At 36.3% G+C, this 60,948-nt stretch overlaps 7 protein-coding genes, 2 long non-coding RNA genes and 1 other non-coding gene across 15 annotated transcripts; 8 read left to right on the top strand and 2 right to left on the bottom strand.

Moving 5' to 3' along the window:
* The first annotated feature begins 11,610 nt into the window (after nt 1-11,610).
* Nucleotides 11,611-14,071, top strand: LOC106360181. The gene is made up of 2 exons (XM_048766214.1): nt 11,611-12,844; nt 12,943-14,071. The coding sequence occupies exons 1-2, from the start codon at nt 12,681-12,683 to the stop codon at nt 13,334-13,336; spliced, it is 558 nt and encodes a 185-aa protein (XP_048622171.1). The 5' UTR covers nt 11,611-12,680; the 3' UTR covers nt 13,337-14,071.
* A 968-nt stretch (nt 14,072-15,039) lies between these two features.
* On the top strand, nt 15,040-20,725 carry LOC106362036. 4 transcript variants are annotated; one of them, XM_013801850.3, is made up of 9 exons: nt 15,040-15,391; nt 15,501-15,614; nt 16,537-16,810; nt 16,875-16,959; nt 17,048-17,172; nt 17,250-17,331; nt 17,428-17,545; nt 20,160-20,345; nt 20,422-20,725. In XM_013801850.3, the coding sequence occupies exons 2-9, from the start codon at nt 15,582-15,584 to the stop codon at nt 20,545-20,547; spliced, it is 1,029 nt and encodes a 342-aa protein (XP_013657304.1). In that variant the 5' UTR covers nt 15,040-15,391; nt 15,501-15,581; the 3' UTR covers nt 20,548-20,725. The 4 variants fall into 4 exon arrangements, with proteins under 4 accessions (XP_013657304.1, XP_013657303.1, XP_013657305.1 ...); XM_013801849.3 differs by having other exon boundaries at nt 15,047-15,391; nt 16,875-16,965; XM_013801851.3 differs by lacking the exons at nt 20,160-20,345; nt 20,422-20,725 and adding exons at nt 17,629-17,789; nt 17,869-19,558 and having other exon boundaries at nt 15,048-15,391; nt 16,875-16,965.
* Nucleotides 20,726-22,950: 2,225 nt separating this feature from the next.
* On the top strand, nt 22,951-24,752 carry LOC125591844. Its single transcript, XM_048766713.1, has 4 exons — nt 22,951-23,558; nt 23,649-24,037; nt 24,143-24,363; nt 24,504-24,752. The coding sequence occupies exons 1-4, from the start codon at nt 22,951-22,953 to the stop codon at nt 24,750-24,752; spliced, it is 1,467 nt and encodes a 488-aa protein (XP_048622670.1).
* On the bottom strand, nt 23,371-23,477 carry LOC125592261. Its single transcript, XR_007328099.1, has one exon. It is a non-coding gene; the product is annotated as a small nucleolar RNA R71 (small nucleolar RNA).
* An 820-nt stretch (nt 24,753-25,572) lies between the features above and the next one.
* Nucleotides 25,573-32,426, top strand: LOC106428065. The gene has a single exon (XM_048766213.1). The coding sequence runs from the start codon at nt 29,907-29,909 to the stop codon at nt 32,424-32,426; it is 2,520 nt and encodes an 839-aa protein (XP_048622170.1). The 5' UTR covers nt 25,573-29,906.
* Nucleotides 32,427-36,107: 3,681 nt separating this feature from the next.
* On the top strand, nt 36,108-38,287 carry LOC106412642. The gene is made up of 2 exons (XM_013853557.1): nt 36,108-36,966; nt 37,014-38,287. Exons 1-2 carry the CDS (start codon nt 36,108-36,110, stop codon nt 38,285-38,287), a joined length of 2,133 nt encoding a protein of 710 aa, XP_013709011.1.
* Nucleotides 38,288-38,355: 68 nt separating this feature from the next.
* Nucleotides 38,356-38,685, top strand: LOC106412641 (ATP-dependent DNA helicase PIF1-like). The gene has a single exon (XM_013853556.1). The coding sequence runs from the start codon at nt 38,356-38,358 to the stop codon at nt 38,683-38,685; it is 330 nt and encodes a 109-aa protein (XP_013709010.1).
* A 2,189-nt stretch (nt 38,686-40,874) lies between these two features.
* Nucleotides 40,875-46,210, top strand: LOC106411875. Of its 2 annotated transcripts, XM_048766212.1 has the most exons (5): nt 40,875-41,268; nt 41,344-41,443; nt 44,017-44,087; nt 44,226-44,362; nt 44,446-46,210. In XM_048766212.1, exons 1-5 carry the CDS (start codon nt 41,252-41,254, stop codon nt 44,496-44,498), a joined length of 378 nt encoding a protein of 125 aa, XP_048622169.1. In that variant the 5' UTR covers nt 40,875-41,251; the 3' UTR covers nt 44,499-46,210. The 2 variants fall into 2 exon arrangements, with proteins under 2 accessions (XP_048622169.1, XP_013708176.1); XM_013852722.3 differs by having other exon boundaries at nt 40,888-41,443.
* A 4,042-nt stretch (nt 46,211-50,252) lies between these two features.
* LOC106412035 lies at nt 50,253-51,973 on the bottom strand. 2 transcript variants are annotated; one of them, XR_001282478.3, is made up of 4 exons: nt 51,868-51,951; nt 51,622-51,757; nt 51,036-51,309; nt 50,253-50,950 (listed from the first exon to the last, which is right to left on the bottom strand). It is a non-coding gene; the product is annotated as an uncharacterized LOC106412035 (long non-coding RNA). The 2 variants fall into 2 exon arrangements; XR_001282477.3 differs by having other exon boundaries at nt 51,622-51,973.
* Nucleotides 51,974-52,467: 494 nt separating this feature from the next.
* On the top strand, nt 52,468-58,810 carry LOC111202636. Its single transcript, XR_002655536.2, has 3 exons — nt 52,468-55,305; nt 55,445-55,593; nt 55,967-58,810. It is a non-coding gene; the product is annotated as an uncharacterized LOC111202636 (long non-coding RNA).
* Nucleotides 58,811-60,948: the final 2,138 nt, after the last annotated feature.

Here is a 60,948-nt window from a genome sequence, read left to right as displayed (position 1 = left end):
CTTTGACACAACAACACATCCAAACTCAAACCCAAACCAATTTCATATCCTTTATTGCTTGTGTTTTCTACTGGTAAAAAATCTTACGATACTAAATCTCCAAATTAAAGTTTTGACTGGGACATCAAAATGAAAAGCCTTTAATTTGGAATGATCAAACCAAAAACCAATGCACTCCAGATGAACCTTGACAAATGTGACAACTTGCAATTCAAGGGAAGATCAACTCTCCATTATAATATCAACTGAAAAAAAGTAAAACCAAAGGGAAAGGCAATACAAACGTGACAAACAACTCAAAGACAACAACTCAAAGACGATTTGTGCAATTGTGTTTATGTCATGCTTTCAAAAACTAAATTCTATGCTCAATTTTCAAACTATTTTGCATTTGAATTTTGTCTATTTTATAAACTTTGGATGTGAATAGTGATATGAAATATATTAAACTTTAATTGTTGTAGATTTTATAGTTATTTAATTTGCTGAAAACACTAGATTTGTGTCACGCAAATTACGTGGATTTTTACAAAAGTTAATTTATCATATAAATTTTAAAATATTTATTTATAAATTTTTACAAATAATATATTTAAGTGGCAGAAAATATAAATATTATTGATTATTTATTGGTAATCAGCATCATACTATAATTAAGTACATACTTAAGCGAAATATTATAATTTGATTGGTCAAAGAATATTACATGGCTTTGGCATAATTGTGATGTGTACTGATGAGTCAAATGTGATGTCAATGCCACATATGACTATACTTGTAGAACGTACTGACATGACATTCTCGAACAAAGCTAACCAAAACCATTTTGTACCAAATGATATTTGATTTAAACTACTTTATTTGATTTGAAAACTTTAGAATGACTGTACATGTAGCATGTTATATTTTTTTATGATCTTTTTTTTTTAAAGAAATTCATCTATTTAAATAGCTTAGTTCGTATTATAAACATATGAGCGATTCATATTTGTGGCTAAGATTTCTGATATTTTGAAAATTGACAATATACATTAACTATATATGACATATGAATAATTTATATGTATAGTTGAAAATTAAAAATTCCTACGTCAACAATTTAGGATATCTTTATATATAAAAGAGAGTTTTATCCCTCCTCTTTGCGAAACATGGGATGCCAGCTAGATAAGTCGTTTTTTCTCGCGGCGACACGTGTCACGAAACTCAGCGTTTCATTTAAACGTGAATCTTGATGGGCTTTCGTCGGTTATTACGTGTTGGGCTCTGGGTATGTTGTTTTCTGCGGCCCGAAACGATAGAACTCACACTCTAACTCTAATTTCTCGATCGCAGATCTTCATTTCGTCTCTCCATTTCTGCGATGGCGACGCATGAAGCCTGCGATTCCTTTCCCCTGAGTTGGTCATCTCGGTCTGTCTATGGTCGTCGAAATATACACAACAAATATATGTAAAATACCAACAGATCTTTTCTTTCTAGAATTCCACCTTTAAGGGTCTGGAACCTATTGTCGATAAGGTCTGTTTCAGAGAGCAAGACAGTAAAAGAAAGATTTAGCGGACTCCTATATCTCAGTGGAGTATTTGTTTCTGTCTTTTGTTGATGATAAACAGTCGCTTAAGGATTTTCAGATCTCTGAAAAGAGCTTGAAATCTGCTATTTAATCCATTAGAGGGAAACAATCGGTCATTCACCAAGGTCAGTAACCACATTGTGAGGTCAATAGTTGAAAATTCCAATGAAATTTCAGTGAATAAGAGTGTTATTGATCATGTTTGACAGATCCGACAGGCAAGTACGAGGCATTGGAGACAAGGATAAATTTATCCCCTGACAAGAAGAGATGACAATCCGTAGACTCATTCAAATTCTCTCAAGTAGGAGAAAGAAAAACCTTGTGTTGATCGGTGAACCAGATGTTGCAAAAACTGCAATTTAAGAAGGGTAAATTGTCATAACTGAGAAACTTAACCATATGTTTATGTAATGCTAAGATATCACATTTCCACTTTCGAAAATACTGCTCACAGGATTGTGCAAGAGATATATACCTCAAGCGTTGATGAACATAAGGTAATCAACTATATATCAAACTTTCATCTTCCTTTAACAATTTTAACAACAGCTCACTAAATCTCACTTCGAACTTTTCAGTTGATATTTGTCGATATGGGTGCCACTTATTGCTGGATAAAAATGTTGAGGAGAATTCAAAAATATACTAAAGGCATTTAAGGAGGCCACACACTCAGAAGGCCAAACCATTTTGTTATCTGTGAGATCAACACACAGTTGTCGGCCCAGGTATGCAATATTGTCTGAAACATTTTGTTCAATGATTTTGGTTTAATAGCCAAAAGTTTCATCTTCTAATTGTGGATTTCAAAAATGTTTATATAGTTGATCAATTTAAAATATGGTGAAGAGAACCTCCATTTTCTTCTCTGAAAAAGGAGCAAAGAGTCATGAAACACATGAGGAATAAGATCTTAAGTCACATGGCCATGCTCTTTTGGTAAGTTTATTTGGTGGCTCTTGAATCCTGGTTTTAGTGTGATATGTATCTTTTCGCATATTAGTGAATTTTCTTAAGTTTCTTTGACACTCCTAATCGTTTGATGGATATGGGTCGTGAGCAAGGTTTGGCAAATTGTGTATGTTTGTGATGTGCATAATCTGGTTCTGTATGTGGAGAAGAGTTTATATTCATTTAACTGTGTCGTCTTTGCTCTCTGCAGGCGTTGGTAAAAAACAATATCTTTTGCAATATATTAAGTTTATATATTCTATTTGTGTTTTATACAATCTTAAACATAAAAATGTATTAATGTTATACACAATTAAAGATTAACATGTTTTATAACATAGTAAACAATTTAAAAATTCCGCCCCGCATAATTTTTGATTAATCTCCGATTTTCTCTTTAGACGCTAGGCCCAACCCGACTGCCCGAATAGCGCATAGCGCGTTCCCGAACAGGGAGAAAAACTAACACGAGAAAAGTACATGAGTTAGTTTTTAAACTTTACACAGTAATATTTCCTCAAAGAAAAACACTCAGCATTTTTTCACAGCATGAGAGTGACCATTAGGGGTTGATTGGCAAGTGCTTTAGAATTGCTGTAAGATCTCTCTACAGCCTAAATTATTTCTACAGCCCAAAATTTTGCCAATTATGTTTTGTAAAGATGTTTTAAAGCTACAGATTTTTTTTTATTTGTAAAGAAAAAATATAAAGTTACGGCTTTTTCCAATCATCCCCTAAGTAGTCCCCAAACCGTTATAGATGCAATTAGGGAGCAAGCCCAAAGGTCACAAAAAGTAGCGAATCTGTCTATCTCAACATTAGGCAACCCAGCCAAAAAAAAACTGTAAGAGCCATCGCCAACGTCAAGCACATCAACATTATAAAGCACTAACTATGGACACCCAAAACACAGCTATAAATAAAATAACAGAATTATATAAACCATCCCGCCAAAACCATCAACATATAATTTTAATCAAAAGCTTTTCACTAGATTTTATAAGGGCAATTCTCCCTGAATAGACAATTTTAAAATTTTGGTCACAAAAATAGATCACAAGGAGGAAAATGACCAAAATGTTTCATTTAATAGGTAAAAGAACTCTAATACCCTGGATATATTAAAAAAATAAAAAAATAAAAAAATAAAAAATAAAATAAAAAAAATTTATAGTTTTAGATTATATGTTTTCAAATTCGAACTTTTTATAATTTTTTTTTTGAAATTTTGTTTTTCGAAATTTTTTATTTATTTATTTTTTCAAATTTTTTTTTTGTAATTCGAAAATACTTTTTGAAACTATTTTTAATATTTTTATTTTCAAATTTTTAATATTTATTTTTTATTTTATAAAATTTTAAACCTCAATCCCAAATCCTCACCCCTTAACTCTAAACCCTAAAGTTTGAATTAGTTAACTCTAGGGGTATAAATATATATTTACTTATTTAATGAAATATTTTGGTCATTTTGATCTTTAGAATCTATAATTGTGACAAAAAAAATTTTATTGCTATCCTAGGGTATTTCTCATTTTATAATCAAAGCCTCACAAATATTGGGCGTATTTTTAGTAGAACGAAAAAGAAAAACGATGTGCAAGATTAGTTATTCACAACGTAGTTACATTATTAGTGATTACACAAAATATTCCCATAATTGTATTTTTATTTAAATTAAAATTGTTGATGAAGTAGAAAGGCGCTTTTCTTTTAGGAAAATGTGAAAAGAAGACATATTAGTCTTATTATAAAATTCAAAATTGAGGAAACCAGTCATTGAGGCCAGTTCTAGATAACCCAATAAAACATTCAAATCTCCCCCAAACATTTTAAGAGGATATATATATATATATATATATATATATATATATATATATATATAAATATCAGTCTTCAAATTATTTTAAAATTTTAATTTAATTTACTAAATTTCTATGGTTTTTAAAATCTTAGGGTCAGCCTTATTAAAATGACACATCAATTTCAAACCCATTTTATTATCCCTCCAATTTCTACTACCAAATCCTCCAGTTACTTGACTAATATCTTTTTCGTCCCGTATGTTTAATGTTTTTTAAATTATGAATCAATTTCTTTTTACTAAAACATCTTAATTTATATTGTTAACAATGTAATCTTCATTGGAAATTTCTCCTCCAATATGCTAAATCTGATGCAAAGGAATGGAAACAAGCAGGGAGCATGGGAGGGGATGAGCCTCAACTCAACAGAGGAGAAGAACTGCTGAGGTGCAGCGACAACATCATTGGATTCTGACTCCTCGAGACTGGATCAAATGCAACACTGATGGGTCTTTTCTCGATGAAAATTTAATGGAACTGCATGGTGGGTTTTACGTGACAGTGTAGTGACAGCGAAGGTAACTATAAAGAATGCGCGAAGGAAGGTACAAAACTCTTTGGAGAGTGAACTACAAGCCCTTTTGATGGCACTACAACACTGTTGGGCTCTCGGATCTAAAAAAAATTATCACGGAGGGAGACAGTAAAAAAGCTGTTGACGTATTAAAATTTAATAATAGAATTAAATAAGTTGTGCATACCTATTGAGAATATCTTAATTATCTTTTTACACTGAGTTTTAATCCATAACTATATTTTAACTATAATTAGATTGCAATATATTGTTTTATGTTTATAGTTTAACAAATGACATCGTAAATAGTAATATTTTTCATAGAGGTGTTACAAAAAAAATCATAGTATTTTAGTGTATTTAGCTCATACAACACTTTTAAAAGTTTTTTTATTTGCTTCCTTATGAATTTTATTTTGGAATAAGAGAGACAGTTTACTTATATTTTTTTTATAAATTGTTTTATAGTAACAAATATATAATTTATAAAAAAAAAATAGTAAAATTTGTAGTAAAAATAGTAAAAATTATAATTCAAAATAAACTGAAAATTTATTAAAATTTAAAATATATTTATATTGTTCGTTCATTTGCATATCCGCCCGTCCGACCCTAGTCTATTTTATATTATGATACAATTTAATATAGGCAGGGTCTTTGGGGAACAGCATATAATTTAGATAAGATATTCAATTTTATGTTGTTTCATTAAACTTCACTAACCTTAATTTCTGATCAGTACAAATGTCTCAACAAAAAATTAAAACCCTATGATAATACCGGTGGTGTAATTAACGAATATGCTGGCGAATATTGTTATCGAAAAGAAACCTTCTAATTTATTATATAAAAAATAAGTTAATGAACTTTTATATTGTCAGTAATATAAGATGTGATTCTATTTTCCATAAGAACGATAAATCTGTAATTAAGAATAAGCGTTTTACAAATAACTTTTTAGGGAAGCTTAAGAATAACAAACTTCTCTATATAAAAGATCAAACCTCCTTATATTTCAACACCTAGATTGTATTATTATTGCTCTTTATTCTTCATTATTTTTACATTTGCATCGATTCATCACTGTTTTTTTTGTGCAATGGATTCACCATTGTTATTATACACTTTTGTGACATTTTTGAAAATAAAGTTATTATTTTGTTTTCTAGTATCTGCAGTATATCCTTAGTTTACTAATATATTTATTATCTCCTTGTTCATGCAGATAAACAGTACCGATTTGCAGGGAGAAGCAAGTAAGAAGGCAAATAAACAAAAATTAAGCATTTTTACTAAAGGAATATTGACGGAAAATTCTAACAGGAATTATTTTTTTTATAGAAATTAACAGCGGGAGATGAAATTATATTTGACTCATTTAAATTTAGATAATTATCTAAGTGAAGAAAACCAGTTAAACCTTATAGAAATATTGATGTCTTCATTAAGTGTTGAGATCTGGATCAGTGGTGTTTATATGTGTAAATGAGTGATATTAGGCCCTCTTATCGATCCCCTTTCTATGTTATATTCTCAAAAAAAATCTTTCAAGTATTTATGGATATCGTTGGAAAAGACTCACAAAGCAATATTATAAGGCTCCACAAATTGCAAAATTCTTACATTTCCAACTGGTGGGCTTTAAACCCATAATCAACAAACTGAATTATTACAGTCTACTGGTAACAATTTGGCATCAGGTATCTTTCAATACAAAATATTCATTGTAAACTTCTTAATCGAGAAGTTGCTGCAAGTTGGGTTAATTTCAGGACCTATCTAAAATGAATTGAAGTAGCTATATTCTCTGGATGATATATACACATTAGACTGAGAATTGATTATATAAACAATAATCTCATTAAAAACCATCCGTATTCCATTATACATAGAAAAGGTAATGTAAACACAAAGAAACATTCAAGAAGCCTAATGCTGCTGACAAGAAGTGCAAAGGATTTTTTTTTCACAAATGTGGAAAGTATTAGCATATTAATCTTATTTTGTACTTTATTTCTATATCTTTTTAATATCATATCTATTTCAATTTTATAAAACCAATGTTATTGTTCCAGTCGTTCATAAATATGAGAGGACCATGCAATATCAATTTTAGAGTCCATTTATGTAACTTTCATGAGTTAGAATGTAATAGTTAAAGTTTTGTAATCCATCAAACATTCAAAGATCAACATTGTACTATTGAAGCATATAATATATCATATACTTTTATAAGCGTCTTCTACGCATGTCGTGTCCCCGATCCTGGGTACGATCATCCGGACAGACCTTGGTGCGAGGAGACGCACCAGTCAGATCACATGACCTTAAGACAAGCGTATCATGATCCATTAGCATGGTTAAGGACAACAGATAGCTGAGACTTAACTAAGACAAGGCGGAGACAAGCTCAAATGAGCTGGGCGAGTCTTACGGTAGCTGGACAATGCAATGGTGAAGCTCAGTCAGCTCATGGAAGCTCGAAGGTAGCTCATCAAGTGTAAGTCAGCATGGATCAGGAGAAAACTTAGTGTAGGTCTGGAAATAGACCAAGGGAGTTAGAAGGATTGAATAAGATGAATAGAGAAAGCTGGACGAAGTGTCTAGCACCTAGGGGATGCAAGCAAGAAGCTCAACCAGCTGGACGAAGCTCGGTTGGAGCTCTAGTAAAGTATGTTAGCTCCCTGAGCTGGATGGACTAGCTCACTCAGCTGGGTCAGCTGGGGATCAGCTCAACTCAGCTGGACTGAGTGTTCACGTCTCAGGCAGTTGGGCCGGGTCCGGACAGTGGTCGGGCCATGTGGGCGACCCGTGTGTGACGATGGGCTGGTGGGCTCTTGGGATTGAGCCAGGGGATTGGGTAATCCGCATAGGCTTCAGTGTGACTTGTCTAGGAGTGGATAAGCAGGCCCAAGACGTTTGGTAACTGCCATAGGCGAATGGGTGTGATCTGGACCATTGATTAAATCAATGGCCAGAAATGATACCGAAGGGATGCAATGGTTAAGAAGTAACCACCCCTTCTTCTATATAAGGAGGGCAAGTCCGTGGGTTTGCAGGAACGTCAGGACTTCTTCCCACACCCTGAAACACAAAGAAAACCAGAGAAAAATAGAGGTATTGGATTAAACAATCCAATACCGAAATTGGTGTGAAGACAGCAAAGAGACAGTTTTGTGGGCAATCAAAGGAGAAGTTGTAAACGACCCTTGATGGTGTTTGATCATGGATGTCACGTCCTAGGCTTCCTCTATGTCTTGGGAACACACGAAAATGGTCAAGAGAGAAGGGAGAAGGTCGGACTCCACTCTCAATGGCATGAACAGCCTTGAAGGCGGATGCAGTGTAGAAAGTGGTTTCATGGGAGTTCCATGGAGGGGATGATGGGTTCGACCCATCATTGGATCTTATCAAAACTGGAGGTAGATGATAAGACTTGATGGAGGCGTGCTTTGGAGGAGCATGGTCGTCCATGATAAGGGAAGGCACAAGATCTAGAGAGATCAAGTATGAGGTAACACTTTATGATTAATTTATGGTTTATGATTATGTCTCTTGTGGTGCGGTTGAGGCCAAGTAAGGCACACCCCTTGAAGATCATATATTGTGATGTAAACTATGTTTACATGGAGGCACTGAACCAGGGCCTTGGCCGGTTCAGGAAGTGATTGTCCATGGCCATCGGCTGGACTGACCAAAGTCAGGTTTCACATGATCCGGACCTTTGGGTTGGATTCTGTTGATGGGAAACCTACTTTGGGGATTTATAATAATTATTGGCATATTTTAATTAATTTTTGGAGCAGGTTTGCTTGAGGTCAAAATTGCACCTGAGAGTAAATTGATGTTTAGATAAGGAACCAACCATGCAATGATAGATCCTTGTGTTAGGTTATCTGATCATATGCTTGTGTGTTGTGATATGTTTGTCACTTATGATTATTGATCATAAGGAATGTTAGTTATCAACCTTGGTGTTGGTAAGCTATGTGCAAAGCATTGGCTAAGAGCCATAACGAAGAGTATAGCTAGTACTTGGTGGTGTGGACCATAAGTACTGAGCTTGGGTGTTATTATTCAAGGAAGGCTGTGTGTTATCTGATCTTGAGCAAGGATGGACGACCTGATTCATTGGAGATGGAATCAGGTGTCTGATCTGATTGATCAAAGGATGCATCGGTTGTAAGAGCTAGACTGATCTGCTCCATTAGGACATGGTTCCATGGCCGGTTAGGTAAGTGTGAAGACTCATCAGTTCTGGGTCATGTGGGGTGGTTGGTTGATTGACTTAGGATCTGATGGGCATTATTAGTCCAGGAGCTGGACTTGGTATCATAATCTGATAAGAAAGGATGTTGGATGATGCATGAGCCTGGAAGGGCTAAATGCATATCCTTAGCTGTTTGAAGACCTCTCAAGGGTTACTTAAATCTGTGGGCATGGTTGGCTGAATGACTAAGTACCTAAGGGAGTTGTTTGAAGAGTAAAGGAGCTGGACGCAGTATATGGGAGCTGGCCATAGCTCGGTCTTAGCTCAGTTCGAGTGTGACAGCTCGATCAGCTAGTCTACGAGTTCATTAACTAGAGCAGCTGGGCCTATGAGCTAACAAGCTCCGTGGATGTGACTTAAGTATGATCTAGAAATACTTGTATAGATCTAGGTAGAATGGTTTAGGGGAATGGAACCTCGGATTTGTATGACTTGATTTGGGTTTAGGATCGACCTTTGAGCTTGTTGGTAGTTGGGTAGACTTACCACAGTTGAGGTGATTCGACCGGACAAGTATTAGATTGGATTTGGTCCAATGGTTAAGTAGAGAATATTCCGCTGCATATGAGTTGAAATGATCTAAGCTAGGGCATGACTAAGATAGTCTTAAGCTAAGATCTAAGTTAGCCCTCGCCTACGGGCGATATTATAGATAAAGGGTGAAAATTTAGGGGTTCGGCCAGGAAGTGGACCGAGCGACGTGAGGCTTTGTATGTGGCCTAGACGGCCGGGATCGGGTCTTACAACGCATGTGTTTTCACCACAATCATTCTGAGAAGAAAACGATGACATGACATATTCAAATATATGAAAAGGATCACACGTGATTGTGATATGATTTAACACAATTACGACAAAAAAATTTAATTATAGAAGTTCAAATATAAGATATTAGACACTTCAAAATACTATTTAATATCGGCCGCTACTAGCATATATATATATATACTTCTCTTCATTCTTTTCTACGCATTCTTTTGATGAAAGCAAAACAAAAAAATGACAATGGTAAAACACCAAAGTTATGTCCTTCTTAAGAAACTCAAACTCTTCAAGGACATTTCAAAGGTACAAGTGAAGCTACTTCATTCGTGGAAACAAAACACAATTTTGGAGGTGAATCTCTTGAATGTGTTTTTAGTGATGAAACTATAAGTATTAACTTCCTTACTTTTGTTGATTATCGTTTTAATCTTTTTACAATAGTGATAATCTAATCTACTAAAACAGAAGTACAAAAATGAATTAACCATGATTTTTCCCTAATAATTACAACTGACTGCCACTATCCTATAACATTGTCGTTTTATACATCATTAAACCAATCTAATTTGTGTCACTAAATCTTAACTAAAAAAATCAAATCTTGTGATGGCCTTCACTATTGAATATCTATTAAGCACATTACATGTATAATTATTAACAATAATTAATTAGACGATATCTGATCATATCTTATATCTATTATTATAAAGAACACTTTCATTCTCTTCTCCTCTTGCCACCTAGGAAAATAGGGGAATGAGAGCATTACACGTGTCTCATTCTTTGTTCTAACCTGTTCGATTTATTTTATTGGGTTCGTGCATTGATCCACATTTATTCATATTTGGGCTTCTGGTGTGGGAGGCCCGTAACGACAGAAGCATCCAGATGAAACGCCGTGTTTCCTCCATTAGGTTTATTGCGAGGTTGTCTTCACAACTCTAAAGCTCATGGCTATTCCTCTTCGCAGTCTAGATCTTTCATCTCCTTTCTAACAGTACCAGTAACCGATTAACCTCATAAAAACCTCCATTACTCCACAGCCACGATCTATATTCATTATGGCTCTTGAGACTGCGAGGCGATTTCGTTTGGCTATAAAAAGGTATGAATTTCTGCATTTACAATCATCTCTCATCTATTCTAAAGTTAAAAAGCAAATAAAAAATTTTGAGTTATGGCTAACGCTTTGGTTTTCCTCTCCGATCTACATCCTGGCCGCTCTTCCTCCACTGTCCAAGTTCGCCTGCTCCGTTTATGGGAGTCATGGAGTGTACGCCGTGGTGGAGATTACATTGGAGTCAACATGCTCCTTCTTGATTCTCAGGTTTTATATTCATGCTCCGCCTTTAGTGTTGGTTTCCCCGTTTAAATGATAGATATATTTCACACCGAGTCCTTCTTCAGCTTCTGGTATTTGATGTTCATACACTTTCACCGTCTGAATAAATCACCGGATCAATGTTTTACACATCTCCGCTTCCTTGAATTTAGATTCTGTTAAGTATTTGATGTTCATACACTTGAATTCCATGTTTGATCAACTCCACCGTAAAAGCTTTCTTTTATGATTTTGGTAATTATTTTCCGCAAAGATTTTTTGGCAAATTCTGATGCTTCATTCGTTAATAGATTCTGTGTTTTTTTATTTGTGTTCAGGCGACAATGATGCCGGCGAATGTGAGTCTCAACCGGCTCGCGACACACCAGCCTAATCTGAAAGCTGGTTCGGTCTACTCCCTAACCAATTTTGATGTCACTTGCTGTGACAGGGACTGCCGTCTGTCAGACTCTTCCTTATTAATCCGGTTGAGCGACTCAACCTCTTTCAATGAGAGCATTGAACCGGCTGTTCCGATACCTCAGGAGTCATTCCGCTTCCTTAACTACAGTGGGATGCTTGGTCTTGCGGACTCTAACAATCAGCTTCCAGGTAATGCTTCTCATATCATCTCCTCTGACTACTGAATTGGAAATCTGATACTATTTCTCCACAGACCTTATTGGGAGATTACTGGTGTCAAGAGTACTGTTACTGACCCTCCTCAAGACAAGAATCGTGTCATGGCAACGATCAAGATGGAAAAGTAAGTTTTTTGAGCTTTGTTATGTCCACTTTTAATAACTTCATTTTTCTAACTGTTCTGATTTCGAATGATATCAGTGACGCGTCTGTGACCATTAGCCTCTTTGAGGCTCAGGCTGTTAAGATACATAATCAACTCAAGAAGATGGGAGGTGATCCAAAGGTTGTCGTTATAACCAGTGTGAACCCGAGAATGGTGGGAGGTAAGCAACCAGTTTGACACATACATGGCCAGCTTTATAATGATGTCAAAATTGTTTATGCCTTATTCATAAGGCAGGTCGTCTGTATTTGAATGCCACATCTGGCACACACATATACTTTCACAATGAAACAGATGCAGGCGAGATATTTTTGAACAGGTAGCATTTTCAGATTCGTTGCTTTTACAAATATCTTGAATGTGTTAGATTTAAACTGTATATGGAGAGGTACATGAACGTTGTTATCGTCGTGAGCAGGTTGGTTGCACAGGACACCGGCCTCGCGCCAGTAGCTCCACTGCTAAAGACTTATGCTAAGGTGGAGACGCTGAGCATAGCTGAGCTAAATGATTTTGTCATTACCGCTCCTTCACAGGTATGTAATCCGCATTATATTTCTTCCATATCAAATGTGTACTATCATGGGCATAATCTGACTTCCAACTATGCAGGATATTGACTTTATCTGTAGCGGAAAAGTGACTGGAATCAAGATGGACAATGGATGGTGCTATGTTTCCTGTTCAAAGTGTTGCAGGAAACTTCAACGATCTGTCTCATCTTTCACGTGTGTGCCTTGCAACGACACCAACGCAATTGCTGTTATCCGGTATGGGCTAACTCTAAGCATCTTAATCGTCTGCATTGAATTTACTGTCGTAACAGTAAGTCATCTTTAGCATTTGATACATTTTTCCTGTCCGCTAGGTACCGTGTGGAGATGTCAATTGCTGACGAAACTGGGGAGGGTTTGTTTGTTGGCTTTGATGGAGTTATGGCGAAGCTCCATAACATGAGGGCTTATGAAGCTGTCCATCTCGTGGTATATGATCTTTTACTTTGTTCTATATTTTTGTACTGTCTATTTATTCATAGCATTGTATCATTGTTTATACAGGGTGGTGATGGTGTAAATCCGGAGGAAACTGATGCCCCACCCTTTGTTAAAGACATAGCTAGAGGGAAGACTTACAGGTTCCAGGTGAGGGTGGGTTCGTACAATTTCACAGCGAATCATCAGACCTTCATCATCTCGCGCATTCTCAGTGAGGATGATCGTGTGCCACGCCCGGAATTCGTTGATGATGTAAGCCTTATATAGAGTGATCTTCTTAAATTTATTAGGGGGGGGGCGACGACGACAATGCAGATGACAACCACCCTGCAGTATTGGTGCGTGGTAAGGTGGACGTGTGTGGTGGTTGCAAACCTGAAGGACCGTCTGCAAAGGTGAAGAAGGCACGCAAGGCATAAATGAATGCAGATTGGAACTGGAGCCAAAGTTATTTCCCCCTTTATTAATTAAGTTTTTTTATGAACAAGTATGCATTTGGTGTTTCTATGTTTGGTGTTTTTATTTCTACATTGGAAGTTGTTTTCATTGTGAACAAGTATGCATTTGGTATTTCTATATTTGGTATTTTATGGCTACATTTGGTATTAATAGATTTAAGTCGGAAAAGTTTGGTATATTGTGTATTCCATACGAGATTAACAAAAAAAAAATATCGTACATCCACCTGACGTAAAACATCCAATTCAATTCCAGTTTCCAGTTACTTAAATAAGATATCTACAACATTTTCTCATGACTGCATATTGCACAGGTTTGAAACCATATGTCTAAAACATGATGGTGGATTCTTTGGCTCACACACATTCTTGCGGACCAAGTAAGCGCTCCTACGTACATTAATTCAAACCATATATTGCGGATTATGTCAAACATATTCTTATGATATTTGTAAGATTAATAAAACTGAAAAACAATAATTAGTACAAAATAATAATACTTTAGAGCATGAGAACAACAATAACATGTCACCAGTAAAACCTAGACAATCAGTATGACACATGCTTTCATTACAAGCAAGCGACCAAAATTTTTCAACTCTATCAAGTGAAATAAAAAATATATAAACCACTTTCTATTTTTTATTTAAAATTTTTATGTTCTCTTTAAAAAACGCATGTTATTGGTTCTTCAAGTCAAACCAACAAAATTTAATAAAGTTTACAATTTTTATTTTTTATTTTTTAATTTTGTGTTCTCTTTAAAAAGCAGTTTGTTACTGGTTTTTTCGAGTCAAACCAACAAAATTTAATAAAATTTACAATTTAATCTTAGAAATTGATTAATTTTTATTATGTTCAATTTAGAGTAATTTTCCAGATAATTTTTTTAACTTTAAATGTATTTTAATATAAATTTACATGTGTTACTATAAAGAGTGCATGCATTTTAAAATTTTATCTTCTCTTTAAAAAACAGCATGTTACTGGTTCTTGGAGTCAAACCAACAAAATTTAATAAAATTTATAATTTTTATTTTTAAATTTTGTGTTCTCTTTAAAAAACAACATGTTACTGTTTTTTTCGAGTCAAACCAACAAAATTTAATAAAATTTACAATTTAATCTTAGAAATTGATTAATTTTTATTATGTTCAATTTAGAGTAATTTTCCAGATATTTTTTAAACTTTAAATGTATTTTAATATAAAATTACATGTGTTACTATAAAGAGTGCATGCATTGTCATAATAAAATTTAGAAAAGTCACATTTGTATCTTCGTACCTACGTCACATGTTCGGACATCGCACTAAAGTCACGTTCACGAAAGATGTCCATCTCAGACACTGATTGCAACTACGACATATTCATTTCAATGGGTGTACTACATAATCCATATCCATATATTATATCGGTCGAGGCTTAAGTTTCATGTCATTTGATAGAACTTAATGTACGTTGTATATGTTTTATAAATGTCCCTCTGGTTATAATTTCATAACATTCGACATAATAAAACATTGAACTCTTTCGATGATATTGCCAAAATAAGAGAATATATTTACATTTGGGCATCACATATATGGGCTGCTTATACACCTGAGTTGAGCCCATATATAAATTAATATATCCACGGGACCGGTAATGATACGCTGCGTTTTTATTAGGGTTTGTTGTGTGTGCTTCTTCCTGTCTCAGATCCCTTACCGCGCAGCTGATCTTTCATCTTCTTTCTTCCGGTGCGACATGGAAACAGTAACCGACTTCCTCTCATAAAGACCTCCTTTAATCGACCATCCACGATCTATATTCAATACGTCTCTTGAGACTGCGAGGCGATTTGGGTTTCACTATATAAAAAGGTATGAATTTCTGCGTTCACAATGATCCTCTCATCTGTTCTTAACTAAAAAAGCAAAAAAAAAATTCTGAGTCATGGCTAACGCTTTGGTTTTCCTCTCCGATCTACAGACTGGCCGCTCTTCCTCCACCGTCCACGTTCGCCTGCTCCGTTTCTGGGAGGCCAGGAATGTACGCCCTGGTGGAGATCTCATGGGAGTCGACATGCTCCTCCTTGATTCTGAGGTAAAGCTTTGTGTTTTGTAGTTTCTGTTATAGGATTTCGGCTAAACCATCGCAACGTCTGTTTATTTATTTGGCTATTCTGTGATAATTTTTTTAAAAGTTAAATTATATTTAAAATGAAATTTATTAATATTATATATTTTATTATTTTTGACTAATATTTAATATAAAGTTAATTATTTAAGCATAAAATTAAGAAAAAAATAATTTTTTATTTTAAATTACATTTAATAATATATATGTAATATATTTAAAATTTGAATCTTAGAAATTTTTTTATCTATTTATTTTGGTTAAATGTATTAAATCAATTTGTATAAAATTATTAAAAATCATATAAAAATTGTATAGTTATTAAAAATTATAACTAAACAATATTTATAAAAAATTTAGATATCTAAAAGAAACTAATGAAATTACGATTAACAATTTATTAATTTTTAAAAAAAGATCTAGAAAATTTTGAAAATATTAGTAATACAAATTGTATAATTATAAAAATACAATTAAATAATGTATTTCGAAATTTATAATGCATATTTCAATATATTTATTTTAGTGATGATTTATGAATTATTACCATATTTTAAGAAGTTTAACAAAAATATAAATCAACATTAAATGTAATGTATTAGTTATTTTCATATTCAATAAAGTGTACCAAAAATATATGTTAGTAATAAATGTGATTGTGCATGTCATATTAACTATAAGCCATGTCATCAATCTTGTTAGCCATGTCATCATTTTTTTTTTGTAAAAATGATTGTAGATAGGACATGTGGCAAAATCACTTCGCAAATATAGTCTGTGAGATATGTTTCATCATCCTGAAACCATATTGCCAACTTATTTTTTACAATAATGTTTTCAAAACAACTGTATTTTCTCTAATCTGATGATTTTTATTCTTACGTTTCAGGCTACCATGATGCCGGCTACGATAAATGTCAACCGGCTAGCGACGCACCAGACTTCTCTGAAAGCGGGTTCGGTTTATTCACTAACCGGGTTTGATGTTGCTCGGTGTAACCCAAATTATCGACTATCGGATTCTTCCTTGCTAATCCGTTTTAGCGACACAACCTCTTTCGTTGAGGTTACCAAACCAGCTGTTCCGATACCTCTTGAATCATTCCGCTTCCGTAACCACAGTGAGATGCTTGGTCTCTCTAACACTAACAATCAGCTCTCAGGTATTTCGTCCCTGATCTTTTACTCTGAATTTCGAATTAGATAGATAATACTATTTATTTGTAGACCTCATTGGTGAGATTACTGCTGTGAAGAGCACTGTCACTGACCCTCTTCAGGACAAGAACCGTGTTATGGCAACCATTAAAATGTACAAGTAAGCCATTTATTTTAACGTTTCCGTAGTATTTATCTAATTACAACGTTTATCTAAACTTTCTAACCTCCCATGTTATCAGTGGCACGTTAGTGACTATGAGCCTCTTCGACACTCACGCAGTTGCAATTTATAACCGGTTAGAAAAGATGGGGAGTGATCCAAGAGTTGTGGTTGCAACCAGCATCAACCCAAAGATGCTGGGAGGTAAGCAATCAATTACAAATCTACATTATCAGTGGTATAGTGGAATCCATAACATTAATCTCATTCTCATCATGCAGGTCGCCTATTTTTGAATGCCACTTCCGGCACACATATTTACTTCGACAAAGAGACAGCAGCGGGGGAGAGTTTCTTCAATAGGTAACTTATTGAAAATTCTTGGCGGGAATAGTCACTTAGTCTAAAATATACGAAATCTATACAAGAAGTTTAACAATGTCATGTTCTAAAACGCAGGCTGTTTGGAGAAGCAACTGGAGTTACGCCAGCAGCTCCACTGCTAAGGGGCTATGCAAAAGTGGATGCCCTGACCATAGCTGAGCTCAATAATTTTGTCATAACAGCCCCCTCACATGTATAGCAACTAGAGCTATATTGTTATCTTTTCATAATAAAGTTCTTAGGATAGTTGAGTAATCGATTATTCCAACCAATTAGGACATTGATTTTATCTGTAACGGGAGAGGACTGAAATCAAGATGGATAAGGGATGGTGCTATGTTTCGTGCTCAAACTGTGCCAAGAAACTTCAACGCACCGCCTCATCGTTCACATGTGTGCCTTTTAATAACACTAACGCAGTTGGTGTCCTCCAATACGTACTAGCTCTCAGCATCTTATTCATTTACAATGACCATGCTGCCTTTGTGTTTTGATACATTTTTGCCTTTCCACTAGATACCGTGTGGAGATGTCCATTGCAGACGAAACTGGTGAAGGATTGTTTGTTTGCTTCGATGGGGTTATGACGAAACTCCATAACATGAGGGCATCGGAAGGTGGTCAACTCTTGGTGTAACATCCGCGATCATAGATAAGGATCGTCGGGACGGCCATGGTTCGAGGAAACAAACCAGCCAGTCTTAAGACATAAAGGCAAGCGTTCCATGGCCAAGTTAGAAGGTTAAGGCATAAGGAAACTTAGACTTAACCTTATACAAGTCAAGAGTCAGCTAGGACGAGTAAGACGGTAGCTGAACGAAGCGAACGAGTAGCTCGACCAGCTCAACGAAGCTATGTTAAGCTCACTCAAGCTCGACCACTATTAAGTCAGCTCTACTAGCTGGACTACTAGCTCACTCAGCTGAAGCAGCTGGGAGTCAGCTCATATCAGCTCGACGGACTGTTCGGGTTTCGGGCTGATGGTCCGGGTCCGGGTCAGTGGTGGGCAGTGTGGTCTGGTCATGGGGCCATGGGCTGTTGGGTCTTTGGACAAGGCCGTGGGTTAAGTCCAGAAGGCTTGGGGAATGGTTTGGGCTTATGACCGACCCCAAACCCAATCAGAATAGGCGATGGGATGCAAGTGGCCGAGAGGGCACAACACTTGGCCGATGGTGCGCATTCGCTAGTAAGGCGTGCCTGTTCGTGGGGCAAGACTTACCCCCTCGTTTTCTATAAATATGGGGCCTCTCCTGTCGATTTTATTTCATCCAATCCAGAGTAAAATACTCAAAGAAATCGTAGAGAGAGAGAAAGAAAGAGAGTGAGAGTTTCCGGCCAAAGCAAGGCCGATTGTGTGGTGGTTAGGTTTCCGGCGATCTGATCGTTTGTGAAGCAACCTCCGATCAAGTATGGGAGACCGATACCAGGAGAAGAACATGGAGAACCCAGACGTGGTTTAGAAAGTACGTGGTGGGCTATGGCTCCATCAGACCGAACAGATGGTCCTTGTGATCACACCGCGGCTCTGGTCGGTTCATTAGTCCCAACCGCTTCTCCTTACTTGTTTCTATCTGATCCCTTTCTCTTCTTTCTGATTATACACGAAGGGCTGGGTTGGTTCAGTCCAAGGTACACGTCCCTAGGCTTGTCCGAACATAACCAAACCGCTAGCCTAGACACGGGTCGGCTATGCGGATGGTTCGAATCAAACCATGGACTGGGCGGTTGGGCTAAACGGTTGGTCATGTCCCAAAAGGCACGAGTTGCCAAAGGTCACGAGTTACCAAAGGTTGTGTGTTGCCAAAGGGTGTAAGTAACCAAAGGGTACGAGTTTCCAAAGGTTACGAACATCAAGAGGTACGAGGACCAAGAGTTACCAAGGACCGAAGGGGTGCATGTTCCAAACGGTGTCTGTTGAGACAGGTTGTGTCTGATCCTTATGGATCAGTCTATGATTTGTTGAGTCAAGACAAGTTCACGGTTTGTCTAAGCCAAGGTAAGAGTCGCAAGGTCTGATCTGCTGCTAAGCCTACCGGATTGGGCTTGAGGCTTACTCGGCCATTTGGATCCAGGCCCAAGGCCGGATCAGGTAAGGAAGTCCGTTGGGCCATTGAGCCGGACTTCATGGGCCGGTCGAACCTAGATTCTATCCGGTTAGACAGATTGGTCTTCGGAGCGATCCGAATCTGTTCGTGTGTTCTGTTTATCTATTCTGGACTATCTATCTGATTCTAAGTCAAGGGGTGGTTGGTTGAATGACTTAGGATATGGTAGATAGGTACATATCTTTTATGATTATGGTTTATCTAAGTTCTAGGAACCAAGCCAAGCATTGTAGAATCGATCCGTTCTATTCTCGGTTATGATTAATGCTTATCTGGTTGTGGTTTCAGGAACTAAGGATGGTTCTGGTCAAGCCAAGGAGACGTGAAGGCTCGGTCAGTGAGAGGCTGTGTAACGTGTGGTTAGATGATGCTAGGGATGAACTAGTGATTGTCTATGAAACTGTTAAGAAGTTGTGTATCGGATCTCATGTTTCTAAGTAATACAATTTAAACACAATTATATTCCGTTGTGCTATCTGTTCATTGTTTTAGAACCTCAGATTCGAATATGACTTAGTAAATAAAAGACTTAAAATGAATCAATCAAGCAAAGAAATTAATAAAGTGGCAAACTAGCAATCGGATCCAGCTTGGTCGAGAGGCCGGATTCGGGTGTTACACTTGGTATGACCTTCGTAACTCCTGTCCATTCTTTTTGGTGACTATTTACTCAGACAGTGACATTGAACAAAATTTATATAGGCTGGTGAAGGTGTCAACCCGGAGGAAACTGAGGCCCCTCAATTTGTTAGAAACATGGAGGGAAAGACCTACAAGTTCCAAGTGAGGGTGAGCTCTTACAATTTCACAGCGAATCATCAGACCTTTACCATCTCCCGCATTCTCAGCGAGGGTGGCCATTTCCCATATCCTGAATTCGTTGACAACGTAAGCCTTATATAGGTTCCAGTAACGTCCCTGCTTTGTATATACATATATATGTGACTTTCTTGGTTTTGATTAGGGAGGAGACGATGACAATGGAGATGACAACCCATTGAGCAACTCAGTGCCTGTTAAGCTGGGAGCCGGTGGTACTAGCAAGGTTGATGGAGCTGCTGGGAAGTTGAAGAAAGCACGCAAAGCTTAAGTGAAGTCGATTGGAATTGAAGATGCTGTTTTCTCGCTTCTTCAAAATCATTAGCACCAGAAATTAATGCAAACATGATTGTGCTTAGGTTTACATTAGATATACACTCAAATATTGAGATAGGATTCTGTCTGTAAAATATATTTATATATGAAAATAATAAAATAAGTTTTATTAATGCAAAGTAAACCGAACTTTTAGTTTAAACAATATCTATTCTAAAATTATAACAAAAGGTTTACTTTGCAAAACGTAGGCTGAATAATATTAGTCTTAAGATAATCACAATGATATCAACTTTTATTTGGGTTTCTGAATAATGCCTTTCAAGTTTTTTTCCAAAAATATGCCCCATAAGTTTTTTTAAACACATATAACACACATAGCCAACGATATTAATCTGTGTAATCTTACTTCACAATTCAACCACAATCCTTCACTCACATAAGTGTTCCCCACCAAATGTACCAAAAGTCATTTAAGATAGGAAAATTGTTTTTAACTATAACTCTTCACATTATTTGCTAACTTTGTGTAACCGCCGATTAAATACATTATGGTAACTACTGGTATGGGTCATCAGAACGTCTGAGTCTATAATTATACTCCTGGTTTCTTTCTGTTTTCTCAAGAAACCTTATGATTGAAAAAATAAAAGAACATATTCAGAAGATTCCATAAACAAGAAGCAATGGTCAAAGAGAAAGCTCAACAATCATCCCATGTTCACGAAGTAGCTAATTGATATCTTATGAATTTGCATGATTTTAGCTATTCATCCTTGTACATTTTGATCATATAGACTAGGATTTAGTCATATTTAGGTTGCATTTTGCATACATGAGTCTTTATTAGGGGCTGTAGTGTGCTATGGAGTTCTTGGAGGTGTTTAGAGACATTTTTGGTGCAAAATGGTGAAAGATGAACATGTATGGAAGTCTTAAAGAAATCTTCTGTTACTAATATTTTGGTAAAACATAGTAAATTGAGTTAGCTTTTTAATGGAAGTGGTTTCAAGTCATTTGAAGCTGTATTGGAGGAGTTATGATCGATTTACCAGAGGCATATCAACCCTGGTCGAACCTGGGTAGACCACCGCGGGTTCCTTTACCCGCGCGGGCGAAGAAGGCTGGACGACAGAAGCTGACGCGGGGTCGAGGCCGCGGGTTTCCTTACCCGTGCGGGCGAAGAAGGCTGGACGAAAGAAGCTCAGCGCGGGTAGACCAGCGCGGGTTGGACGACCCGCGCGGACGACCCAGGACGACCCAGCGCGGGTAGACCACCGCGGGTTGGGCGACCCGACCTCTACCCGGGGCGCTTTTTCTCTTGGTCGAATTTTAGTGTTTTTAAAGGGGTTTTTAGACTTTTTAATGGAAACCATTAGGTTTTCTAGGGATTGTATAAAATACCCTTGTTATCTCAAAGTTGGGACTTATCTTATTTTCTATCTAATCTTGATCATTATCTTTTGTGTTTCCTTGATTACTTTGATCATTAATCATGTTTAGTCTTAGATCAACTAATGATTTAGTGTCTACCATGATAATGAGTGAGTAGTCATCTTTGGATTCATGGGTTAGGATGATTAGGATGATTAAGTGATGATCTAAAATGTTTAGAGTAGATTAATATGTTTTCTTGCTTGATTGAGTGATCTTTATGCTAATCTAGAGTTGGCCATTTTAGATTAGAAATCTAGACATTTCATTGCTCGAGAGGTGTTCGATGAAATGTCTGAGCCAACTCAACATGCTCTTAACTTTCCATACCAAAGACATTTGATGTTAGGGGAGTTTTGATAGTTGAATGATTTGTTCTTAATGATTGCTTGATTGAAACAAACCAAAGACATTTGATGTTTGATCAATAAGAGTAAATGAGCATGTGTCTTGACAAAGAACTTGCTTAGGATTGTTATCTAGACTTAGGGAAATGTGTTGATTGAAACCTTGCCATTTTAGATTGAATCTTAGTCATTTGAAACCAAATTCATATACCCATGATTCCTCATTTATCCATTTGCTTGAAAGTTTGTTAGTTAATTGTGTTAGAGTCTTGTTAGTTTGATCTAATCACTTCACTACATTGAATGCACTTAGCTTAAGTATGAACCTGTATTCTCATTGAATTGAAACACTTAGAAATGGATTGACATCTAAAATACTACATCGATTTGAACCTTGGACCCTTGAAAAGTCCATATCAAATTTGGCGCCGTTGCCAAATACTAAGTTGATTTTGACATTGAGATTTGGTCCTTGCTTGAGACTAAGTCTTATTTTCTTGTATCTAGTTACTGATTCTCCCTCCTAGCTCTTTTGAATGTCAGGTACATGAACTTGAGGAGTTGAAGACATTAGAGCTTTTGAAAGGGAGATTGCAAGGACGAGAAGAGAAGAAGAAATGCAAGCTCATTTGGACAGAGTTGAGTTTGAGATGGAGGGGAATCAGTGCCAAGCTAGAGCTGTTGGCACCTATGATCAGCCCAATATCCATGGGAGTAGACTTGGTATCATGGCACCAGCTGTGGAGAACAACAACTTTGAGATCAAATCCAGCTTGATCAACATGATAGAGAACAACAAGTATCATGGTCTTGATTTGGAGGATCCACTTGATCACCTGGATCAATTTGACAAGTACTGTGGCTTGTCAAAAACAAATGGAGTCTCTGAAGATGCCTTCAAGCTGAGATTGTTTTCATTCTCTTTGGGAGACAAATCTCACACATGGGAGAAGAACCTTACAAGTGACTCTATCACCACTTGGAATGAATGCAAGAAAGCCTTCATCAACAAGTTCTTCTCTACTTCAAGGACTGCCAAGTTTAGAAATGAGATCTCTGGGTTTCAACAGAAGAATCTTGAAGGTTTTAGTGAAGCATGGGAAAGTTTCAGAAGCTACTGGTCTCAATGCCCACATCATGGTTTCACCAAGGAGAGTCTGCTCAGTACCTTCTATAGAGGAGTTTTACCTCAGTTCAGAAGCCAGTTGGATACTGCTAGCAATGGGTTCTTCTTGGGGAGAACTGAAGAAGATGCTGAGAAACTTGTAGAGAACATGACTTAGAGTGATTCAGTTTACAATGATGAGCATGATAGAAGCAACAGAGACAGTGGAGGTGATGATCAGAACACAAGGAAAGAGTTGAAGGTTCTACAAGACAAGTTGGATAAGCTTCTCTCAGATAGAGCTACACAAGAGAAGGTGAACTCTGTTGGTAAGCAGAAACAAGAGGGGATTGCTGTGGTTAATGAAGTTGATGGTCTAGAAGGTCAAGAAGAGTTGTGCTTTGTGAATGCTAATGGGACATGGTACAAGAAGGAGCCTAACTTTCAGTACCACAACAACTACCAGCAAAAGCCCTTCTACAACAACCAACAAGGTAGTTACCAGTCTGCACAAGGCCAAGCCGGATCTTCTACTTCTGCTCCACAAGAAAGTAGCACTGAGGCAATGTTGAAACAGATTTTGGAGTCCCAAACTAGAAGTGAGAAGCACATTGGATATGAGTTGAAGAACCTTCACACCAAAGTTGATGGAAGCTACAATGATCTCAACAACAAGTTCTCAAACCTTGCTTCTAACTTCAAAGCTTTGGAGAACCAGTTTGCCTCTATGACTTCAACCTCCAAGCGCCCAATGGGATCTCTACCAGGGAAATCAGAGCAACATCCTAAAGAGTATTGCAATGCTATCCTCTCTACTACTTCTGAGATGGAGTTGAGTGATCATAGGAAAGAAGTAAATGAGCTTGAAAGACTCATGTATGGAATAAAAGTTGTTGCCAAGGCTGAAGCACTGATTGTGGAGAAGGTTGGATAGAGGGTTGAAGCAAAGATTGTGACGAGAGCTGAGCACAAGGCTCAAAAACCAATTATTGAGAATGTTGTCAAGAAGTTGAAGGAGGTTAAGCTGGAAGAGACCCATGAGGTTGAGCAATCACCCTTGATAAGCTCCCATTTCCACAAAGGCTTCTCACAAAGGCTCAAAAGAAGGTGATCTCCAAGTTTAGAAAAGACATGGGTGATGTAGGAGTTAAGCTTCCACAGATAACAAATATGCATGATGCTCATGTCCAAATGATGCTCATCAAGGACATTCTGGCTCACAGAGAAGAAGTAGGAGAGCTCCTAGACATCTCTACTATGCAGCTTGATCCACCAGTCACACCAAAGTCCCTTCCCAAACTAGAAACCCAATGAAAGTTCACCTTATCTTGCTCCCTTGGTAAGTTCACACTTGATGATGCTCTTGTTGATTCTGGTGCAAGTGTGAATGTGATCTCAATGGAGATGGTGAAGAGTCTTGGGATTGACAACATGGAGCCAAACACATCCTTACTAATGTTTGGAAACTCCTCTTCTACAACCCCAATTGGTCTCATCAAGGACTTTCCTTTGAAGATTGGAGCTTGCACCATTCCTATTGACCTCACTGTTTTGACGATGGCAACTGGAAAGAGAGTCTCATTGATCCTTGTAACACCATTTCTCACAACAGTAGGAGTTTGCATTGACTTTGCCAACAAGAAGGTCACACTTCTAAATGTGAACAAAGCTGTCTCTTACCCAATCCAGTCTCCAATGATGAATGTTAAGTATTGTGGAACCATCATTACTTATGGAGAACCTTCCATTGAGAAGCTCAAGGATGAAGTGATTGTTAGTGAGAAAGAAGGTTTTGATGGAGAGTCCTCTAAAGAGATGTGTGATGAGCACTTGGATAGTGCTACAAAGGAGGGGTGAGTAGAGCCATAGAGACTACTCATGACAAGAAGAAGATGATGAATGAACCTCCCCCTACTTCTGTTGAAAAATCTTCACACATTCTTACTCTTCACCCAATAAAGTTCAAAGATGGAGTGATTGAGTACAAGATCAAGTGCAAGGGAAGGTCTAAGTCATTCTCAGGTGCAAGGGCAATCATAACTCCTCAGCTCCAAGATGATCCACTCAAGCTTCAAGAGCTCCTCTCTCAGGTCCTCACCATCACTCTTGAAGGTGGGAAGGATCATCCTTCTCCATTCTCCATTTAAGGTACCACTCCACCACTTTTCCATTGTATATACCAGTTTTTCTTTACATTTATCTCTCTTTTAGGTCTCTTTCAACTTACTAACACAGAGACCGTGTGAACTAAGTTTGGGGGAGGTACCAAGTATTTGATCATGTTTTCTTTGATGATTTTGAGTTTCATGCATTGCATTGTACATACATATTTTGTTACAGGCTGGAAGCTGGGTCGCCCAAATGGTTGTTGGAGGTTCAAATCGGATCAACCAAAGATATGACCGGTTGGTCGATATGGTCTGAAATCGATTGTAAAACCTGAAACAAATGAAATAGGAATGAGATACGAATGTTATGAAGAATAAACTAAGATAAATAAACAAAGAAAAATGATAGGTATGGCGAAATCAAGCTGCTGGATGTGTATCACTCTCAGCTTGATCAAATGATGGATTGAAGTGGATTTGCGGAAGAATGTTTGATTGAATCTCTCAATCTGATGGATGATGGAAACTATGTGATTGACTCTCTAAATCTGTGTACTGAGCTTGTTTGATTTGCACAAACAAACTAGACTCACGAAATCAATAGAACAACAAAGAATCTCTCTTTGAATCCTAAAGACCGATATTTTATACAAAGAACAATCTTTGATAAAAACTGAATAAACTTTTTATTAACTTGGTGATTGAGGGTGTTCTTTACAATGGACGTCTAGGATCTTATATAAGGCACATAGACAAAGGTCCTAACGTTCTAAAACAAATAGAAGAGGAAACAAACCAAGCAAAGTAACAAAATCGAAAACTAGCCGTTGGAGCCTTTTATGGGATTTTGGCTCCAAGTGAGAAACTTGATTCTTCTTGAACCTGGAAGGTTTTAATGGATAAAAGTGATTCCTTGGGATCTTCTGGATGACTTGAAAGGTTCTGATATCGTCCAGAAAGGAATGAGAAAAGAGCTGATGGAGTTTGAATGCAAGATGCTCCAAATAAGGCAAGTTAGTGTTAGTGAAGATCCTCTTGATCCTATGGTTTCTGGTGCATGGAACGGACTTGTCTGACTCTTCTGGACCACTGGATGGACTTACTGAATGCATAGATAGATCTCCTGGTCGCCAATGTCTGGTTTGAAGCTGATTGAACCAGTTAGCTTCCAATTGAGACAAGTGTAGAACTGGTTTGGCCGGTTTTGGAGATTGGATCATAACTTCATAATTCCGTGGCCATTTCTCCTGATCTTGGGCTTTATAGAAATATGATAAACTCCTCTTGACTCCTATGATGGTATTTGCTTCAGGACGCTTATTCATTGGGCTTTAATCTTCTTCTAAAGTCGGGTACTCGCAGATGGACGGGCTGAGAGACCTCTGACTTGTAAAATTCATAACTTCTTGATCCGTGAATATTTTGGCCCGATTCCAATTGGCCTGGACTCCTTTTTGAGTGTAGAATCCATAAATTTTATCCTCGTGATTTAAAAATTCCTGGTGTGTAAGATATGGTATTTTTAGTGCACGTATGTTCTGGTTGGCGCCTTGGCTGGTGGAGTAGGGAATTGGGTCGACCTCCGGTTAAGCTACTGGTTTGATGGCCGCATCATACCCTCCCCCTTGAAAAAGTTTCGTCCTCGAAACTGGATAACCTGCACCAAGATAGAGCAAGTTAGCTTTCATACTCTTTTGAGATTCTAAGATCTTACCTTGATATTGTTTCGGTTTGGGGATGAATTTTTCATCAGGTGGCTCTTCTTTCAGCAAATAGGATAGGATCACGCCTCTGCTATGGAATTTGGAATTGCTTCTCTTCAGTGGATGGTCATTCATACCTCTAGTAGGCTCTGTTCTGACCATCTTTTTGGTTGATCCTCCTAGCAACAAAAGATTATCCGGTGGGATTTCTTTGAAGCTTTCTTCTTTGCATCCTGAAATATTTTCAACATTTTGGACAAAAAGCAAGTGCATTATATCTGTGTTTGGACACTGATAAAAATAATTTGAAATTTCCGGACTTACTTTGATAGCTTCCACAAGTTGAAGAATGATTTTCTTCTTTGGACAACTTGTTTTTGTTTGCTGCCATCTTTGCAGCTTTTGACCTTGGTTGTTATGAACTACTTCTTGTCTTATTCCTGGATCAAAACTTTTTGGCAAAGACAAGTGCATTATACCTGGATAATCAAGTGTCTTGGGCGTTTTAAGATCAGAGAAACTTACCTTAAGCTTTGGCATTTGAACAACACTTTGTTCAATTTTAGGCTTCCACTTGTGAGGTGGTTCATGGCTGAGCTTATGGTTTGGTTCTTTCCTTGGAACTTCAGTAAGCATATAGCTCTCATTTGTTCCCCCTATACTAAGAGAAAAAACGTCAGAAACTGTATCTAAAAGTGGTGTTAGATACTTACCTTGTTGTGATACTTTGACTACCGGTTTTGCTTCTTTAAGCAACATGGACGGGAGAGCCCAATTGCCATCTCTACAGGTAAGGGTTGCTTACCAATCCTAAAACTCCCATATTAAGGGGCAGTTCTATCCTTTTTTACCTTTTTTCATTTTTTTTTTTTTTGTCTTTTGTTTAAAACCCTAATCAAGAGCCTTCCAGTGGAGATGGTCTAATGCTTCTTATGATTTAGTAAGACCTCTCAACCCAAAAAATAGAAAAATAACAAAACTTACAAATGAATTTCCCATACATAGATATCTTCACGAATATCCAGACGTAATAGGATGCTCATACGATCATCAAAACCAAGACCGACATCCTCAAGAGGTTAAAAAAATAAATTATACGATAGGAATTTTTATACACACTGAAAATTCGGAAAACTTAACCCCACAACTGTACTAACACAAGCTTCACAACTTGCTCCTTAGCTCTCTCTGTGCAATTCAAGAAACGGGGACGAGGCAGGCCGATTAAACATCCAGGTACGGTGCATGCATTATAAATTTTTTTTTTTTAAAATAATGTCTGTACTAATCAACCTCTTCATATGTTCCAGATGTATGCTCTTCCTCTAGCTCTGTCGCTCACCTGGATCAACCTCCGTGGTTATCTGCAACATATAGCATATCTAACTCAACACCAAGCATCAGTCAAAGAGGAAAAATAGACACAGGTACACTGAGGTTATGTTGAACAATATATTTAATGGTTTGCGACAAACAAACTCTCTAAAGGACTACAACTTTGCAGCCTCTTCTAAGAAAGCAAGATTTATTAGGAAGGCAATTTGTGTACGTAAAAAGGAAATGCGGTTACGTAAATCAGCCGATAAAAAAGGTCAGCATCGTGTTGACTAATTGACTGTATACTAACGTACAACATATTGACTAAATAGTCATCTAATAATCTGACTCCTGCTATGTTACAATCCGGAAAAAAGAAAGTTGAGGCTAATGATAAATGGGAGATATTATCCTGTCCATCATGCCACGCTTTGGTATGGGCTGCCGAAGCTGTTGGTGGACACAGCAGTCGGGGGGAAAAACAGTTCACTATCTGTTGTCAACAGGGTCGAGTGAGGCTTCCACCCGTGCGTGAAGCACCCTCTCCCCTTAGAGAGCTTCTTGAAAGTAAAAAATTCCGTCCCCACATCAGAGTTGCTAACAGCCTCCTAGCTTTCATATCCATGGGTGCTCAGGTGGATCATAGTGTAACTGGAACACAAGGACCATTTACATTCCAAGTACATGGTCAAATTATTCACAGGATCGGGTCTCTCCTTCCTGAAGATGGTGCTCCCTCAGAGTACTTGCAGTTATATATTTTTGACACAGATAATGAGTTGGAGAATCGAAAGAGAGCGTTAACTCAAGGCTCTTCCTCCTTGGCCTTCGATGATAGTGTCATCATTCAGTTGATCGATATGATGGACAAACATAACCACCTAGCCAAGACCTTTCGACATGACCGTGATAGTGTTACGTACGAAGCTGAGCGTCCTCCTATCCTCTTTCAGTACAGGCGCAGAGGCAAGGGACTTGTGTAACGGTAAAGAGGACAGCTGGCTCTTGGACTATTAAGGAATAAAGAATAAAGTTATGGGGATCGTTGTCACGAGTATCGTGCTCAAAAGGTTGTGTCGAAAGTGTGTTGTCGTGACTCACAAGGGTTTTGTGGGCATTCACGGAGTCGTAGGAGTATAAATAAAGTGAGAAGGAGTCTGTAAGGATTATCGAGTGATTGATCAAAGTTGTAGTAGGAGTAGAGAGTCCTCTAAACGTCTCTGTGTAACTTGGATTTCCATTAATAAAACCTTATATTATCTCTGTTCTCTGAGTTCGTACAAAGGGAATAAGTAGAACTTATCAACTTGGTATCAGAGCTTGTAGATCTGAGGGACAAGATGCCGAAGAAACCCGACGCTGACCATACCGCGGACCAGATGCAACAGCAGATGGGCCGCATCACTCTCCTGGAGCAGAGCATGACAAAGGTCGAGACGATGGAACAGACCTTGTCGGCGATGCAACAGCAGATGAGCGTATTCTTTGGTCGATGGGAGCAGGAGAAGAACAAGCAGATGAAGGAGCAAGCTCGTTCGCTCGAAGTCGCCAAAGGTAAAGCTCATCAAGCAGAAGGAACGCCGACCGTGGAGGAGCTGTCGCCGGTGACGAAAGAAACCGGTCACGCCCTGATTCAAACCCCGATGCCGACGCAAGGGGAAGGGTCGGAGAAAAGAAGATCCTGTTCACAAGGGTCCAGCCTGTCCGAGGGAGATCGTCGAGACAGGGACCGCTCGTTGACCGACCAGATCGAGCTACCATTGTTCGACGGTGAACAAGCAGATAGCTGGGTGCTGAGGGCGGAGCAGTACTTCGAGCTCAGTGAGTTTACGGAGGAGCAAAAGTTGAGGGCCGTACGGATGTGTTTCCTGGATGACGCGCTCCTTTGGTACCGTTGGGAACGAGACAGAGATCCGTTTCGTAGTTGGGATCACTTGAAAGGAAGGGTACTGGAGCAATATTCGACCATGAAAGACACGTCGGCCGGAGAGAGACTCTTAAGACTCCGGCAAGAGGGGTCAGTGAAAGAGTACTGTCGGGAGTTTATCTCACTGGCGATGAACGCCCCGGAGGTTCCAGATACGATACTGAAGATGGCTTTTATGGCTGGGTTGAAACCACGCATAAGAGCCGGCGTTAAGATGTTCGAACCTTCGACGCTACAGAAGATGATGAAGGTAGCTCGGAAGGTGGAGGCCTGGGAAGACGACGATGACGAGGAAACAAAACCCTACAGAGGATTATCGGGCCGAAGCTCGAAGCCCAGTAAAGGAGGAGAATCTACTTTGGTGAGTCGACAAAACTCTAACGGGCCTGGTTCGCAGAAGTCGAAGCCCAGTGGAGATCAGAGCCCAACAACAAAAAAAGAAAAGGGGTTCACGGGAAAAACGTCGACATATCACAATAGGGTTAAGGCGCCGTTCCGTCAACTCACGACTGCGGAGATCGAGCAACGAAGAGCCGCCGGGTTGTGCTACCGGTGTGATGAGAAGTATCATCGGAATCACCGATGTCCAAAACCAGAGCTCACGGTGTTGGTCATGCACGATGATGGAAGTGAAGAGATGTTTGAGGAAGAACCACACGAGACGCCGGAGGAGGAAGATGAGGTCGAAGCGGTGGTGGCAGAAGTGTCGATTAATTCCGTGGTGGGTCTGTCTTCATCACGCACCATGAAGCTAAAGGGTGAGCTTAACGGCGAAGAGGTGATTGTGCTTATCGACAGCGGGGCGTCGCACAACTTCGTTTCCGAGAAGCTGGCGGCGAAGATGGCGGCGAAGCTGGGGCTAGAAGCTCAAAACACCACCCGTTATGGAGTGATGGTGGCGGGAGGCGTTAAGGTGCAAGGAAGAGGGGTGATTACAGGGGTGGAGTTGAAAGTGCAAGACTGCACCATTCACACAAGCTTCCTACCCTTAGAGTTGGGGATAGCTGACGTTATATTGGGAGTGCAGTGGTTGGATACATTGGGGGAGACCCGCGTGAACTGGAAATTACAAAGGATGAAGATAAAAATGGATGGAGAGTGGGTGTTGATACAAGGTGATCCAAGTCTCCACTCGGCTGGGGTCTCACTCAAATCCATATGGAAGACCATGGAGAGGGAAGGCGAAGGCGTCATTGTAGAGTTTGGAGGGTTGCAAGCGGCAGAGACAGGGCCTTCAGAGAAGATCAACCCGGAGTGGCAGGGGGTGATAAATCAGTATGAAGGTGTGTTTCAAGAGCCGAGTGGCTTGCCTCCTTCAAGGGGGAAGGAGCATGTTATTCTATTGGAGACAGGGGCCAGTCCCGTTAGTGTCAGACCATTTCGTTACCCTCAAGCACAGAAGACAGAGTTTGAGCGGCAGATTGGGTTGATGATGGCAGCAGGGATCATACGAGAGAGCAACAGTCCTTTCTCTAGCCCCGTCCTGCTCGTGAAGAAGAAAGATGGGAGTTGGAGGTTCTGCATTGACTACAGAGCTCTCAACCGAGTCACGGTGGTGGACAAGTATCCAATACCGATGATCGATCAGCTACTCGACGAGCTACACGGAGCAACGGTCTTCTCGAAGCTCGACATACGTTCCGGCTATCACCAAATCTTGGTGAAAGCTGAAGACATACCCAAGACCGCGTTCCGCACGCATGATGGCCACTATGAATTTCTAGTGATGCCATTTGGGTTGTCTAACGCGCCGGCGACGTTCCAGTCACTCATGAATGATGTGTTTCGTCCTCACTTGCGCCGCTTTGTACTCATCTTCTTTGACGACATCTTAGTGTACAGCAAGACGAAAGAGGAAAACAAGGAGCATTTGGAGGAGGTGTTGCGGTTGTTGGCGGAGCACCAGCTGTATGCGAACATAAAAAAAATGTGAGTTTGGGAGTGAGAAAGTAGAATACTTGGGGCATATCATCTCAGCCAGCGGCGTGGCAGCTGATCCGGAGAAAGTAAGAGAGATGGTGGAATGGCCTGTGCCTGGGAACGTAAAGGGGTTGAGGGGGTTCCTCGGTCTCACAGGTTACTACCGGAAGTTCGTGCTAGGGTATGGAAGCATAGCCAGACCTCTGACGTCGTTGCTACAAAAAGATCAGTTTAAGTGGAATGAGGAAGCAGCAGGAGCATTTGCGAGGCTGAAAGAAGCTATGACGACAGTACCGGTGCTAGAAATGCCTGACTTCGAGGCTCTCTTTGTCGTGGAGTCAGACGCTTCTGGAGTAGGACTGGGAGCAGTACTGATGCAGCACCAGCGACCGATAGCTTACTTCAGTCAAGCACTCACCGCTAGGCAGAAACTAAAGTCAGTCTACGAGAGAGAGCTGATGGCGATCGTATTTGCAGTGCAAAAATGGAGGCATTACTTGCTAGGCAGACGGTTCTTGGTTCGAACTGATCAGAAAAGTCTCAAGTTCCTGCTTGAGCAAAGGGAGATAAACATGGAATATCAGAGATGGCTAACAAAGCTACTGGGTTTTGAGTTCGATATTGCCTACAAACCGGGTCTGGAGAATAAGGCTGCTGATGCTTTGTCAAGAAAGGCGGAGATCACAGAATTGTTTGCAGTGACAGTGTCAACGGCATTGCAGTTAGAAGAAATTGGAGGAGAGGTTGACAAAGATGAGGAGTTGCAGAAGTTAATCGCTGAGTTGCGCGAGGATCCTAACAAACACCCGGAATACTCGTGGGTTCAGGGGAGATTACTAAGGCAAGGAAAGCTAGTACTACCGAGAGGATCTCCACTGCTGAGGGTGATTTTGCAGGAGCATCACGACAGTAAAATGGCGGGTCATGGAGGGATGCTAAAAACGCAGAAACGCATTGGAGAGTTGTTCTATTGGAAAGGCATGATGACTGATATAAGGAGATGTGTGGCTGCGTGTCAAACGTGCCAGATACAGAAGTACTCCACGCTTGCTCCCGGGGGCTTGTTGCAACCCTTGCCGGTTCCCGGTCAGGTGTGGGAGGACATCTCTATGGATTTTGTGGAGGGACTGCCTAAATCAGAGGGGTATAACACGGTGCTAGTGGTAGTGGATCGGCTCACCAAGTATGCACACTTCATCAAGATCAAGCACCCATTCACCGCACCAGAAATTGCTCAGTTGTTTGTACAGGGGGTGATCAAGCTACATGGGTTTCCGCGGACGATAGTGTCAGATAGAGACAAGGTCTTTACCAGTCTCTTCTGGAAGGAGCTCTTTAAGCTGTCGGGCTCTAAGTTGTGCTTCAGTACGGCCTATCATCCTCAGACGGACGGGCAGACTGAAGTCACTAACCGCAGCATGGAGACATACCTGAGGTGTTATGCAGGAGATAAGCCGAAGACATGGGCCAAGTTTCTGGATTGGGCGGAGTTGAGTTACAACACCTCCTATCATTCAACGCTACAGATGTCTCCGTTTAAAGCTCTCTATGGAAGGGAACCTCCTACGCTACTCAGGTATGAGAACGGGTCAACTGCAAATGCAGAGTTGGAGCTTCAGTTGAAAGAAAGAGATCAGATGTTAGATGTCATAAAGGAGCAGCTGCAACGCTCCCAGCAACTGATGAAACAGAGGGCTGACACTCGGAGAAGAGAGGTAGACTTTGAGGTTGGGGACAAGGTACTGGTAAAGCTCCGCCCCTACAGGCAGCGCTCCATGGCCAAACGCATCAACGAGAAGCTGTCTGCTCGGTTATATGGACCATTTGAGGTATTGGCTAAGGTGGGACGAGTAGCATACAAATTGAAGTTACAAGAGGACGCTAAGATACACCCTACGTTCCATGTCTCTCAGCTCAAGAAGGTTGTGGGTGAGGCAGAGGAGACAGTAGCCATTCCCCCGCAGATGACATCAGAAGGAGTGCTGGAAACTGAGCCAGCAGCTGTGGTTCAGGAGAGGAAGAATGGGAAAACTGGGAAGGAGGAAGTGTTGATTAAATGGAAGGGATTGCCATCACATGATTGCACTTGGGAGGAAGTCAGTGTGATGAGGGAGCAGTTTCCGAGTTTTGACCTTGAGGACAAGGTCAATTTCGAAGAGCGGGGTATTGTTACGTACGAAGCTGAGCGTCCTCCTATCCTCTTTCAGTACAGGCGCAGAGGCAAGGGACTTGTGTAACGGTAAAGAGGACAGCTGGCTCTTGGACTATTAAGGAATAAAGAATAAAGTTATGGGGATCGTTGTCACGAGTATCGTGCTCACAAGGTTGTGTCGAAAGTGTGTTATCGTGACTCACAAGGGTTTGTGGGCATTCACGGAGTCGTAGGAGTATAAATAAAGTGAGAAGGAGTCTGTAAGGATTATCGAGTGATTGATCAAAGTTGTAGTAGGAGTAGAGAGTCCTCTAAACGTCTCTGTGTAACTTGGATTTCCATTAATAAAACCTTATATTATCTCTGTTCTCTGAGTTCGTACAAAGGGAATAAGTAGAACTTATCATATAGGTTTAAAGCTATTGGGACTATCGAGTACAGTATCACTATGGTTTGTCAAAAGGCTCGAGGACGTCAATACGATCTTCCAAGTGCGAGCAAGATCGGTGGACTCATAGTTGGTGACTTATCTGCTACATCAGTAGGCAGAGATATTGTGGTGGAGCTCAAGTCATCAACGCTTCAAAGAATTAGTGATCTCCACCCTCTGATGATGAGCCTACAGTATCCATTGTTGTTCCCATATGGAGAACCCGGCTATAGCGAGAGACTGCCATATGAAGGCCCTGAGGCTTCTAGGGTGAGAAGAGAATACATGACTATGCGTGAGTTCTATGCTTGTCAAATCCAGACTCGGCCTACTGAGGGGATGACAATCATAAAGGGCCGAAGATTGCTGCACCAGTATATTGTAGATGCATATATAGCAACTGAACAAGAGAGATTACGGTTTATTAGTTTAAACTAAAAGAAACTCCATGCAGATCTCTATAGTAATATATGTGATGCTGTGGAGATGGGAGATGCGGATGAAACACAGCTTGGCAATAAGATCATTCTACCTTCTTCATTCACTGCTGGCCCTAGGTATATGGCTGAAAAGTATCAAGACGCAATGGCTATATGCCGGTGTTATGGCAATCCTCATCTGTTCATCACCGTAACAGCAAACCCAAATTGGGTAGAGCTCAACCAACATCTTGACGCATACGGTGGTGAATCAGCTAATAGTAGACCGGATCTTGTATGCAGGCTTTTCAAACTCAAACTTGACGAGATGGTTTCTGATTTCAAGAAAGGAGTTTTCTTCCCTAAAACGACTGCTGGTAAAAGAATTTCTCAGGTTTACGTAAACAGAGTGCCATATCTAAATAAGATATTCAGATGATTAAATTGACTAATTTTTTTTGTAAAAAAAATACTGCAGTTGTCTACACCATTGAGTTTCAAAAACGAGGATTGCCTCATGCCCACATTCTATTATGGTTGGAAGGTATAAAGAAAGAAGCAACTGCCTCAGTGATTGATGAGTATATATCAGCCGAGCTACCAGACAGAGATGTCGACCCTGAGGGTTTTGCGTTGGTGGAGAGCCATATGATTCATGGCCCATGTTGAAAAATACGGCCAAAATCACCTTGCATGGATAAAGGGGAGTGCACCAAGGATTACCCTAAGAAGTTATCAGAGCATACACATATCGATAAAACTGGATATTTCAGATATAGAAGGAGATCAGACCCCAACAATTTATTCTTAAAAGGCAACATTGAGCTTGGAAATCAAGACGTCGTCCCTCACAACGTCAGTTTACTCAGAAAATATCAGGCCCATATCAATGTTGAGTGGTGCTGCAGAACAAGCGCGATCAAATATCTTTTTAAATACATTACGAAGGGTGTTGATCGAGCTACTGTCCTTATAGAGGAAGCAAAAAAAGGCGCATCTAAGTTTGATGAGATAGAGAAGTTTCTGCAATGTCGATACATCTCAGCGTGTGAAGCTTCATGGAGGTTATTTGCATTCCACATTCATCACAATCAGCCTAGTGTCGTTAAGCTCCCTGTACATCTACCAGGCCAGCACTATACTGCCTTTGAGCAATCTGCTAACTTAGAAGAAGTTATCTCAAGGGAAGACATCGAGAAAACTATGTTAACTGCATGGTTTGTTGCGTGTGAGACATACGAAGAAGCACGGGAGCTGACATACGTTGAGTTACCTACTAGGTTCGTGTTTCACACATCAGGCAAATTATGGACCCCAAGAAAGTTAGGCGGAGCAATAGGCAGAGTGGTTTACATCAGTCCAGCTGCTGGGGATGTGTACTTCTTACTGATTTTGGTCAATGTTGTTAGAGGCCCTAGGTGTTATGAGGATGTAAAAACTGTTGGTGGTGTGGTTTATAAGAAGTATAAAGAAGCATGCTACGCACGTGGGTTGCTAGATGATGACCGAGAGTGGCATGATGCTATTGAAGAACCATCATATTGGGCTACAGGTCGCCAGCTGAGACGGCTGTTTGTCATTATCCTACTATTTTATCAGTTGTTAATCCTTTAAATCTTTGGGATCATACATGGAAGTTTCTGTCTGAAGACATCCTCTACATGAAAAGAAAGGAATTCAGATTCCCGGGACTTGAACTCAATGATGAGCAGCTGAAACAATATACATTGATCGAACTTGAGCAACTCCTTAAGGAAAACGACCAGTCTCTGGCTGACTACCCTGACATCCCATTGCCAAATAATGCTATTCTAACTGAGATATCGAATACTGTCTTGAGACAGGAGTTGAGTTATGATATACAGCAAGAGACTGAGAGTCATCAGAGAACAGTATATGATGCGGTGCTGGAATCTGTTGAAAGTCAGTCTGGGCAGTTGTTTTTTGTATACGGTCCAGGAGGAACAGGTAAAACGTATCTATACAGAACCCTCATCGCGAAGCTTAGATCAACCAGTAAAGTAGTCATTCCAGTTGCATCATCCGGATTTGGTGCACTATTGCTCCCTGGAGGTAGAACAGCGCATTCTCGCTTCAAGCTGCCCCTAACAATGAGTGATGTGTCGATGTGTACCATCCACAGAAGTTCTATGTTGGCTACATTGATAGCAAAGACAGATTTAATCATCTGGTACGAAGCTCCAATGGCACACCGTCAAGCATTTGAGACACTGGACCGTTCTCTCCGGGATTTGTTGTCACCTGCAAATCAAGACGCTTTTAACAGACCTTTTGGTGGCAAGACTGTTCTCTTAGGAGGTGATTTCAGGCAAATATTGCCAGTGGTGCCTCAAGGAGGACGACCAGATACAGTCCTTGCATCAATTAGCAAATCATACCTATGGAAAAATGCTAAAGTTTACACACTTTCCATAAACATGCAGCTAAAGGAGGAAGACAGAGACTTCGCTAAGTGGATTCTGGAAGTAGGTGATGGTGTAGCTCAAACTGTTCCCTCTCATACAAGTAAAACAGAGGAAGGTGATCCCATTGTTGTGAGCAAACGATTCATGATACCTTCATCAGAGAAACCACATGAAGCACTGGCAAAAGCGGCATATCCAGACTTCATTCATAATTACCGGAACAAGAAGTACTTAACAAAGAGAGCAGTCCTCACACCTACAAATAGTACTGTCCATGAGCTAAACGCATATATGCTGTCTCAAGTTCCCTCTCAAGCTAGAGAGTATTTGAGTTCCGATTCCGTTGAGCTGGAAGCTACACCAGACGATGACTGGACAACCCCTACCCTCAAGAGTATCTTAATTCTCTTGAGTTTCCTGGACTGCCAAACCACAGGCTATGCTTGAAAGTAGGGTCTCCAGTAATGATGCTGCGTAATCTAAACCAAGCTTACGGATTATGTAATGGGACAAGAATGATAGTGAGTCGAATAGGTGACATGATAGTAGAAGTTGAGATCATGACTGGAACAAAGGTAGGCGAACATGTATTGATCCCGCGGATACAGCTTACCCCTCTCGATACATTGCATCCTTTCACATTCAATCGACGTCAATATCCACTGCGGCTCTGTTATGCGATGACAATCAACAAAAGTCAAGGACAAAGTCTCAAACAAGCTGCTTTATATCTCCCTAGGAAGGTCTTCACTCACGGGCAATTGTACGTTGCGTTATCTCGAGTGACATCACCGGAGGGTCTTAAGATACTAGACGATAGCTCTGACTCAGATGGTGCTGATTGAGTAACCAATATAGTGTACAAGGATATCTTCCAGGGCCTCCATGACACAAAGGTTAGCATTTTACTGGTTTTGGTTTGTATGCTATTTCTGAAACGTAATGTTCTCAATTACTGACATCATCACTATCATCCCAGGGAAAGAAGCCAATGTGGTCTTGAACAATTATGGAGTTCGACCAAGATAACGTTATTATCTTTTCTGAGCATCATCTTTGCACACGCTCGACTTTCTCTGCAGCTGGTGAACCGTGGCTAGAATCTCCCATAGATTTACATCTTTTTCCTCCATTTACCAGTTTTAGTTGACGTTACTTAAATTCGGTTTCCTTTTACTTTTCTCCTACTGCTTATTATGTATTCTAATGATTTCAGCTTCTGTTTTAAATAGTGCACATTTTTATTAACATCCATACGGTGTTGAATATCATGGATTATTATTACTTACCGAAGTGTTCAGCTTCTGTTTTAAAATTGCAAATATGTTAAATGGTTCTAGCGAATTGTAACTATTACAATAAAAACTCCGTAACACCACAACACCACAGCGCCTAACGTTACAATAGGAGGCTCAAACTCTAACCTATAACTTACATCTGAACTACATAAAAAGGCGACAACACAACAGAGAACCTACATATCCTCTACTCAAATCGCAATGAACGCAGAACCAAATTACGCTCTTGCCTTTGACTCTTAAACAGAACCAGCAACATCGCCTCCACAAAGAGATCTCACGATTAACATAAAGAGGGAGACTACGAATCAAACAGACATATCCATTAAGATCAGATGTTTGACCAGTCCTCTCGGCTATCTAAACGATACAACGACCGACATCATGCAACACATGCTCACCTACCATGACATAAACATCAACTCCGCCGCGAGCATCGTAGAAGCTACTAACAACCACGTAAACGGCATTGTTTCACGACTAACAGATTATCAAGGTACAAACATTCATATAGTAATGAATATAACAGATTACAACCCCCGATACATCCATAGAATTGATGTCGACTTAGCTACTATCAACCAGGAAGCTGCAATCAGAGCTCCAACAAACGATGAAGAAGATGAACTTTGCACCCTCTGCTTCGAGAAATTGGGAGAGAGGTTTTTGTCAACCCACTGGAATGCAACCATGTATTCCATCACCAATGCATAGTCGGGTGGATACGGATGAACTTAAGCTGCCCAATGTGTCGACTTGCAATAATATAATCCTCATCTCCCTAAATTACGGATACAAGGAAAATCAAACCACCATTGCTCTATACCTCTGTTTTCAAGATGCTCCTCAGACTTTTATTTAAAAAATAATACCTTTGTTTAACTCTTTCCTTATCAATAAATATATTACAAAAATAACATAGTAAATATAAAAGCCATATTGGATCTAATTTTGTACCTAATATAAATAAATTCAATCCATTCAGTATAAGGAATAGTATTTTCGTTCAATTCCTTTTCTTTTCTTTCCTTTTTTTTCCTTTTTTTTTACCACATTCTTTTCTTCCCTTTTATTTTAAAGGAAAAACAAATATATTCAACACCAAAATTGCTAAGTAATAATCATCTATGATATCACAATCACTTAAAATTAATATGAGGCTTTTATGTTTTAATTTATAAATTCATTGATGTGATATTGACTTTTCCTACTAATTTTGAAAAATAATCTCTAGATGTTTATAAATAACTCTGCAAATCTTTATTCCTCACAACGTAATACTCACATATTAAATGGTCTTCCAACTCTTTGAGATCAAATATGTGACATTATTGATATACCCCCAGACACTTCTACGCTTCATCATACTATCAAACATATATAATTTGGATGTTACCAAAAACTCTTTAACCAAAGCCACATCATAGCCACGACAACAGGACAGTCAAAGATCAATGATCAAATAAGCCAAAACACATACTATTAGGTGCTTGATGATCATACTATCGAACATATATAATTTGGATGTTACCAAAAACTCTTTAACCAAAGCCACTTCATAGCCACGAAAACAGGACAGTCAAAGATCAATGATCAAATAAGCCAAAAACATACTATTAGGTGCTTGATGAATTCAAATATTAAAAAAAACAGTTCAGTTAGAGAATAAATTACAGACCAACTAAGTCATCTTCAACATATCGTAAAAAACAACAAAACAATTATCACAAAAAAAAAAAATTCACACCCGACCGAACGAAACTACAACAAACTAATTGATTAGTCTTTATTCAGCAATTCAAAATATGTTATTCAAACACATTAAATTTAAGTCACCTGATAGCTCATTATAACTGTTATCTTAAAACTGAACAAATAACTCCAATCTAGCAATAAATAAACAAAACTGTTTCAAACAAAAAAAAATTATGTACACATTATATAAACCTCCGAACATCGCACACATACAAATAAAACCTGTTCTTCCACTTTACTAAAAAACACCCGCACAAGATGGCGTCAGAAATTTCAGAAAACAATTATAACTCGGACAGTATTGGTAGCTGTGAAGAAAAATCCTCACTCACAAAACCCACCGTCTATTTCCAAACCCATGATCTCCGATTTTTTGTAAAACAACCACTGACTATGCTATATAGTTACAGAAATTTAAAGAATGAATGTTTGTCCACTGGTAATCCACAGGCGCACTACATCGAAGGAATACTTCAATACTTTCAGCGCCGCAAAACTATCAAAGGACTCAACCATTTTCGTCAATCTGCGTATGGAAACTATGACAAAGGTATGTATATTTATGATATATTATTGTTATGCAGAGCCAATTTTAATGAGGGAAACAACAATCTCGATAAGTTATCCTGGATAAATAATCATATTAGATCTGCGCAATGATGGAACATGATTAAGATCTCGCTTAGTAGAATAAGAATAATTATGAAGACAAAGTATTTAACAAGTACTTCCACAATGAAGCCTCAAAGAAATTGCAGCAGTCATGCCATGGACAACGCTTGCTGAAAGTGCTATTACTATAAGAGAATGAACGAATTCGTTGACTATATTCAAACACAAATTCAATAAACAAACATATGGAATTACGTGTTTCTTTACTGAGATAAACTTTGCTTCATGTTTAAAATTAAACTATATTTACTATGGTTCAACTATCATCTAAATATTATATCCTTATTTCATTAATATCTTTAATAAATCACTTCCGGTATTCTTCTTTCCCCTAATAAACAATGAAACAAAATAATATAGTACTAATAATATAATAATATTAGAAATATATATCTTAAAAGTAAATTAACCCCCCCCCTAGGGCGGGCCTATTCTAGTTTACCTATATAATGATCCAAAAATCTTGCACATATGTAAATTATATTTACATGCCAGATAAATTAGCACAACCAAATATGTAAACATCGTAAATCACATATGGTATTTTCAAAATATTGATATCAAGCATGATTATTTAAACAAATATTCTGGTTATTACGATTATTTAACAACAAACTTTAAAAAGCGATGATTATTATTTTGGTTATCAATATTATTTTAACGATCCAGCCCAAATTATAATTGTCATTTCATTTTTTTGGTTGATGGTGGGGTGGACGTTCGTGTAATCATTCGAGTTCGATTTGGATCCATTTTGGTTAAAGATTTCAGCTCCATTCAAGTATACAAAATTTCGGTTCAGATCTTTGCGGGTTTGGTTCATGTTCGGCTAACACATTTTAATTTTTATTTTTAATTTTCAATTCATATATACTTTAAATTTATGAAAATCTAAAAATAAAAATAATATATTATATATAAATTTGAATACTGTATGCCAAAATATATAAACTTAACAAAAAAAAATTGGTTTAGCTTGATTATTTGGATAGAAATTCAATAGATATTTTAAGTAAAATGATTTATGATTCTATATTACATTTTGTTAATAAGAAAATCTTCTTCTTAAATCTGTAAAAACATAAAATTAACTTAAGTAATATAGATTTTGTCCATGTAAAATCAATAAATTTAGAGCATATTAGTATTTACTAAATAATAAAAATTACAATAAAATAAATGAGAAAATATCCATTAAAACTTTGAACTTTCAAATTAAAGCAAAAAAACTCCAACTCGTGTTTGAGCTAAAACATTCTTCAATTTTTAAATATTAGTCATTTTAACTTTTATTTTTGTTAACTCGGCCATTTATTAAACTTAAATAGTAATCTGTTAAATTCGAGTAACACCTGTTATATCCAATACAACACTTTTTAAAAAATCATTTTTTCTTCAGAAAATGTCAAATCGATTACATCTTCCTCACTTGAAAACCTAATCTCCAATTTGATTTAATCTACCCCAAATCGCTTTAGAGATAATCTCCGATGAAGACAATCAGTAGTGATTTTTCTGGTGACATGTAATGATTCTCATGCGTTTGATAAATTCGAATTGGCCATTTAACTCTCTTATTATTAAGTTTTTAACCAATTTTCAAAACAACGTCGTTTAGCTTTTTAATCGAGTTTAATAGATAACTATTCGAGTTTCTTAATGGTTGAATCAACAAAATATAAGAGTTAAACAATCAATATTTAGAAGTTAAAGAATTTTTTTGGCTCAAACATAAGTTGAAGTTTTTTTGTTTTAATTTGAAAATTCATGGTTTTAATGGTCATTTTCTCTATAATAAATAGATTATGAAAAATATATGATACATCCGCCAATTATAAACACGAAATTATATGATCACCATTTACATTGGACAATATGTTTTGTAAATACAATAATATGCATCATCTTACGTTGAAACATCTAAAATATATAACACTTAAAATGAAAAGCAAATATAAATTTATAAGGAAAATAAGAAACATTTACACTATAATACACTTTTCTATTTTAATATTACACTATAAGACACTTCTTTCTATTACGATAGTTTTTTGGGAAAATTGCCAAAACGGAACAAAAAAACAACATAGTTGTCCCTATAGTATAAAACCATCACTAAGTTGTCCCTATAGTATAATATTTTTCATAATACCAAAACTAACCTTTCTTTAATCGAATTAAACACAAATTAAAATCATTTTTAAAAAGTTTAACGAAAAGAGATAAAAAAAATGAGGGAAATAATGTTTTAGAAAGAAAAAAATGTAAAAACAATAAAAAAAAAAGAACACAAGACACGGACCAAAAATATCCCGTAACCTAATTACAGTTGGTTTCTACCCTCTCTTTCTCTCTGACGAGAGGAACAAGACACGATTATGTGTCTTCGCCGGTGAAATCGAGCTTCCCTTCCCTTCCGGTGTAACCTCTTCGTCTGTCCCTTTCTCTCAGCCGCTACGCCTCTCCGCCTCTCAGCCTCTGTATCTATGCCTCTCTCTTTCTCCAACATCCCTAGAAGCAAGGTAAAACTCGAAACTATTTCCTTCCAGTTTCTCTTTAGTTTTTTTGTTTTCGGTTTTGATATTTCTTCGATTGATTTGTTCAGATCCTATCTGATTTTGTGTTATGTCTAAACTATCTCTTTCTTCTTTGCATGACAGCCGTGAGATAAAACTGAGAAACATAATAGCTCTTGAGCAGTGCCATTACCCTAAACAGAACCACGTCTGTAGCTACGCCTTATTCCTAGATTATCTCATTGACACTGATAAAGACGTTGACTTGCTTCTCGAGAAAGGTAACTCATTTCTCCTTATTTTATATCAGTATACATATAAAACGTGTGCATTGAATGATTTGTGGTGGTTTCTGGTTTGAAAGGAATACTAAAAAGTTGGATTTGGCAACCCGCTAAAAAGTTGCGCAGATGGTGAACAAGCTCGTGACAGTCATCCTAGATCCTGGTTCTTACTATTATGATATAGCGGGTGAAGTCAACAAGTCCTCAAGCGTGTGTATTTCGGTAAGCCGTGGACAGGGACAGCCACCATCGGCGCTACGTTTCTATTGGCGATGACACTTATCCAGACTTAGGCATGGACTGTTCAGGTTAAGCAGAATGAACGTTAGAGATGCAGTTGCATCTCTATCTCTAGTTGGTTTGCAGTTTAACTGAAACTTCCTTAATTTTCGGAAAACCAGTTTTTTTAACTGAAACTTCCTTAATTTTCGTAAAACCAGTTTTTTTATTCGTAGAAGACACCTTCTACACCGTGTAGAATCATAATAAAAATCATGAATACAATTTCTACTTCTTGTAGACGTTTGTGTTAAGTTTAGATTTCGCATACCCGAAATTTTAGAATACTTCATAAAAGTAGAAACTGTATTCAAGATAAAAGTAGAAATCTTTACAATTAGTAGAATTTGCATTCCTCATATTTAGAATTTTAATCACAAGTAGATTGTTTTTTTATAAAAAAAGTAGATGAACTTGTTTGTTCTGGAATTCGTTTTCTACTTACCCATTTTCTGTAGAAGACGAATTCTACTTTTAGTAGAACGTAATTTTAAAATTTTATTTATCAATTTTTTCAACCAAACAAAAAATGTGTTTATGTATGTAGGTGTTTTATTAATTGTTTATATTTTTAATATTTTTTTGAATTTATAAAAATAATTATTTTATTAATTTTCAGAAATGAAAGGGTAACAGAGAGAAAAAATGGATAAAAATGGTTTTATACCATAAGGACAACTATATTATTTTTTTGTTCCGTTTTGGCAATTTCTCCTAGTTTTTTTTAACAAAATCTACTTAAGCTAACTAAACAAGTCAACTAATGGATCCCATTTTTCTCTTTCTTATCAACTTCTTCTTTCTCAGATCTAATTCTCCTTCTTTTTTGTTCAGAGGATTTGTCTTCTACATATTTTTAATTTTAAAATGTTCAAGAAATTTTCTTTTAAGTTTTTAAATTATACATTTTTCAATTCATCCACAACGTTCTTTAATTTTCACTAAATCAAATAACAAAAATTCTTTTTTCCAATCTCTGGTGAATCTCCAATGACCTGACAAACATTGAAAGAAAGGTATGGAGTGAGAGAGACGACAAGCTCCAATCTCCAGTTGCCGTTCTTGTGGCCGAGCTAAGAAGCGTCGGCGTGGCAGAGCTCATGACCTTAGATGACGACGGGTTACTCCGACAGAAGACGACGGCGAGCTCATCTCTTTTTTGTGAATCCTAAGCTTGAAAAGATAGAGATCCATGGTTACAAGCTTAAAGAGACAGAGATCCTTGATAAAAAAATAGACAGAGATCCATGGCTCCATCCGAGCTCCGCGGACAAGCTCCAATCCGCCGCAATAAGCTCCGTTCCGCCGCAGTCCTTTTTCTTCTCAACGATTTCAAATCTTCTCAATGATTTCAGGTCGCCGCCGCAACCTTATCACCACCGAGACCTTCTCCCACGATCCTTTGCTTTGATTGAGCTCCTCCCATGGCGAACTGAAACTAGAGCCTGAGATCAGGATCGAGCGAGCGTTACCCAAACAACTTCTTTTATTTTCATTTTAAGCCCTTCATTAGCTTTATTGTCATTTGACCCCAAATTCTTGAATATACAAATTTGTCCTCTTTTATTGATCCTAAACTTACAAATATGCACTTTTTCCCTTGGTATATATACATATGAACACATAATCGCAATGTATATTATAAAATAGAACCTAAAATGACTTAAATTAACTAAATTAAAATGGTAAATATCATTAAAATCATAAAATATTAAGATGAAGCAAATAGAGTGTATAAAATTTAACTAAATTAAAATGGTAAAAACCATTTAAATGTAATATATACACATAAATAAATTTTAAAATGATCTAAATTAACTAAAACAAGATATTCAAAATCATTCAAATAATAAATTATCATTATTTCTAGTTGTCCAATTCGGTGTACATGTGTTCTTCTTTTTGGTGAAACATTATACATGTGGACAATAAAAAAAAGTCTACACCATGACAATTTTTTACCATGCAAATATTGCAAATTTAAAATGTTTCTAACAAATTTATCAGGTGTATATGTGATTTCTTGCATATGTATCTAAACAATTATCCGGTCTCAATGTATTATTGTACATGTTATTGTACAAACAAATTCAATATATAAAAAAAAAAATATATATATATCTAATGAAACCTAACGAGATCTAAATGAACTAAACAACTTACTCAAAATCATCAAATATCATAACTTGCGCAATGTACCAATGAACTTGTGTACATGTTATTTATCTTAAAACCTTGTACATATTCATTGTTGTACATGTGGATACCAAAAATGTTTGTGTATACCATGACATGTACATATAGATATTCAAGAATCATCGTACGTGTGGATCATACTTAAATATTATTGTTTAATGCTGTCAAATGGTACGAAGATATCATATCTATCACTGAATAAATTTTTTCTTTGTTCCATAAAGTTATAGTTTCTAAATATTTACTGTATTTTTAATATGCGTAAATACTTTAGAAAATCCTTATTTTGGGAACGAATTAAGTATTTTCAGTTTTATCTCAAATAATTTTTTTTTTTAGTTTTTAAGCAAAATAATAAGTTTATGTTAAGTTACAAAATAAAATTTATGGTTTCTGACCAAAAATACAATATATGGTTTTGATGCTTTTTTTTTACAATATGTACATGTGAATCATTGCGCAATTAACTAGTGTACATGTGATTATTGTACACTAGGGTCGGCCCGCCCTACGGGCGGGATGTATATTAAATAAAAATTGAAACGGTATAGTATACATTTAATATATATTTATTATAGAAAACTATACATATTAATTTTTTTTTTACATGTTTGGTATTAGCAGAGTAATAGAACTATACAGTTATATTAATATATTATTTTTACATGTATTTATTGTCTATTATGAGTGTTGATCATATGAAGAGAATGTTATGGGCTTGGTAATTGAAATATGCTATCTTATTAATTTAAACTGTTGGTTAATTTATCTCTAATTTTTTTATTTTTTTTTGGATTTCTGCTTATACAGCATAATTTTGAGATGTATGTTATTTGCGGTTGAATAATTTGTATCAAATAATTTATGTATCAAATAACCTTTACATAATTTTCAAAAAAAAAACTGTCAGCCATCCGGTTGGGCTGGAAATAGTGTTCTTGTGTTGGGAATGGTGTTCTTGGTGCTCACTGAAGTTTGGTAGAATAAACTATATTGTTTGTTAGGAACAAATATGAGCATATATGAACTATTTTTTGCTTGGTCTTTAATCTTAAGCATATGATTTCATGTTTTGGAGAAAGAGATTCATAATGGTATTTATGTTCTATTTGCCAGTTTGATTGCAAAAATATTAGTTACCAAGATGTTTTGTTTTGTCAAGATTTGGAAGACTCGTTAGTAAAAATTAGTTTTTTTGAGAAGATCCAAAATTTCATTTGAACTAAATTACACACTATTTGGATTTTCATTACCCGAGTAGTAAAACTTTTTCATTGTTTGCAGAACTTTTAGTCATAATTTATAGCGTAAACTATATATTTATTATGCACATTTCTATATATTTTTTTATTAGTCAAAGATTACGTAAAGAAAGTTTCATTTTTAATCATTTGAGTTTTTTTTTAATTTTATTTGTATAGATTAGGAAAATATATACAACCAAACAAATGAGAATATAAACTCTTCAAAGATTTCACTAAATATTTTAATTAGTATTGATTTTTATTTTAAAAAGCTTGATTATATATTATGTGTAGACAGTTATATATTTTCTTTGTTTTTATCATCATTTCGGTTGAAACAGTTTGATATCTAATCTCAAATTTCATTGTGATAAATAGAAAATTTAGTAGAATTATTGAAATTTTTATATTACGCCTATTTTTATTTTGAAGGTATAAATCCTTTCAGTTATCTATTTTATTTTACTTTTATTATTTTTGTCAAATTATATTATATTTAGGGTTGGGCAGAAAATTTCGGTTCGGGTTCGGTACCGAACCCGAACCGAAATTGATTAAATATCCGAACGGGTTAAAAATTTTGGTATCTACAAAACCGAAACCGAACCCAACCCAAACCGAAGTATCACGGATACCCGAATGTAACTGTAATAGATTTATATACCTAGATATATATCTTATTTTTAGATTGAATATATATTAAAAACATCCAAAATATATAAGATACTTTAAGTTGTCAAAAATACTTGAAAGTATACATAAATAGTCAAAATTTAAATGTCTAAAATAGCTAAAATATATTCAAAACACCAAAATACTTGAAATATCTAATGATTTTCTATCCAAATATTCAAATCAAACCAATTTATATGTTAATTTTAGGTATTTTGACATATATTATTCAAATTTATATGTAATATATTATTTTGTTTTATAGATTTTGAGAAATTTTAAGCATATAATGATTATTAAAATTTTAAAAATAATTTAAATGGGTTATCCAAACCCGAACCGAGCCCGAACCGAAATTTAGATTACCCGAATGGGGCTGGAATTTAGATTAACCGAAAACCCGAAATCCGAATAGATCCGAACCGAACCCGAATGAGTACCCTAACGCCCACCCATAATTATATTGCGAACTTAATTTTACACATTTTTCATTATTGTTTTTTTGTTTATTATTTTAAATATATTTCATTCGCTTTGAAAAATCTATGTTTAAAAGAAAATTTCAGAAAGATAGATTTTTTTTACATTTTCAACGTATTATTTAACTGATAAATTGTAAATTTTTTAAAAAGTATTTATTAAAAATTGATTTCTTAAAATGTTTTAGATATATTTTATTATAAAATTTATGTATTAGTAATTAACATTAATATATTTTTAATATGTATGAAATTATTAAAACTTATATCTTATAAAAATAAAGGTTGAATATCTTTTTGAATATTAGTTCTTACTATGTATTACTTTTAGTTCTGGTATTTATATCAATTTCTTGTTATTTATTTTAATTTTGTTTGATGAAACATGAAAAAGATAATATCATAAATATGTGTTCGTATATTTTTATTCTATGCTGTTTATTGATTTTAGAAATTTATATTTCTATTATTTTACGTATTTTGGGTTAGTAATATATATTTCATCAAATTTAGTTGTTTTTATATATTTTAGATTTCTGATTTTTTCCTGGAAAACATTTTTGATTATTTATTAATATTTAGTTGTGGTTTTCTAGGCGGCTAACCATAAGTACAAAGTAAATAACAAAATATCTTAAACTATCATAAAATGTTGTAGTTTTTTTTTGTGAAATTTTAAAGGTTGTAGATTATTTCAACCTCTTCTAATAGAAAGCTGACATGTTTATCAATATATTCCTATTTCCACTTAAAAAGAAATCGTTAGCCAAGCCCTGAATTTTACAACAATCACGTCTCACCACGCTTGCATTACGGTATAATGAAAATAACTTTTGGTGCCAAAATGTTTCAAGCCAAAACAAAAAAAAAAACAGAAAAACAGTCCAAAACTTAAACACAGAGAAATGGTCACAATTTGTTAATGGCTCCGTAGAGTTTTTTTTTATTTCTTATACTATAAAAAATATTTTTTGATTCACGTCTATAACTTGCCCGTGAATCTTTTCAATTTTACAATTATAGCACAATTTTAATCTCCAAATATTCTTCAGCAAAAGAGTTATTTGTTACAGAGAAACAAAAGCCAGTTTCTTAAATCATCAACATCAATAACCTTACTCATCTCTAACTTAACTTAACCATTTCTTGGGTCCATTACTACTTACCAGCGACTTTGTCGGAATTAAAGAATCTCAAGGTCCTTCATATTTCTAACAATGAACTCAACGGAAGCATCCCAAGCCTCTCTTTGAAGTCTGACTGGACTTAAGCGTCTTGAAACTTGGAAACAACTCATTCTCAGGCAATTCCCCATGTTGATTTTCCAGACCTGATGCATCGACTTGTCTGCTCATCGGCACAATACCAGAATTTCTTCAAAGATACCAAAGAACCCAATGAGCCTTGTCATAATATTCGAGCCAAATTTATCCTCAAACTGTGTTGACAATTGACGGTGCCTTTGTGATCCATCCTTGAGACAACTTTATCCTCATATTTCTGACGATAAAGACATGAATTCAGAATCGATAGTATTTTCAATTCATCTATAATATAACCACCTGAAGAAGAGTTTGAAGTGTTCAGCTTATTAGAACATATACTCATTATTAAACTCTTCACCCAAAACAAAAGATGAATGTTGAACATAATATGAATTCACTCACTGTTTGATTTTCGCATCAGAGACTCCACACAGAATTGGAAGCAAGAATCTGCAGTTCAATAATCCAAACATTCACTTTACTAAAAACGAATGATGAAAGAAACATATAGGACCAAATACCAGATGTACCTTACCTTTGACTGGTTTCACATGTCTACATCATCACCTGGAGCATTTCCTTAGAAGACACAAATTTTCAATGGAGAGTCGAGATTTTGTGTGCTTTCCAGAACAAAAGGACACGACTTGCGTTCATCAGACACATCCATGGAGGAAACAATATCATTTATTCGATCTACCACATCGTCGATCAGACTACCACAAACCGAGAAATCTGATTTCATCATCTTGTTCACTGTATCCGTCAATAGCTTGCCCCATAATCAGAAATCACATCGAGCTCACTGACTGAAACGAAATTCAATGAATAAGATATTTTTGATTGGAGCATAACATAACCCATAGAGAAGAGATAAGCAATATTTGTCGATCTTTTAAATAATAACATTCAAACAGAAATCATCAACACAAATCCCTTTCAATCGTGGGGCATGTAAAGATGAATCCCTTTCAAATATAATTGGGGAAGTGAAAATTTTATGAGATTTATAACAGATAAATATGAGAGGAAATAGCCATTAAAACCATTAGTAAACAAATTTATTAATGATACAAATCTGAAACATTGATGAGGGTGATGCTGTGGGAAGAAGACTTAACCTTTTTATAGGTGAGGTTTATCATTGATGGTGCGGGTCCAAGGAGTAAAGATGGCTGTTGATGGCGTTGAACCACTTAATTCCATAACGTATTATAGGCTATGAGTCGGAGACAGTAAGGAAAACGACACAGAGATCTACACAAATATTTGACACAGACAATATTTCAGAACTCCATTAGAGTTTAACCTAATCGGATCTTAAAGAAACGAAGAACGCTACAGTCTGTCGAAAAAGACGACTGTACCGAAGACGACGAATGTAAACAACGGGTAACCTTTGACCTTCTTTGGTAAGCACAATAATTGTTACCCAAAAATTAATGAAGTTTTTAGTCCGTCAAGGCCCATCAACAATACGTGAGAAGTGAAAGGAAATTAATATATGTGAAACACAGCGTATTGTGGCAAGGGACACGTGTCAACTTGTGAGGATTCGACTTAATGACGTGGCGCTGACATGTCTCAACCAGGAGGTAGAGAACACTACTTTATATATATAGCTATGGATAAAGCAATTTTGTGTACATAGTGTCATGTACATATGACTACATACGAATATCATTAGAAACAATGTAGACAAGAAATGATTTATACACCATTGATATGTTATCATTTTACAGATATTTATCATCTCATTTAGCTCATATTAATCATTTTTAAGATGCATTTAAATATATACATATATATATATATATATATATATGCACATTTGGAAATATGAGACCAAATAAAATGGATTTATTTGAAAATCAGAAACATCTGTGGCAGAAACAAAATAAAACAAAATGGCAGGGACAAATGTTGTAAAATTGGAATATTCTTTTGGTCTAGATTGCACAATTAAAAGTCTAAGGGCAAATTCGTGAACAAAATTTGCGGCAAACTGAAAAATAAACAAAAGTTGGAAGACCAGATTTGCAAATAATCAAAAGTTCACCATTGTTGTTCCGGTGAAGCTTTCTCTTTCATCTGCGACCAAAGCGACGATGATTTCGGCGGCCACAACTCTGTTCCCGACCATGGTGACCACGGTGAGGAGGAGATGACTTGAATTTGACATGGATTGCTGTAGAAATCTGTCGGGGCGGAGCCGCAGTTTGAGGTTGCCGACAATTGAGCTCTCCTGACTTCTCCGTCACGTCGCTCCTTGCTTATCACGGGTATCTATTCGCGGATTAAGTTTGAGCATGGCTGAAGATTCAAAGATTAAACGTGTCTGTATTTTGGAGGATTCTATAGATGAAAAAGTGAGAAACTAAAAACTAGAAAAAAGATGTGCATTTATGGTTGAGAGAAACGTGTCAAGTGGACATCTAATTTGTAATTAGTGGGTTCTACTGGTTACCATTTAGTTCTGTTTTAGTTTGTAAATGAAGATGCAGTTAAAAGGAAGTGAGCTGAAAGTGTCTTAGAGTGTTATTAAAACTCGTAAAGTGACCCATTATGTAAATCACTCAAAAAATAATAATAATACCCGCGCGGATGCGTATATCAAAATCTAGTTTATACTATTAAAACTAAAATACATTTTTGACATCTCCTTGTGTTTTGTAAGTATTTACATCTATGATATTACCTTATTTAATTTAAAATTGCATTGATTATTTATTTAAACTAAATAACAAGGTTTCCTAAATCTACTCAACGAAATCAATTAATATATATCAGCAATTAAGAGACCAACAATATTAATTATGAATCACATATTTAAGTAGCATCACATGTTCATATTTAAGTGGCATCTAAATTAAAAAAAAAATGACACTTGCATCACAAACACTTTACATGAATATATTTAAATGTACCAGCAAAATGTTTTCATTAAAAGTACCAGCAAAATGTCTCAAGTTTGTAATAAAACATTAAAATAAAGTTTTTTTACTAATACACATATTATGCTATATAATTATAATATAGATATATTAACTTATATTTGTGCAATCACTACGGTTGTATAGTAAAAAGGTTTATGTAAATGTACAACTTTTAATTTTTATTAAAACTTTAATATAGATGATACAAATATATTAACTTATATTTTTCATTATAAAATTTAATGCAAAATTACAAACAACACTAATAAACAAAATGAAGTATATTAAAATATCCCTCAAAATTTAATAAGTTTTCAATACTCTTAAATAATTAATAAAACTTAAGGATTCAACCGAGATATAGAAATTTTAAAAATATTATTATTCTACATGAATATTTTTTTTGTAAATTACTAAATTCTTAAAAAAATATCCCCAAAAAATAAAAAGATTTTCTCTTTCCGTTTTTTTTTAAAAAAAATCACAAACTTATAAATTATATTTCCATAATTTTACACTCTCTATAGTCTTTATGCTATTTCACCATGTTATAACCTCACCGTTTTTACTAAAACTTCCCATATTAATTAAAATATTTATAGAAGTTATTGTAAGTGAACATAAGCAATTTCACAGTCCATTTTTAAAAGATTGAATCCCATATAAATAAACATTTAAAATGAAATCTTTAAAAATTCCTTAGTTTATGTAAAAGACTAAGATATGTAATTCATTAAAAATAACAATCATTATATTATTTATGCAATCAATATTTAAGATTTGCAGCCGAGATATGATAGATTGTGGTATACTAATATTTGGAATTAACAAAATAAAAACTACGCCCAACCCCATCCTTATAAATAGCCATTCATCTCTAACTTATTTTGTATCATGCTTTAGAAAAAATGACTTCTACTGTGTAAATAAAAAAACTTGAAGGTTGTGAGAAATCATTTAAAACATGATGGTTTTGAATATACTGCAATTTTCGGTTAAACTATATTACCACTATCTTAAAGTTGTGTTTAAATTTGATAATACAAAGTAAACATGATTTGATTTAAATGGGATCAGACAAAAAGAGACGAGTTTAAATAGGTACAATGTTTTTAAAGCCAGAAATGTAACTAAATCGGAAATTTTTGGGTTCATGGATCAATATGGTTCGATTGGGTTCATTCGAGATCAACCGAATTTAATTCAGTTCAATCATAGAATAAAAATAAAATTTAAACTAAATGCTTTGTATTATTCTCGACGAATTTTACAAATATAACTAAGTTTAGTTATTACAGTTTTCAATAGAGATAATTATGAAATAAAGTTTAAAATTAATATTTTGATTCAATTATAAAATTAATATTTTGATTCAAAATACCTATCAGTGTGAATTATGAAATAAATAAAATCATAATAATAAAATCATTTGTATGATTCAAAGACAAAAAAAATATCAATATTATGACGTTTGATAGTAATTACAAACAAACATGGTTTTTCCCATGACTTGGATATGTTTCCAGTTTACGGTTTAACTTGATCCGCCTGCCGTTTTGGCCCGGACTGAAAAATGCTTTGTAGGACAGGTTACCTTTTTAACATCATAACAAAGTATCTGATACATTTTTCTTAAATTTTTACAACATAAATATCATGCTCTTTAAAAGCGCTGGTCAAAATCTAGTATATATTTAAACTAAACCAACTTTAATCTGTGATTCATATTGAAACCCATCCAATTTTAATCAGGTCATCTCTGTCCGTGGTCATCTCTTCTCCATCCTTCTTCCTCTGTTCCACCATCATGATCTCCGACCACCATACACAGGTTGATTCGCAAGAAACATAGAACAAAGTGAAATTGAGGTTGGTGGATTGATTTGTGGATCAGCCATTCTAGAGCAAGAGTTTTTGCTTCTTTCAATCATTTAGAGAAAGGAATTGACTTGCCATCAAAATGCATATAGTTTTCTAAGGATTCTTTTGTTATTTCTTATTTTGCTAGATAAAGCTTGATCGTTTAGCAATGACTGAGACATGGCCTAAACTCTGAGTTTTTTTTTGGTTGTTTTTAAAGACAACAACTTTATAAAATTTTGGAAATGCATCCTCCAAAGGTAGTCAATCCAAGCAGAAGAGCCAGAAGCGCCATGGGTACGCCGTTGAAACTTTTTTTTTCCAAAGGTAGTCAACATACGTGGGGACTCATATTCAAATATGTTCAGTATTATCCTGAGTTTTGTTTTCAACGTTTCATCAATCTTCCTAGGTTTTATAGACAAGAGCAAGAGGTTATCTTTTACAAAGTTATTGTAACAAGATGTGCTTAACCATAATCAATCTTAGCCAACCTTGACGCTGAATTTGGTTTCCTCTTTGTCAAGTTGTATTCTGTTTTCTGTTTCCCAGTTCATACGTCTTGCAATTGTATGATAGTTAATATAAAGCTTGTGATGTTCTTTATTATTGGAATTGGGATTTGTGATAGGGATCAATTTCATTTGATAGTCATTATTTTCGTTTGCAGAAGGCATCACAAGAGTGATTGCATGTGTGCGGTATGTATTTTGAAGCGACGTAAAAGAGAACGTCACAGTTCTCAAGGAAATTCTGTAATAGTAGAGGTTAGTAATGTGTTTTGTTTATCCAAAGAGAACACACAACCCGGGGTGCTTGGCTTCAATTTGCTGTAACTAAATGTCTTTCTTTCTTGAAGGAATCTTCACCTGTGAGAAGTCCGTGTAAGTTAAATTTACGTGAACCCTAAGATATTTAAACATCAACGTTAATCACATAATAGAATCATATGAATGTTTATAGAGTTATCTGGATTCGTTGTGACTGAGAGATCTTTATGAATTGATTGAATCCTGAATGAAAGATGAACAACTCGATCTCTCCTTAGGAACTTTTAAGTTTCTGTCGCTTCGCCTATAACGTTAGTTGTTGCTTTTAGGATATATTTATGATGGTCTAAAGATATGTATTTATATGTGGAGAGATGACCTAATTCCTCTTTAGAGTTTTCTTTAAATTAATCTCAACCGTCCATCAAGGTAGAGATAAATTAGGAAACACTACTTTATTTCCAATTTCACTGGTCACCAAATATATTAAGAAATAGCAATATTCCAATAGAAAACGGATAACTATAAGACCATATAATAGGAAAAGGAAATATTCCTTACAGTCTCCCACTTGGTCGTTAGTAAGATCCACTAATGTTTTCTTTATGGAATCATAAGGCCGGCATATGCTATAACTTTATTTTCATTTGGTCATCATAAGTGTCTTGACTAATCTAGTAATCAATGAGAGTCATGGCGGTCGCACATCATTCTGCAACATGATCCCTTCCATGTACTACCGCATTGACCACCTTCATAGTTAGACCATAAACATAAGTAGGAGTATCGTAATGGTCCCTTTAATGTCTTTAATGAAAGACGCATTTTGTTATCATAAATCCAACCAACAATAGTGTGTGTGCACATTGGAAACAAAATATATAAAAGATGTAAAAGTCATAAAAGAGCTCAAATAATTGTCAGCTAATCGTAAACAAACAACATTAAGCGCTATCCTCAAGACCCATACTTTCAGCATGCTTCATGAAAGTCTTTGGAGGTAAAACTTTTGTAAATATGTCTGCAACCATAAGTTCAGTGCTTATATGTTCAATGACAAACTTTTCTCTTTTGACATCTTGCTTCAGTGATAGATATTTGAGGTCCATATGCTTGGCTCCCTTAGATATCCTATCATGCTTAGCGAAGAATATTGCAGCTTGATTGTCACAGTAAAGAGTGAGAGGCTTGTCAACAAAACTCAAAGCCCCAAACTATGACACAAAATTCTGCAACCATGTTCCTTGAATAGAAGCCTCATAACATGCAACATACTCAGCTTCCATAGTGGATGTGTATATCAACTCAGACTTCTGGCTTTTCCATGAGATGGCACCTCCACCAAGGAGATACACATAGCCGAGAGTACAGTGTCTAGAGTCTTTGCATCCACCAAAATCTGTGTCCGAAATCCAACCATCTGTGGATGTGTTGATTTTCGATATGTCAACATGTAGTTTCTTGTTCCCTTCAAGTATCTCAAAACTTTCTTTGCAGCTTGCCAATGAGTGAGTCCTGGGTTACTCTGAAATCTACCCAGCATGCCAACTACGTGGCTAATATCAGGTCTGGTACAAACCTGTACATACATCAAACTTCCCACAGGAGATGCATAAGGGTATTTTTGCATTTCATTACGTTCCATTTCATTCTGCGAACATTGCTTAAGATTAAGCGTGTCACCTTTATGCATAGGAACAATGCTAGAAGAACATGTTATCATGTCGAATCTCTCAAGAACTTTATCAATAAACGTTTTCTGAGACAATCCCAAAATTCCTAGTGATCTGTCACGGAATATTTAAATTCCTATCACATAGGATGACTCACCCATATCTTTCATTTCAAAGTTCTCAGAGAGATAACTCTTAGTCTCATGTAATAAACCAAGATCACTGCTGGCTAATAATATGTCATAAACATACATAACCAAAAATATGAACGTACTCCCACTGATCTTGAGGTATATACATGGATCCACAATGTTTTTTTTGAAACCGAATTTCGTAATGGTTTCATCAAACTTTAAGTACCATTGCCTCGGAGATTGTTTCAGTCCATATATTGATTTTTTCAATTTGCAGACCATATCTTTCTGAACTTCGATTATGAAGCCTTCAGGTTGACGCATAGGGGAGATAGATGAAGTATCCTCATTCGTAAAATACGATGAGTTAAATATGAGATTAATTCGTCCCAAATTTTAATTAGGTTAGAAACTCTGTCTTTTTAAATTATCATTTTAATTCTGTTTCAATATTTTTTTTTATATATTAACTGTTCTTAAATTTTCTGTCAGATATTTTTAGGAGTTCTTATATCAGTTTGAAATCTAGAATGGGGATACAACCATTAAAAAGGAGATAAAATCTCAAACCTATCAAATCTAGTTTGTTAATCTTAACTGATATTAAGTGTGTATGCCTTTTAATTATTATATTTATTACGATACTAATGATATTTCTTATTAATTTACATATTCAACTGTATAATCATTTTTATGTCAATCCTTACTTCAGTCTCGATCGAGTGAGCGTTGTTGCATATGGGAAAATGGTTGAACATGTCCATACGTTATGTCATCTTATGGTGATGACATAGTTATTTGCGTATTACGATTATGGGAGCTTGAAGTTCTGGACGGTTATTAAATATTTAAACCCAACTACACCTTGACCCGCGCGCCAGCGCGGTTATGAATTTTCAGTTTTTAATTATTTATTTTATTAAATGATGTATTTGTAATATTTGTTCATATTATATTCATTAAGTAAATATTTTTTTTTGCATCTTAAACTATCTATTTTTTTACGAATGTGTGATATCATATAAAAAAATATAAAAAATGAGTATATAGAGTTAATTAGATAATTGTAAAAACAGAAATTTTTCTTTCGTGTGCGATATCATATAAATAATGATTCACCCAGTTAACAAAAATCATGATTTTTTTTATGTGTAATTTTTTTTTTGACAATTTCCTTAAAACAATATTAAATTTACATATTTTAATTAGAATATTTTTAATATATTTACCTTTTTTATTTGAAATGCAACTCAATATTTTTTTAAAAAATTATAACAAAATGTTTAAAAATTATGTTAAGAATTTGTTTGAAAAATATGAAAATTAAATTTTAAATTAAAATTATCCTAAAATATGATAAGTGTTGATGTAAACGAAAACTCAAATTATGTCAAAAATAATTATATTCAATGATAATAACAATTTAAATTTATTATTTTTAAAAAAAATACATTTACAAATATATTATTTGAATGAAAATTCATTTATATTATAAATATAAAATGAAAATATTATACTAAAATAAAAACCATAAATTTAGCAAATGACAACTGAGTTATATTATGCTAAAATTTTCTTTCTAACAATTTAGCAAATGACAAATGTGTTATGAGCAAATAATACAATATAATTTTTAAAAATATAGCCATTCTTAAATATTTTTGAATAAATAATTATTTTTAAATTTAATCAACTAAAAATAATATCCGTACAATTGTGTGAGTCAAATTTTAGTTTTATTGATGCATGTTATATATTAGTGCTGCATGTTTTAGGTAACATTTTAATGATGCACGTTTTTTAAAATCTCCATTATTAAAATTATGCACGTAAGGATAACTTTTGAGTTTTTTTTGTTGATTAAATGACATTATGTCCAAATTTATTTAAGGATATTTCATTAAGGTAACTGAAAAAGACAAACAATAAAATAAGAAGTTTAAATTCATTTAAGCATATTTCATTAATGTAACTGAAAAGACAAGTAATGAATTAGGCAGTTTTATTCGTTTTAGGATATTTAATAAATGCAACTGAAAAAGATAAGCAAAAAAATAGGGAGTTTAATTAATGAAGTAAAAACAATTTCAAATGGGTACTTCTCTTTTAATAATATAGATGTTTTTTTTTTTCATCAGCATAAACAGACTCATACAGACTCTGTGAACCAAACTGGAAGATGTTGATCCATGTGAACGACGAAAGACGGCTGTTTCCTGGCACTACGTGCTAGGCTATCCGCCTTTGTATTTTGCGTTCTTGACACATGGATAATCTCTGATCGAGAAAAACTTTCCTTCAGGGCTTTAATATCTTCTAAATAACTTGCAAAAGCTGGTCATTCTTCTAGTTCCGAAACCATCTTCACCAATTGAGAACAATCCGTTGCAAACGTAACCTGAAATTGACGTAAGTTCCTCATACATTCCATTGCCCAAAGTAATGCTTCCATCTCCGCATGGAGAGGAGATAGACTAGCCCGAACATTCCTTGCCCCCATCAGCCCATTAAAGCCTTCTAAAGTACTGAACCACCCATGTCCGGAGAAACCATCATTCTCTTTCCATGAACCATCTATGAAACACCATCGACCTTGGATTACCGGTAATGCCGGAACCTCTGCATGTGCCCCGGTCCTCTGTTCTTTTGCTATCTGCGCTTCAGACCATAGTGTGGACTCTGTTTCTGCTACTTTAAGCGTATCTATGGGATCCATATCAAGGTTACTAAAAACTTTGTTATTTCTTCTTTTCCAGATATACCATAGAATCCATGCAAACTGGTGATCCTCTAATTGCGGAGAAACTCTCCAGAAAAGATGATCCATATTTGTAAAAAGAGACCTTGTTGGGAAGATAGCTGGGTTTGGCGGTATCTTTGAAAGCGCCCATACCTGGAGTGCTGGAGGACATTCAAAAAACATATGGTTAATTGATTCCTCATCAGCTCCGCATCTTGCACAACATATATCACCAGTCATCCCTCGTGCTTTCAAATTCTTCTTGACTGCTACACATCCTGTTACCAGTTGCCATAGAAAATGTTTGATCTTTGGTGGACAGTGTACTTTCCAGC

Source organism: Brassica napus, chromosome C8 (assembly GCF_020379485.1).
Source record: "Brassica napus cultivar Da-Ae chromosome C8, Da-Ae, whole genome shotgun sequence".
NCBI classification, from domain to species: Eukaryota; Viridiplantae; Streptophyta; class Magnoliopsida; order Brassicales; family Brassicaceae; genus Brassica; species Brassica napus.
Note: the sequence above shows the minus strand (reverse complement) of the source record. Positions and strands in the feature narration are given on the sequence as shown.

Excerpts from the sequence above, each read along its gene's own strand:
- LOC106360181 (XM_048766214.1), top strand. The coding sequence starts at position 12,681 with ATGCAGGATATTGACTTTATCTGTAGCGGAAAAGTGACTGGAATCAAG. Across the intron at positions 12,845-12,942 it reads AACGCAATTGCTGTTATCCG|GTACCGTGTGGAGATGTCAA; the intron begins GTATGGGCTAAC and ends CCTGTCCGCTAG.
- LOC106362036 (XM_013801849.3), top strand. The coding sequence starts at position 15,582 with ATGGGAGTCGACATGCTCCTCCTTGATTCTGAG. Across the intron at positions 15,615-16,536 it reads TGCTCCTCCTTGATTCTGAG|GCTACCATGATGCCGGCTAC; the intron begins GTAAAGCTTTGT and ends CTTACGTTTCAG. Across the intron at positions 20,346-20,421 it reads ATCCTGAATTCGTTGACAAC|GGAGGAGACGATGACAATGG; the intron begins GTAAGCCTTATA and ends GGTTTTGATTAG.
- LOC125591844 (XM_048766713.1), top strand. The coding sequence starts at position 22,951 with ATGCAAGCTCATTTGGACAGAGTTGAGTTTGAGATGGAGGGGAATCAG. Across the intron at positions 23,559-23,648 it reads TTGGATACTGCTAGCAATGG|AAGCAACAGAGACAGTGGAG; the intron begins GTTCTTCTTGGG and ends TGAGCATGATAG. Across the intron at positions 24,364-24,503 it reads AAGCACTGATTGTGGAGAAG|CTCCCATTTCCACAAAGGCT; the intron begins GTTGGATAGAGG and ends ACCCTTGATAAG.
- LOC106428065 (XM_048766213.1), top strand. The coding sequence starts at position 29,907 with ATGCCGAAGAAACCCGACGCTGACCATACCGCGGACCAGATGCAACAG.
- LOC106412642 (XM_013853557.1), top strand. The coding sequence starts at position 36,108 with ATGGATAAAGGGGAGTGCACCAAGGATTACCCTAAGAAGTTATCAGAG. Across the intron at positions 36,967-37,013 it reads ACCATCATATTGGGCTACAG|TTGTTAATCCTTTAAATCTT; the intron begins GTCGCCAGCTGA and ends CTATTTTATCAG.
- LOC106412641 (XM_013853556.1), top strand. The coding sequence starts at position 38,356 with ATGATAGTGAGTCGAATAGGTGACATGATAGTAGAAGTTGAGATCATG.
- LOC106411875 (XM_013852722.3), top strand. The coding sequence starts at position 41,315 with ATGAATGTTTGTCCACTGGTAATCCACAGGCGCACTACATCGAAGGAA. Across the intron at positions 44,088-44,225 it reads CCAACATCCCTAGAAGCAAG|CCGTGAGATAAAACTGAGAA; the intron begins GTAAAACTCGAA and ends TTTGCATGACAG. Across the intron at positions 44,363-44,445 it reads TGACTTGCTTCTCGAGAAAG|GAATACTAAAAAGTTGGATT; the intron begins GTAACTCATTTC and ends CTGGTTTGAAAG.